Source organism: Panulirus ornatus, chromosome 48 (genome assembly GCF_036320965.1).
Source record: "Panulirus ornatus isolate Po-2019 chromosome 48, ASM3632096v1, whole genome shotgun sequence".
Taxonomy (NCBI): domain Eukaryota; kingdom Metazoa; phylum Arthropoda; class Malacostraca; order Decapoda; family Palinuridae; genus Panulirus; species Panulirus ornatus.
In genome coordinates this window covers 16,176,435-16,248,523 of record NC_092271.1, presented here as the reverse complement: position 1 = coordinate 16,248,523, position 72,089 = coordinate 16,176,435, and the positions used below count along the sequence as shown (strand labels likewise).

At 43.1% G+C, this 72,089-nt stretch overlaps 4 protein-coding genes across 4 annotated transcripts; 1 reads left to right on the top strand and 3 right to left on the bottom strand.

Moving 5' to 3' along the window:
• Positions 1-29,047: 29,047 nt before the first annotated feature.
• Positions 29,048-38,551, top strand: LOC139764138 (cytochrome P450 2L1-like). The gene is made up of 11 exons (XM_071690676.1): positions 29,048-29,149; positions 30,496-30,608; positions 31,127-31,226; positions 32,487-32,620; positions 33,532-33,750; positions 34,293-34,492; positions 35,397-35,505; positions 35,823-36,003; positions 36,608-36,725; positions 37,004-37,148; positions 37,257-38,551. The coding sequence occupies exons 2-11, from the start codon at positions 30,521-30,523 to the stop codon at positions 37,439-37,441; spliced, it is 1,479 nt and encodes a 492-aa protein (XP_071546777.1). The 5' UTR covers positions 29,048-29,149; positions 30,496-30,520; the 3' UTR covers positions 37,442-38,551.
• A 347-nt stretch (positions 38,552-38,898) lies between these two features.
• LOC139763988 (glutamate receptor ionotropic, kainate 4-like) lies at positions 38,899-48,358 on the bottom strand. Its single transcript, XM_071690461.1, has 9 exons — positions 48,209-48,358; positions 47,700-47,838; positions 46,278-46,485; positions 45,377-45,618; positions 44,252-44,436; positions 42,878-43,108; positions 42,507-42,688; positions 41,455-41,602; positions 38,899-41,109 (listed from the first exon to the last, which is right to left on the bottom strand). The coding sequence occupies exons 1-9, from the start codon at positions 48,356-48,358 to the stop codon at positions 40,966-40,968; spliced, it is 1,629 nt and encodes a 542-aa protein (XP_071546562.1). The 3' UTR covers positions 38,899-40,965.
• A 102-nt stretch (positions 48,359-48,460) lies between these two features.
• LOC139763986 (uncharacterized) lies at positions 48,461-57,414 on the bottom strand. Its single transcript, XM_071690460.1, has 4 exons — positions 57,403-57,414; positions 53,250-53,797; positions 50,227-50,397; positions 48,461-48,677 (listed from the first exon to the last, which is right to left on the bottom strand). The coding sequence occupies exons 1-4, from the start codon at positions 57,412-57,414 to the stop codon at positions 48,461-48,463; spliced, it is 948 nt and encodes a 315-aa protein (XP_071546561.1).
• A 740-nt stretch (positions 57,415-58,154) lies between these two features.
• On the bottom strand, positions 58,155-71,177 carry LOC139763985 (glutamate receptor ionotropic, kainate 4-like). The gene is made up of 11 exons (XM_071690459.1): positions 70,816-71,177; positions 70,094-70,264; positions 69,752-69,948; positions 69,058-69,183; positions 66,810-66,975; positions 65,016-65,257; positions 63,259-63,443; positions 62,339-62,569; positions 60,388-60,560; positions 58,755-58,902; positions 58,155-58,389 (listed from the first exon to the last, which is right to left on the bottom strand). The coding sequence occupies exons 1-11, from the start codon at positions 70,926-70,928 to the stop codon at positions 58,213-58,215; spliced, it is 1,929 nt and encodes a 642-aa protein (XP_071546560.1). The 5' UTR covers positions 70,929-71,177; the 3' UTR covers positions 58,155-58,212.
• Positions 71,178-72,089: the final 912 nt, after the last annotated feature.

Genomic DNA, 72,089 nt, shown 5'->3' with positions numbered 1-72,089 from the left:
GAATATAAAAACAAGATTACAGGGAGAGCGACAAACGGGATGGCGAAGAGACTTCCATAGCTTAGCTGTTCGAGGGAAGAAGAAGAAGAAGAAGAAGAAGAAGAAGAAGAAGAAGAAGAAGAAGAAGAAGAAGAAGAAGGGGAAATCATAAAGGCCAGTCTTCGGTGTATTTCTAAAAGATTTTCGTCAAAGATCTCAAAGTTATCTGGTATGTTTTACGCCATTAAGCATGACTATGAAATTGAGATGATTCTATTTATCTTTCTCAACCCTCCGCTTCCAACACCACAAGTTAAGGGAAATAATAAGTTGTTGTGTTCATATGATATTTCATATGAAAACCTTCGTAGGTAACATGCCTTTCTCCCTCTTTGGCCTATACTTTACTTGTCCTCCAAAACACCAGTAGATGTCTTAAGATGTTGTTTACAAGTTTCTCCTCGACTTACAACCTTACCATTAACCACACCGAGCGTTCTGCCACCCCTTCCAGGAACCTTGGTAGAGTTGTATTAAGGGAAAGACGTGAGCAAGGCAGACATTTTCCCACTCTTCAAGGCTGATGGGGAATGGAGGGGAGAATTGATGGAGGGGGTGGCGCGAGTGTTGCATGGAGGGGAGAGTTGATGGGGTGGGGGTGTGTGTGGGTGTTGCATGGAGGGGAGAGTTGATGGGGTGGGGGTGTGTGTGGGTGTTGCATGGAGGGGAGAGTTGATGGGGTGGGGGTGTGTGTGGGTGTTGCATGGAGTCGGGTGTGAATGACAGTCATCAATTACCGAGGCTGCGTGGGAATACATCTTTCCGCAATCAAGTGTAGGACCATCGCAAGGGGAGCATTGATTGCCAATAACTCAAGTAATTGCAGGTTTCCATCACCCATAATGGCAGGGTATTGACTTCTGCACAAGCTGAAGGATTAATTGACTCTATGGTCGCTCATGCATGCTTACCAATATGTTTTGCACTGGCATTAACAGAGGTAAATTAAGTGTTTTAGTGCCCAGCGCACACAGACACACACACACACACACACACACACACATATATATATATATATATATATATATATATATATATATATATATATATATATATGGGGATAAGGGAGAAAGAATACTTCCCACGTATTCCCTGCGTGTCGTAGGAGACGAGTGAAAGGGGAGGGAGCAAGGGGCTGGAAATCCTCCTCTCCCGTTTTTTTGATTCTCCAAAAGAAGGTACAGAGAAGGTAACCAAGTAAGGACATTCTCTCTAAGGCTCAGTCCTCTGTTCTTGCCGCTAACTCGTTAACGCGGGAAATGGCGAATGTATATATATATATATATATATATATATATATATATATATATATATATATATATATATATATATATATATATATATATACATATATATCAGACTATATATATAGTCTGAGCACCTACGCCATCTATCATCCGAGTGTTCATATTATTCGTCTTAAAAATCAATGAGTCCTCACCAGGACGGGACCGTCTTCCTCGCTCTTAATAAGACCCGGAAGCTTAGCCTTGCCTCATAAGACCCGGAACCTTAGCCTTGCCTCATAAGACCCGGAACCTTAGCCTTGCCTCATAACCTGGCCTCCCCTTCCCCTCCCTCTCCGTGATCAGTAACTGCATCTATTACAACCGTATTGTGAACTCATGAATCACGAACTGGCGCCATCTATCTCAATTCAAATGAAAAAAAAAAATTCTCTCTCCCTCTCTTTTAATTTTTTGAGAGACAAAAAACCCCAGAGTGAAAGTAATCAAAAGGAATTTTCCCGAGCACTAGGGAAGGGGACCAAGTTTTTATTGGAAATGTCTTGGACAGTTCCTAAAGACGGCCGTAAATCCCAAAAGACCATATCATATGAGTCATTTTTTTTCTCTTTCTCTCTATGTCTTTTCCACTTAATACATGTAATTTTTTTTGTTTTGTTTTGATGTGAATAAGAAACTTTTTTGTGTTGCCAAGAGCCAGTCTGTTGCAAGGGGAAAAAAAGGGAGATGAATATTATTTTTACCTGTCTCTGTCCCCTGTCACCATCACCACCATCAATAGCCACCACTATCACCATCACCATCACCACCACCACCACCACCACCACTGTCACCACCACCACCACCACCACCACCACCACCACCACCACCACCATCAGCACCACCATCACACCAACAGCACCATCACCATCATCACCATCACCACCAACACCTCCACCCACATCACCACCACCACCATCACCACCACCATCACCACCACCACCACCACTGTCACCACCACCAGCACCACCAACACCACCACCACCACCACCATCACACCAACAGCACGCTGGGTGAGGAGGGAAGTGGTTGCTTATCATTAAAGTTCAGATATCGTTGTGTCTTCCCTGCGTCACTTGCCTCACTTCAGATATTGTTGTGTCTTCCCTGCGTCACTTGCCTCACTTCAGATATCGTTGTGTCTTCCCTGCGTCACTTGCCTCACCTTCGCTTTCCTTTTCTTTTCTCTCTCTCCTCCCATGACTCTCTCCTGCCATGACTCTCCTAACTTATACATGCTCTCGCCAACACTTCTCCATCCTACTCCACCACTTCTGCAGCCTACTCCATTACTTCTGCAACTTACTCCATCACTTCTCCAACCTACTCCATCTCTTCTTCTCCACGTGCTCCACCACTTCTCCATCCTACTCCACCACTTCTCCAACCTCCTCCATTACTTCTCCACCTACCAAACCAACGACCTTTGTCTGTATAGATTATACCTCGAAAATTACGATTCTAAAGACGTATGGATCATACGATTGGCTGTGTAAACTGGATATTAGACAGTAATGTTATAGATTACATTTCGGTGAGGAAGGTTTTTTTCCCAGTGTCTTGAAGGAAGACGAAGTATAACCGTAACAACAGGAGACATGGTTTTGCTCCTACCATCATCCGTGAACCAAGAGTAAGGTAGAGAGTTAAGAGACGTGAGAACCTTCACTTGGCTAACTCAGTTACCTGTATGTGTGTGACAGATGAAGTAACCAGATGACGCCGTATGACTGTTTCATATTAACCTCCACTACAGATAAGAGAGATGCCATACTTGAAAAAAAAAAAAAAAAGGCGTTTCATGCGAAATCGTGTCAAATTAAACAAGTTATCTGGTTTTATCTGAGTGTTATCTCTTGTATTCTTTATTTCTAATGTTAATTGCGCATTGTAGATTTTTATCACAATTGCTAAAGGACTGTCAAGACTTCAGTTTTTTTTTTCGTTTTATCAACACCTGTTACTAAGCCTGTCTGCACGTGGTCTGACACCTGCCAACACCACACAGAGGTTTATCAACACCTGTTACTAAGCCTGTCTGCCTGTGTTCTGACACCTACCAACACCAAACAGAGGTTTATCAACACCTGTTACTAAGCCTGTCTGCACGTGTTCTGACACCTGCCAACACCACACAGAGGTTTATCAACACCTGTTACTAAGCCTGTCTGCACGTGTTCTGACACCTGCCAACACCACACAGAGGTTTACCACATCATCGCTACCATAACACCATATAATCTGCCTCAGAGAATTCCCTTAATCCTTATTTCCTCGATTTTCTTCGATACTTGATATATTTCTTAAAATACATTTGAAAAAAAAAGACATACATTAAATTTAAATGAATTACGATCTTACGTGTTGAACCGTTTTTCTTTCATAGTACTCATGGCCTAGATATGAGGAAAAGATCGCAGAACTCATAAATCCAATACATGACGCAGTGTTGGAGTTTTGTGCTGTCTCAGTCGCCTTTCTTCCGACTCATAAAGCCTGCCACCTAATGCTTCAAGTTCCCTAACTCGTTCGGACGGCCGGTGATCAGCAGGCCTCACCGTACCAGAAGTTACCATTCTAATGACTCGGACCGAAAGTTTCAAAGGAGAGATTTTGGAATATGATGATCACCACGTTGGTGGGTGGGAGGGTGGATGGAGCATTAACTTGACGTGTTGATACAGTTTTCATATCTATCTCTCTCTTTATCTATTTAACCATTTATTTACCTATCTACCCATCTATGTACCTACCTATCCATGCATCTATCAGTCTATCCATCTAATTATCCTCATTAGGTTCATTCTCATTTCCATGGGTTGCATACAGGCTCGCAAATCACTCATGTACACCCTCGATCCATGGTCCAGGGGCCTCAGAGTGATACATGGACCTCCACACTTATAGAAGTGATCCTTTCTGTATCAGTCTTCACTCTTAAGTTCATTCTTCAAGTGAGACTGACAGAATCTGATTCTAAGTAGAGGATGAAATATAGGTCCAGTAAATGTCTAACCCGTATAATGATAATAGATAGATAGATATGGGATTCATACGCCAGTTAAGACATCTACACTGAGTTCAGAGTAAATGAATCAGTGCATCAGTACCACAATGTAGATGTTGGCAAAGATGAAGATACCAAAAAAAAAAAAAAAATGGGACACATGTAAACAGTGAAAGAAAATGGCCTCGTTGTCAGACAGAATTGTGAACATCGAAACGCTAACTCGATATGACTTTTCGTATAATATTCTCAGCCACACAAATTGCCAGTCTATGGTCAGATATGAATTGTGTCACCCTTCAAAAGCATGCCTTCACAATAGGGTCACCTCACAATAGGATGACTTCACAATGGGGTCACCTTACAATAGGATAACATCACAATAGTATCACCTTACAATAGGATAGCATTACAATAGGGTCATCTCACAATAGAATAACCTTACAATAGGATCACCTTACAATAGGATAGCATTACAATAGGGTCATCTCACAATAGAATAACCTTACAAAAGGGTCACCTTACAATAAGATGACTCACAATAGGATCATCTCACAATAGGATCACCTCACAATAGGATCACCTCACGATAGAGTCACCTCACAATCGTGTCACCTCACAATATGGTCACCTCACATGGGAAACACTGCTGGACACGACTATATTCTCTGATAAAACACATCCATCCCCCTGCCTTCGGAAGAATCTGACAACATTGTCCACGATGGATATTGTATAAGTTACTGGTTCCATTTGATACCAGGTCGGTGAGTGGCCAGCATACAGTCCAGGCTGGCTGGGCAGCACTACAGCCCCGCAAGGTCAGGAAATTGAGTTTCTGGGGAACCAGCTAAAGGTCTCAGACCATCCAACTCCACCCTGACAGGTTGTTATTACACTGATGTATGGAGTGAGGGAGAGGGAGGGAGTCAAGCGCCAGATATAGCTCGGATGTGTCGTGGTCATGTGCATCTGCTGGAGGACAGCATTGGTAAATCTAGTGAAAGGTTGATACATCTAACATGAGAAAGAGACGACACCTCACTCTTCTTCGTAATGATCCTCGCCTTATCTGGATGTCTTCCCTCAGTCATTAAAGATACGTTTATCAATTAGTTCTAAATCTATCTCATTCCTCTCATTCCTGGATCTTCTCTCTCAGTCCACTAATTTATTATACCGTCGAGGTCAGTTTTTTTCTCCTCCTCGGGTCCTCTCTTCCCATCATCGTCGGCTCCCTGTACATTCCTACATCACAGGATCCCTCTCCTCCTCCAGTACTTTACCTCTTCATGTTAGGAGCAGCACACACCCAACAGGAAAGGTCCCTCCCACGGCCTGTAATCAGGTTAGGGCAAGATTTCCTCACGGAGCACAACGTCGAATGCTGGCTAATACCTGCAGATGATAGAGAGGATCATCCTAACGCTGTCGACCAGTATAATAATTTTCCCCTTCTTTAAACTCGTGCCCATTTAACTGAGGGTGCAGGAAACCTTCTGTGGACATTAAAGGTGAGGAGACGGAGATTCAGATTCATCCTCTGGCTGTGAGGACGCAGTGCAATAACGTACCGGGGTTGAATCGACGTTTCTGCAATATTAGTACTGTCTGTTGCAGCGGACGGAGCAGCATCTTGCGGCGTTAACGGAGGGGGAAGGAGTGAATCTGACGCTGGCGCATGGCAATGTTGTTGCTCGAGAGAAATTATTAGTGTAGTCTCAGAGAGGAACCTTGTTACTCATGGTAAATACACGCGAGAGGAATGTGGGGTAATGTGTCAATAAGGGAGTTATTGTGTGGGTTGTGTGTCTTCGTAATGGATGTTATGCGTGCAGGTCCAGTTGGGGGGAAGTAAAGCTCTTATGAATATCTTTCTCGAGTGTTGACATTAGCAGTGAGAGATCTCAACGACTGAAGAAATTGCAAGGAGTTTGTTATGGGATTCGAATGTAACAAAGCCTCGGGTTCAAACAAGATCCCTACATTGCCAGTCACTGTGGTATACTCTAGTGTAGTGTACCGTACAGTATAGTACAGGGTGATACATTATCAAGGAGACATAACTTATGATAAATCATGTCTGTGATTATCTAGTACGTCCCCAACCCCTTTCCCTGTTACTATCATGTTTCCACCTTGTATGAAGACAGGCGGTCTTCCCGTATGTTCCTGTTTTGGTCTACATGATTGACTTTATACGAAAATTAAATTCGTAATATAGGTTTTGCTCTCCATCCGAAGTTGTTTGTTTGTGTGACTGGCAAATTGACCAACTTGTAGACATTCTGCCCCAAGTGAAAGTACCTTACATGTGCACATGACATCAAGCAGGCGTCTGTCTGTCATTCTAATGACGTACGTAGGTTACGTGTTAAGACAATTGGATATCAATGTCAGAAAGGCTGTAAGTAACCTTTCGTTAAGCTTGTGTGTCGATCCTGACTGTTGGTTTCCACTGTCTTCAACCTAGGATGGTTTACAACCACTTCGTAATAAAGCTACTCAGGTATAAGGAATAGAACCTCACGTGCAGGTTCCACTCCTTATACCTAAGTGTTTGGAATGTACTGCCCAAGAGAGAGAGTGTTTAACACTATATACGTAGAAATGTTCCTTGTGAATCTACATTTCCCCGACGTGATTGTCGCTCGGCGTTCGGCAACTGTGTCAGACAGAATACGAGAGGCCAGGTACTCGGATTATCTAATGGATGGCGGCTAATGTTCCAGCGGAGGAGAACAAGCTCTCCTCTTACTCCAGCGACATTAGTCACAGTGATCCTCACGTGGGTACACCGAGTGTGTACTCACACGCTGAAGGGGATGGCAGGAAGCCTCGGTCGCACTTGCAATGCTGGGTTGAACATCATCTTAAATACCGTTGTTCTCTTCTCGGTGTCATTCCTAAAGTTTTAAGATCTTCTCTGTGTTATTTCATGCCTTCGGCTCGTCTCTCCTTACTCTCTAAATTTAAATGGAATCGGTTACGATACTTTTTTCTTGACTACAACCTTAGCATTTGACGAACATTGGCAATTCCTCAGACCTTGTGAAATCAAGACTTAATTGAGACCTCCTTCAGTTCGGCTCTGTTAGCGGTAAGCCGCTGGTGTAGATCCTCGGGTTCCGACGACAGAATTAATCAGTATTATCACCGAGGAAGACAATGGCGCAGCCCTAAGGCTATGTGGGGCAAGAAGCTGAGTGGAGATATAATGAGAGAAGAGCTGGCGTTCCAGTAGAAGACTTTGTTCGACCCAACAAAAGTTTGGATATAGATTCTGGGTTCCGGTAGAGAGAGACGAGGGGAAGGGGGTCGGGTGAAGGGAGCGAGAGAGAGAGTAATTAAGGCCTCGTAAGCCCCAGCAGAGGATCCCCCATGAATAATCGGGAAGCAAGAAACTTGGAGGAGAAAAAGCGTAATTGGCGGTGGAAAGTTTTCCCAAACGCCTAATAGCGAAAGTCCGATGCTGTAGCTGGGGAGAGTGGGGGTGGGTAGCTGAAGAAAAGGACGGTGTGAGTGGTGGTGGTGAGACTGGAAGACACGAGAGAAAAAAGAAAAAGGAAAAAAAGAGCCACAGAAATATCGTTTCTGAGATGTGGTAAAAAAGAAAAAAAGGGGGAGGTTGATGGTAAGTGGAGTGGAATAGAATATCAACCTAATGATAATAGATCACTTTAAGACGTGTGTTTCCAAGCTGAGGATGAATAATATTACAGATAGGAAAAGTGATATCACAGACGGGAAGAATGATATCACAGACAGAAGGAATGATATCACAGACGGGAAGGATGATATCACAGACAGAAGGAATGATATCACAGACGGGAAGGATGATATCACAGGTGGGAAGAATGATATCACAGATAGGAAGAATGATATCACAGACAGAAGGAATGACATCACAGACGGGAAGGATGATATCGCAGGTGGAAAGAATGATATCACAGGCGGGAAGAATGATATCACAGATAGGAAGAATGATATCACAGACAGAAGGAATGATATCACAGACGGAAAGGATGATATCACAGGCGGGAAGAATGATATCACAGACAGGAAGAATGATCACAGACAGAAGGAATGATATCACAGACTGGAAGAATGATATCACAGGCGGGAGGAATGATATCACAGACAGGAAGAATGATATCACAGACAGGAAGAATGATATCACAGACTGGTAAAACCAGCTTCGTTTCCCATAACATAGATCCTTATAACTGGCTAGCTTTCTTGCAGCTGAAGAAGGTGTATAAGAAGCGTCAGGTAACATTCAGGCACCACCATACGAAGTCATCATACTACGACCCACACAAGTGTTGGTTAAGACGATAAGGTAACTTTTCTATCTTGGAGAAGATATAAAACCTGTGTTCTACAACTAGGGAGCATTATGATCACACGAGTAGAAGATGAGACTTATGAAGAGTAAAAGAGTCATGCTGCTAGGAGGTAAGTGCTGGCAGAGAGGAGAGGAAGTGTATGTAGGAACGAAGAAGAAAATAGTGAATCAAAAAGGTACAAAAACAAAGATGACAGTCACTGTAGTGGGGAGTGGACCATCTGGGCGAAAACTTGGGTGAAGAAAAGACTGGGTCGATGATGAACAAAAAATCCTCTGGGCAAGATCTTCCTATAAAGTCTAAGGAAGACTTGGAACTGACTCGATAATTTTAGGAAGCCATCATCCAGCCAAGATCCATCAAGAGAAAGTAAATGATATTTTAGGTTTCTTTCTAATCACTATTTGCTCTTTTGAAAAACGCGTGGATGGGGGAAAAGAAGAGACTGGTTTGCAACTGGGAAATACGGTGGAAAGCTTTTAGAAAGGGGAAGTCAGGTGACATATGGTCTTGTTGCGAGAGAGAGTATCTTCTTCAGTCTCTGTGTTACTCGAGACAAGAGGTCTGATGCTTGTCCACTTTAGATGGCAAGTGTACAAAGAAACAAATAGTAATGGCTAAGTATGTGTGTATGTGCATGCTGATGTATACATAAGTCTCTCTCTCTCTCTCTCTCTCTCTCTCTCTCTCTCTCTCTCTCTCTCTCTCTCTCTCTCTCTCTCTCTCTCTCTCTCTCTCTCTCTCTCTCTCTCTCTGTTCATGTATGAGTGAGTATCTGTCTGTCTGCCCCCCTCCCCCCTCACCTCTGTCTGTATAGGTCCTGTATCTAGTCTCACACCAGCACACTTCTGTCTGTCTCTCTGTCTACATCTTATCACGTACAACATGGTATGTAGTACATCATGAATAACATACCACTCTGTTCTTACCTGGAACCCACAGACTACTTTATGCCCGTCAGCAAAATAGTAAATGACAGACGTCCCATGACGTGCCAGGGCGTCCCTGCCAAGCCCTACCTCACAGTGGCGATGTCACTGTGAGTCCTTCCCAACGACACACAGCTTACCCACTTGTTAACAACATCGTTGGGCGGCGCCTCCTGAACTTTCCTGCAGGTGGGGGTCCTCCTCCTCCTCCTCCTCCCTGGCGGTAGACGCTCTCCATAACCACAGTGGCTTCCAGACCTGGACATCCATCACTGTTTCTTTGTCTACGTTTTCATCCTTTGTTTTTAGATTCACTTTTCTGATAAACCTTTGCTCCTCTTTCTTCTGTTGATTTCATGTTCGTCTTTTGTCTTCATTTCTCTTATGTACGTCAAGTGATTCGATACGTGGACTTTATCATGGAAAGGTCAGCACCGTTGTAGTTACCATGATGCATGACACAGTAAGGTCAGCACTGTTGTAGTTACCATGATGCATGACACAGTAAGGTTAGCACTGTTGTAGTTACCATGATGCATGACCTAGCGAGGTGATTCTTGCCGTCGTCAAGAAGTATGACCTCCGCTCCAGCCATGACCTTGCCGCCCTTCCCGGCCTCCAAGACGACATATTGGTGGCGCACATAACGGAGAACCAACATTTCCATTTTGACACCGAAGTAAATAGGATTTCACATATCATGTCCCTCTCGACTAACGTGACAAGATAGTAATGTGAGAGAGAGAGAGAGAGAGAGAGAGAGAGAGAGAGAGAGAGAGAGAGAGAGAGAGAGAGAGAGAGAGAGGGAATGAAGGAGGGAGGGAGAGAGAAAATTGGTTAAGGACGGAGCTAGAGGATAATCCTTTCCCACCCCACCCTCTCTCTCTCTCTCTCTCCTCTCCCAGCATCCCGACGTCATGAGACCGGAGCTCGTTACCCGCCTCGTTAGTGCCGACGACACCCGGTATGGTAAACCTCCTCCTCCTCCTCCTCCTCCTCTTCCACCACTGCCTCCTGACGGAGAGAGAGAGAGAGAGAGAGAGAGAGAGAGAGAGAGAGAGAGAGAGAGAGAGAGAGAGAGAGAGAGGGTGAAGTCTTGGGAGGATTTACGACGTCAGTGGAGGAAGATCTTGATCAGAGTTATGTGAGGCCGCCGCTGGCCTGTTAGGGTCAGCTATTAAATGTCAAGGAAGAGCAAACACCAAGTGAAAATTTATATATGACTGTGGTTGAAAATTGGCGAAGTTTCTTACATGGAAAATCAAGGAAACACACACACACACACACACACACACATATATATATATATATATATATATATATATATATATATATATATATATATATATATATATATATTGGAAAGGAACACAATTTTGCGCGTGATCAAGATATTCCTATGAGTCCACGGGGAAAATGAAACACGATAAGTTCCCAAGTGCACTTTCGTGTAATAATCACATCATCAGGGGAGACAAAAGAGAGAAGTATAAGTCAGTTGATATACGAGCAAAGTGAATATGAACAAAGTGGATATGAACGCGCACTTTCATAGAACATACAAACCTAAAACAGCCAGGATCGAACCCCTGCGTAGCTTAGCAATAGCGCTCACGCCTGTTACGCAGGGGTCCCGGGTTCGATCCTGGCTGTTGAGGTTTGTATGTTCTGTGATATATGCACAATCACCACTGGAAAGTGGAAATAAAAACCGTGAGTACTTTCGTTTATTACATCCTCAGACAGAGTGGGGGAGATTCGGGTGTTGAGGTTCGTAAAGACACAGAGGTAGCAGTGAGGCAGGGCTTCAATCAACCCACGTGGAGTGCAGGTGGGCACTAATTATGTGACCTGACAGGCTACAACTGACCTATAAGACTGCAATGAAGATAAGGCTTGAGCCATATATCCATGCAAGCCAGTATATATTTACAGAAGGTGATGATGACTATTGTTGGTCTCTGCCTCCATAATGAACGTGGTGGTGAGTAGTAGTGTAGAGGGAAACACTGCATTTCCTCTCGCATGTCAGCATTTCTATTCACCTATCATTCTTTTTCTTTTTCTTCTATCTATTTACGTATGCAACCTAATCTACATATAATAGATGATAGTATTAAGCGATAGATGAGGTTATTCACCAAGATGACAAAGTGGTCCACAAGGTTCCTCTTACTGAGAACGTCTTGCGTGTTGTATTTACCCAGGAGTGGCTTCGTCTCCTTCCAGACTCCACCTCGTCAGGAGCAGTCTGGCTTCCCACCATTAGCGCCACAGACCCAGTGATCCAACAGCGAGGTAGTTGTAACAGGATTTCTCTATGTGTCATTGGTATTAACTTTATAAGAGGCAGCTTACCTGGTGAGAGGAGGAGATTAAGTTCTCCATCACCTCTGAGGGAACGAGCAAGGCGGATTTGTCTCCCCGATCATGAGTGAGTGGAGGTCGTCTGCAAGGGTGTCTGTCCTCAGAGTTGGGTCGTGTCTCTTGTTTCTCCTGCTGGGTCCTCGTATCTACGACCGGCACACAAGGCATTTCCAAAGCTAACGTCTGTAGTTTCACCTCTTCCAAACATCCTTCACACGTACTTTGCTTCTCTTTGTCATTCCCAAGCTCTTGTACTTATCTACTTTATCGTATTTCCTCCCTTTCATCTTTTCAGTTTTCTTCTTCAGTTTCCTCATCAACTCTTCTCTTTTCTTCGTCTTCTTCACCTTCAGGTCGTCAGTTTACCCCGTCTTCCATTGTCTTCAGCCTCTGGCTCCCTGCTTCTTCTCTCTCTCTCTCTCTCTCTCTCTCTCTCTCTCTCTCTCTCTCTCTCTCTCTCTCTCTCTCTCTCTCTCTCTCTCTCTCTCTCTCTCTCTCTCTCTCTCTCTCTCTCTCTCTCTCTCTCTCTCTCTCTCTCTCTCTCTCTCTCTCTCTCTCTCTCTCTCTCTCTCTCTCTCTCTCTCTCTCTCTCTCTCTCTCTCACTCTTTCCGCACCGTCTTATCTCAATCCTTGCCTCAGATCCCATGGGGGTGGAGGCTCTGCTTCATCGACTTCCTCCCCCCTTCTCCCCCAAAACGCTTCAGACCGATACATTTAAGCTTGGATAAGATTACACGCCAGCTTCACGCCAGGGGAGACCAAGTGAACCAAGAATCTTTATCAGGAGTTCACACATGAGTCACGGAGGCTGTCCACCTCGAGGTTCATCAAGGACACCAGTGGCTCGTGGCTGTGTGCTCATAACCAGGTTCTTCTTCGCCTATGTACATCGTGGCCTCGTTCATGATAGAACGTCTCAGTTCTCTCTCTCTCTCTCTCTCTCTCTCTCTCTCTCTCTCTCTCTCTCTCTCTCTCTCTCTCTCTCTCTCTCTCTCTCTCTCTCTCTCTCTCTCTCTCTCTCTCTCTACCAGCCTCATCCCTCGTCTTTCCTCGGTTTCCGTGCGATTACCCCAAACAAATCTTCTTCACGCTGACGCGCGACATGTCTTAACTCTCTCTCTCTCTCTCTCTCTCTCTCTCTCTCTCTCTCTCTCTCTCTCTCTCTCTCTCTCTCTCTCTCTCTCTCTCTCTCTCTCTCTCTCTCTCTCTCTCTCTCTCTCTCTCGGACAATCTTCTTTTATTCCTTGTGCCTACAGCTTCCACGGGCCTCACTACCACACTGGCCTCTCCACTCCATCTCGGACATTGCCGCCTCCATCTTCATGACATGAAGCTCTCATCTCATTTTTTTCCCAACGCTTTCTTCTGCTTGGGACCAAAGCTGCCAGTGACTGTAGGATTAGATTGTGTGGGACCTTGTCCGCCACCTCCCTCTAGGGGGTGTTGGCCTGGGTGAATCGCTCCGCTCCCATGATGAGCTGAGAGAGAGAGAGAGAGAGAGAGAGAGAGAGAGAGAGAGAGAGAGAGAGAGAGAGAGAGAGAGAGAGAGAGAGAGAGAAATCTACTGCCGTAACGAACTCGTCATAGAAGGACACAGATGGGCAAACGTCTTTCGATCTCAATTGCGTTGTAGCCACAGTCGAATTAATGGATATAAGAATGGCAAATAAACTAAAAAATCACAGAATTAATCTTGATCATTTGTAAATGAACGGGTCTTAATTATAGAACCTACTTTTCTGGGTATATAGATCAAATATCAGTCGAGAAATTTTTTTACTTACTTTTGATTCCACGAATTAATAGAATACAGTTCATCATGTGGCATGTGATTACATTCCTGGTTTATGCAGAAAATTGAAATCACCCTCACTCTACTTGTTTTGCCTTGATATAAACAAGACAATCTCATCTCTTATTATATATACATATGAATCTATATATATATATATATATATATATATATATATATATATATATATATATATATATATATATATATATATATATATATATATATATATATATATAGGAAAGGATCACAGATTAGCGCGTGATCAAATATATTCCTATGAGTCCACGGGGAAATGAAACACGATAAGTTCCCAAGTGCACTTTCGTGTAATAATCACATCATCAAAGGAGACGCAAGAAAGAAATATGAGTCACTTGATATACAACGAAGAGACGTAGCTAGGACGCCATTTGGTAAACCATATAACATTGTTGGAACTACTATTCCTTCAAACATACCTAGTTTTCCTCTCCGAGATAACGTTTTCTCCTTCCATACATTCTTCATGAAGTGTAGGGAAAATGTAGAAAGATCTATCACGCCCATAACTCGCCAGAAATATCAAGATTCCAGTCATATAATATTGATGAAAAGGTTCACAAAGGATCTTCTCCACTACAGAATATTCTGCAAGGACTCGCTTACGCTTGATCAAATATTTTAATAACTAATATACATCGAGCGAAAATGTGAAGTGAAGCAGCGAGCACCACCCTTAGCTGGGCCATTATTGTTATCTGATACAACTTTTATCGTCTCGAGTCCTAAGTCCTACTTTACCTCGACGGGTTCAAGTCCTGACTTCGAGGAATATGTTCAGGACAAATAGGCAGATCGTTATATGAGCTCCTTCACGCGGCAAGTGGCTGGGCTGTTGCTTGTAAGCACACGACGGGGAAATACCTGACCTTGACGAGGATAGACCCTCGTCTTTTCAGAAGTCTAGCGACGCTTGCTTCATGGGTGTTAGCGTTTTAGCGTATCTAAGTCCGCTGCGGCTCCAATCCTAGACGTGGGCAGTTGGCTGATTGATGGTCCTCGTCTCGTGGTTGGACGGTAAATGGGTGCCTGGGGTGGGCTGAGCGACGCGCGTATTATCATCATCATTTGCAACCCCAGGAACCTAACTGGAGGGAGGAGGAAGGGGTGGACGCCTTCTCTCCTGCACCTTCGAGAGCCAGCGGTGCATTGAAATGCATGGGAAATGATGGACTCCTTTGGAGCGAGTGATTCATTCCTCGATGAAGAAGAGAGAAGAGAATGGCACACTCGGTTCACCTCGGATGATATCAATATACGAAAGTGCGTGGGATGAACGGTCGTGTGTCTCTCTAATATTCTTCCTCGTAGTTGTCAGTAAAGGCAAAGATCGAGGACACCCTCCGTGAAGAGAGAGAGAGAGAGAGAGAGAGAGAGAGAGAGAGAGAGAGAGAGAGAGAGAGAGAGAGAGAGAGAGAGAGAGAGAGAGAGACGTATCATTGTGCGATACTAACTGGAAGAAGGATGTGATTCGTTGGGTGGAGAGGTAGAAACCATCATGACGAGGGTGAGGAGGGAGGGGTAAAAGAAAGAGAAAGCTGTTAGGAAGTCAGTTAGTGCTGTCAGGGTGTGTGATTAACGCTGTCAGCATATGATTAGGAGCTACTTAGTGAAGTCAGGAGTTAATTGGTGCTGTCAGGATGTAGGAGGGAGGTTGCTAAGGGAGGGGAGGGACAAGTGTTATAGTTGTTAGAATCTCTTCCCCCCCCCCACCTCTCTCTCTCTCTCTCTCTCTCTCTCTCTCTCTCTCTCTCTCTCTCTCTCTCTCTCTCTCTCTCTCTCTCTCTCTCTGATCAACCGTAAATGAAACAAAAGGATATATTCTCAAAGTGAAAAAAAAAAAAGAAAATAAGAAAAGGTTTGACCTGTGTGAATTCTCCTTCGTAGGATTCCCACAAACAGAAGCCTTGCCAGTGGGAGGGAGGTGACCGCGCTACGCGAGGTTGGAGGTTGCGTTAATATTACACGAGACCCACACGGCAGCGTTTTGTCTCTTGGTTCGCTCGCTACTGCCGGGGGAACCACGCCCTTGACAGCACAGCATCAGTTCCTCAGTAACTAATTTCTGTAACAGTATTATAATACGACCGAAAATACCCCGGGAATATCTTAAGATAAGACGGACGTGGTAACACGCATTGTGTTGTGAGAGAATGCTGTTATTATATATATATATATATATATATATATATATATATATATATATATATATATATATATATATATATATATATATATATATATATATATATATATATATATATATATATATATATCAAACATATGGTGTTGTAAGGCCAATTTAGATATGTAACACACACATTTTAAGTGTAAGAACTGTTTTGACGTAATTTAAAGACCAAATTGTTTTATACTTATTTGATAATCACTTTATGTTTATATTCTCATAGTTCTTAGTGTAAATATGGAAGTCTAATCTTGTAAAACAATAAGCATGTATTCAGTCATTTAGTAACCCGAACCTAACATCAGTTACAGAAAAATTCACCCCCGTTTTTTTTTTGTTTTTTTTACAAATAAATTACAGCAATTAAAATTTGTTTTGCAATCCGTGTAAGCAACTTTATGTTTGTTGATACCACAAAGCCTCTGTGGTCTGTTATTCATTTGTTATGGTTTACATAACTGTAATTGGCCTGTACAATGGCTTTAAACAATGATTAGATACGTATAATTATCATCCCCATGATGTATACCATTATTCAAATACTTCTCCCACCCAAAAAAAAAAAAAGATTGCTATCAGAGACTTTTGTACACATTACCCTTCACCAACATCATGATTATAAAGCTTTAACTTCCCACAGTAACCAAGTCTGTGTTCCACTCCCGCCTCTCCGTCTATACATTTCTTGCATTAACATCTCCCAGTGCGCCTCCCTACCACACACCATCATGACTGCACCACACATCAACCCCAGCGTTAGCGTCTCCATCACCAGCCTAAGTTCCCTGCCATCACCATCCACCCAAGACCTTACAGTTCGACCACCACCACGTCCTCACCACCTTCAGAGACTTGTCCACAAGCTTCACATCAACGTGCACTTATCATCTACACCATCAGTGTGTTTTCTAGTACCTCCAACAGCAGGTTTATTCTCACCATCGGCGCCTATCATCGTCACCCACGTTCCTATCGACGGCATCCACAGCCTATCACCTCCCACATCTTGAACCAACCAGGACGACATGGCGCTTCGTCGTCCTCCTGCTCCACACACACACACACACATCCCACCCGCTCACCGCCACCCACCCCCTCGCAGGACAGGCATTCAACACGACCTGCAGTCATGCATTCCCTCCCTCTATTGACGTGTGCCTGAGGGCCACATTCATTACCGTTGGAGATAATGGCCTGAAAACCCGCAGTCAGTCAGTCATGGTACATCTCGACATCTCGAACTCCACCGATCTCGAAGGTGTATTTCTCGCCGTGTTCTACCCTCGCTATAGGGAACGCCCATCATCTCAGCCCACAGATTCACCAGAGTTTATATTTTTCTCTCGTCCATAGTTGCATCTGTCTATCCGTGGGTCGGCTCTCGTCCCCCTCCCCCTGTATTGGAAAGAAAAGAAAAAAAAAAGATTTCCAATATTCTATTTTTGTGACTAGACATTTTATTTGTCACCAAGGAAATTTGTATTTTGTACTTAGTTTCTCTCTGAATCCTCTGATTGCTCGTTCCTTCCCCATTTCATAACAAAGAAAAGAAATGTGGTTTCACTTGTTTTATGAGATTAAATCTAGCAAAACCATATATCCTCAGATTCGTAAAATGAGTTTTGAGCGAAAACTCAGATTCGTTAAAATTCGTAAAATGAATTTTGAGCGAAAACTCAGATTCATGAACGTGAACAAATATTTTCTTTCCTCTTTTTTTTTTCGCGCCATCATAATCAAGTTGGAAGCCACAGAACTTCATCAATATGACTAATGAAAATTACAGGGTTATATAATTCTTTAGGGGGAATATAAAAGGTGTAATTAAGTTCCCACTCTTTATCCTTCCGTCTTCTGGTGGAGCTAGACAGATGTTGGGGTCACAAATCTAATCTTATAGCGAACCTTCCTCACTTCAAGTACTACAGATCTTACCCTCAGATCCAAGTCCAACTCGCCCATAGCTGAACTCTCTGTCGTATGCCATTATTCTGCATCATTGCACCAGAGGGTAACCTGATACACGAGCAGGACTGGAGGAATTAAAGTGCTACGACTCGACTTCTTATTCATTTGTAGGAGGGAAAGATTTAACCAATACCAGAAAACTGTCTTGATATTTTGTTGTCGTCTGCAAGAGAAAGAAGCTCTTCGCTCGCCTGCGTACATAGGCAAATTGCCCTAGGTCTCCCTCACTGAAATTGAAACCAGGAGTCCGGTGGCCAATCTAGTCGCCACGAAAGAGCAGTCTTGTGGTGGGGAAATTGGAACCTCGGGTAATTCCAGGAGACGAGAGCCCGTCAGATGAGAGGAGTGGAAGGTCAGGTTACCAGGAAATTCTCACTTACATGTGACGTCTCTCACTTGTACATAGGACGACACACACACACACACACACACACACACACACATATATATATATATTATATATATATAATATATATATATAATATAATATATATATATATATATTATATATATATATATATATATTATATATATATATATTATATTTATATATATATATAATGGTTAATGGACCCTCGTGGATGCGCTTTGGAAGCAACTAGATTCAATGGATGTGAATCCTATAACAGTCTGGCGTGAGGTGTGAGTGACAGTCTGGCGTGAGGTGTGAGTGACAGTCTGGTGTGAGGTGTGAGTGACAGTCTGATGTGAGGTGTGAGTGACAGTCTGATGTGAGGTGTGAGTGGCAGTCTGGTGTGAGGTGTGAGTGACAGTCTGGTGTGAGGTGTGAGTAACAGTCTGGCGTGAGGTGTGAGTGACAGTCTGGTGTGAGGTGTGAGTGACAGTCTGATGTGAGGTGTGAGTGACAGTCTGGCGTGAGGTGTGAGTGACAGTCTGATGTGAGGTGTGAGTGACAGTCTGATGTGAGGTGTGAGTGACAGTCTGATGTGAGGTGTGAGTGACAGTCTGGTGTGAGGTGTGAGTAACAGTCTGGCGTGAGGTGTGAGTGACAGTCTGGTGTGAGGTGTGAGTAACAGTCTGGCGTGAGGTGTGAGTGACAGTCTGGCGTGAGGTGTGAGTGACAGTCTGGCGTGAGGTGTGAGTGACAGTCTGGCGTGAGGTGTGAGTGACAGTCTGGCGTGAGGTGTGAGTGACAGTCTGGTGTGAGGTGTGAGTGACAGTCTGGCGTGAGGTGTGAGTGACAGTCTGGCGTGAGGTGTGAGTGACAGTCTGGTGTGAGGTGTGAGTGACAGTCTGGCGTGAGGTGTGAGTGACAGTCTGGTGTGAGGTGTGAGTAACAGTCTGGCGTGAGGTGTGAGTGACAGTCTGGCGTGAGGTGTGAGTGACAGTCTGGCGTGAGGTGTGAGTGACAGTCTGGTGTGAGGTGTGAGTAACAGTCTGGCGTGAGGTGTGAGTGACAGTCTGGCGTGAGGTGTGAGTGACAGTCTGGCGTGAGGTGTGAGTGACAGTCTGGCGTGAGGTGTGAGTGACAGTCTGGCGTGAGGTGTGAGTGACAGTCTGGCGTGAGGTGTGAGTGACAGTCTGGTGTGAGGTGTGAGTGACAGTCTGGCGTGAGGTGTGAGTGACAGTCTGGCGTGAGGTGTGAGTGACAGTCTGGTGTGAGGTGTGAGTGACAGTCTGGTGTGAGGTGTGAGTAACAGTCTGGCGTGAGGTGTGAGTGACAGTCTGGCGTGAGGTGTGAGTGACAGTCTGGTGTGAGGTGTGAGTAACAGTCTGGCGTGAGGTGTGAGTGACAGTCTGGCGTGAGGTGTGAGTGACAGTCTGATGTGAGGTGTGAGTGGCAGTCTGGTGTGAGGTGTGAGTGGCAGTCTGGTGTGAGGTGTGAGTGACAGTCTGGTGTGAGGTGTGAGTAACAGTCTGGCGTGAGGTGTGAGTGACAGTCTGATGTGAGGTGTGAGTGACAGTCTGATGTGAGGTGTGAGTGACAGTCTGGTGTGAGGTGTGAGTGGCAGTCTGGTGTGAGGTGTGAGTAACAGTCTGGCGTGAGGTGTGAGTGACAGTCTGGTGTGAGGTGTGAGTGACAGTCTGGTGTGAGGTGTGAGTAACAGTCTGGCGTGAGGTGTGAGTGACAGTCTGGTGTGAGGTGTGAGTGACAGTCTGGTGTGAGGTGTGAGTAACAGTCTGGCGTGAGGTGTGAGTGACAGTCTGGCGTGAGGTGTGAGTGACAGTCTGGCGTGAGGTGTGAGTGACAGTCTGGCGTGAGGTGTGAGTGACAGTCTGATGTGAGGTGTGAGTGACAGTCTGGTGTGAGGTGTGAGTGACAGTCTGGTGTGAGGTGTGAGTAACAGTCTGGCGTGAGGTGTGAGTGACAGTCTGATGTGAGGTGTGAGTGACAGTCTGGCGTGAGGTGTGAGTGACAGTCTGGTGTGAGGTGTGAGTGACAGTCTGGTGTGAGGTGTGAGTGACAGTCTGATGTGAGGTGTGAGTGGCAGTCTGGTGTGAGGTGTGAGTGACAGTCTGGCGTGAGGTGTGAGTGACAGTCTGGCGTGAGGTGTGAGTGACAGTCTGGTGTGAGGTGTGAGTAACAGTCTGGCGTGAGGTGTGAGTGACAGTCTGGTGTGAGGTGTGAGTAACAGTCTGGCGTGAGGTGTGAGTGACAGTCTGATGTGAGGTGTGAGTGACAGTCTGATGTGAGGTGTGAGTGACAGTCTGATGTGAGGTGTGAGTGACAGTCTGATGTGAGGTGTGAGTGACAGTCTGATGTGAGGTGTGAGTGACAGTCTGATGTGAGGTGTGAGTGGCAGTCTGGTGTGAGGTGTGAGTGACAGTCTGGTGTGAGGTGTGAGTAACAGTCTGGCGTGAGGTGTGAGTGACAGTCTGGTGTGAGGTGTGAGTAACAGTCTGGCGTGAGGTGTGAGTGACAGTCTGGTGTGAGGTGTGAGTGACAGTCTGGCGTGAGGTGTGAGTGACAGTCTGGCGTGAGGTGTGAGTGACAGTCTGGCGTGAGGTGTGAGTGACAGTCTGATGTGAGGTGTGAGTGGCAGTCTGGTGTGAGGTGTGAGTAACAGTCTGGCGTGAGGTGTGAGTGACAGTCTGGTGTGAGGTGTGAGTGACAGTCTGGCGTGAGGTGTGAGTGACAGTCTGGCGTGAGGTGTGAGTGACAGTCTGGTGTGAGGTGTGAGTGACAGTCTGGTGTGAGGTGTGAGTAACAGTCTGGCGTGAGGTGTGAGTGACAGTCTGGTGTGAGGTGTGAGTGACAGTCTGGTGTGAGGTGTGAGTAACAGTCTGGCGTGAGGTGTGAGTGACAGTCTGGTGTGAGGTGTGAGTAACAGTCTGGCGTGAGGTGTGAGTGACAGTCTGATGTGAGGTGTGAGTGACAGTCTGGTGTGAGGTGTGAGTGACAGTCTGGTGTGAGGTGTGAGTGACAGTCTGATGTGAGGTGTGAGTGACAGTCTGGTGTGAGGTGTGAGTGACAGTCTGATGTGAGGTGTGAGTGACAGTCTGATGTGAGGTGTGAGTGACAGTCTGATGTGAGGTGTGAGTGACAGTCTGGTGTGAGGTGTGAGTAACAGTCTGGCGTGAGGTGTGAGTGACAGTCTGGTGTGAGGTGTGAGTGACAGTCTGGCGTGAGGTGTGAGTGACAGTCTGGTGTGAGGTGTGAGTGACAGTCTGGCGTGAGGTGTGAGTGACAGTCTGATGTGAGGTGTGAGTGGCAGTCTGGTGTGAGGTGTGAGTGGCAGTCTGGTGTGAGGTGTGAGTGGCAGTCTGGTGTGAGGTGTGAGTAACAGTCTGGCGTGAGGTGTGAGTGACAGTCTGGTGTGAGGTGTGAGTAACAGTCTGGCGTGAGGTGTGAGTGACAGTCTGGTGTGAGGTGTGAGTGGCAGTCTGGTGTGAGGTGTGAGTAACAGTCTGGCGTGAGGTGTGAGTGACAGTCTGGCGTGAGGTGTGAGTGACAGTCTGGCGTGAGGTGTGAGTGACAGTCTGGTGTGAGGTGTGAGTAACAGTCTGGCGTGAGGTGTGAGTGACAGTCTGGTGTGAGGTGTGAGTAACAGTCTGGCGTGAGGTGTGAGTGACAGTCTGATGTGAGGTGTGAGTGGCAGTCTGGTGTGAGGTGTGAGTGACAGTCTGGCGTGAGGTGTGAGTGACAGTCTGATGTGAGGTGTGAGTGACAGTCTGGTGTGAGGTGTGAGTGACAGTCTGGTGTGAGGTGTGAGTAACAGTCTGGCGTGAGGTGTGAGTGACAGTCTGGCGTGAGGTGTGAGTGACAGTCTGGTGTGAGGTGTGAGTAACAGTCTGGCGTGAGGTGTGAGTGACAGTCTGGTGTGAGGTGTGAGTAACAGTCTGGCGTGAGGTGTGAGTGACAGTCTGGCGTGAGGTGTGAGTGACAGTCTGGCGTGAGGTGTGAGTGACAGTCTGGTGTGAGGTGTGAGTGACAGTCTGGTGTGAGGTGTGAGTAACAGTCTGGCGTGAGGTGTGAGTGACAGTCTGATGTGAGGTGTGAGTGACAGTCTGGCGTGAGGTGTGAGTGACAGTCTGGCGTGAGGTGTGAGTGACAGTCTGGCGTGAGGTGTGAGTGACAGTCTGGTGTGAGGTGTGAGTGACAGTCTGGCGTGAGGTGTGAGTGACAGTCTGATGTGAGGTGTGAGTGACAGTCTGATGTGAGGTGTGAGTGACAGTCTGGTGTGAGGTGTGAGTAACAGTCTGGCGTGAGGTGTGAGTGACAGTCTGATGTGAGGTGTGAGTGACAGTCTGGCGTGAGGTGTGAGTGACAGTCTGATGTGAGGTGTGAGTGACAGTCTGGTGTGAGGTGTGAGTAACAGTCTGGCGTGAGGTGTGAGTGACAGTCTGGTGTGAGGTGTGAGTGACAGTCTGATGTGAGGTGTGAGTGACAGTCTGGTGTGAGGTGTGAGTGACAGTCTGGCGTGAGGTGTGAGTGACAGTCTGGCGTGAGGTGTGAGTGACAGTCTGGTGTGAGGTGTGAGTGACAGTCTGATGTGAGGTGTGAGTGACAGTCTGATGTGAGGTGTGAGTGACAGTCTGATGTGAGGTGTGAGTGACAGTCTGGTGTGAGGTGTGAGTAACAGTCTGGCGTGAGGTGTGAGTGACAGTCTGGCGTGAGGTGTGAGTGACAGTCTGGCGTGAGGTGTGAGTGACAGTCTGGTGTGAGGTGTGAGTGACAGTCTGGCGTGAGGTGTGAGTGACAGTCTGGCGTGAGGTGTGAGTGACAGTCTGGTGTGAGGTGTGAGTGACAGTCTGATGTGAGGTGTGAGTGACAGTCTGGTGTGAGGTGTGAGTGACAGTCTGGCGTGAGGTGTGAGTGACAGTCTGATGTGAGGTGTGAGTGACAGTCTGGCGTGAGGTGTGAGTGACAGTCTGGTGTGAGGTGTGAGTGACAGTCTGATGTGAGGTGTGAGTGACAGTCTGGTGTGAGGTGTGAGTAACAGTCTGGCGTGAGGTGTGAGTGACAGTCTGGTGTGAGGTGTGAGTGACAGTCTGGTGTGAGGTGTGAGTGACAGTCTGGTGTGAGGTGTGAGTGACAGTCTGGCGTGAGGTGTGAGTGACAGTCTGGCGTGAGGTGTGAGTGACAGTCTGGTGTGAGGTGTGAGTGACAGTCTGGTGTGAGGTGTGAGTGACAGTCTGGCGTGAGGTGTGAGTGACAGTCTGGTGTGAGGTGTGAGTGACAGTCTGGCGTGAGGTGTGAGTGACAGTCTGGCGTGAGGTGTGAGTGACAGTCTGGTGTGAGGTGTGAGTGACAGTCTGATGTGAGGTGTGAGTGACAGTCTGATGTGAGGTGTGAGTGACAGTCTGGCGTGAGGTGTGAGTGACAGTCTGGTGTGAGGTGTGAGTAACAGTCTGGCGTGAGGTGTGAGTGGCAGTCTGGTGTGAGGTGTGAGTGGCAGTCTGGTGTGAGGTGTGAGTGGCAGTCTGGTGTGATGTGTGAGTGACAGTCTGCTGTGAGGTGTGAGTAACAGTCTGGCGTGAGGTGTGAGTGACAGTCTGGCGTGAGGTGTGAGTGACAGTCTGGCGTGAGGTGTGAGTGACAGTCTGGTGTGAGGTGTGAGTAACAGTCTGGTGTGAGGTGTGAGTGGCAGTCTGGTGTGAGGTGTGAGTGACAGTCTGGTGTGAGGTGTGAGTGACAGTCTGATGTGAGGTGTGAGTGACGGTCTGGTGTGAGGTAAGAGAGAGAGTGATCGTGTTAAAAAGGATTAGTGAGTCTGTTGTTGGAGATTTAGAAAGGAGAGGAGGTTGTGTTGATCAGCGTTGTCACAGCTGGACAGATGGTGGAAGGAGAGGAGGTTGTGTTGACCAGCGTTGTCACAGCTGGACAGATGGCGGAGCAAGTTTGAAAGAAAAAGGTCTAATTACCTATTTGTGATTATCAATCTGTACTACTCTGGGAGGGATGTTTACGCTCGTGGGGCCACATCTAAACATTTTTTTTTCTACTATTACGCAGCCTCTGATGTTGATGTTTGCTCTTTGCAGTAATCATGACCTCAGTTGTGTACACATTTGTAGCCGTTTGTCCTGCACTGCTCTAACACCCTTGAACAACTCTATGTTAACGTCACCAAGTACTACTCTCAGGCATATAGATGTATTTACCGTGCCCTTCTTTTATGCCAAAGGTGGGAAAATGAATTTTTTTCCTCTTTAGTTACATAATTACATTCCCTTCTGCTGTGTGTGTGTGTGTGTGTGTGTGTGTGTGTGTGTGTGTGTGTGTGTGTGTGTGTGTGTGTGTGTGTGTTTGATATTTTATCATAGTCTACCAATTTTTGTTTTCTTTCGACAAAATCTTCTCAAAGAAAACTTTACTTTATGGGGATAGATTTATAATTCCTTTTCATGCAACGAAAGAGAGCTAATATTAATATTTGTATCCGGAAAAGGTGTCATCAATCATCAATTGACGAATTTTGTGCTGATATACGCCATATTACAGTTTAATCCTCCATATCCTGGAGGAAGAGTGATATACGCACATCCATTACCATGAGAATCAAACACAAACATATCCCAAGTATCTGTTATTCAGTGATACAATATATTCAAGAGTTGTATGCACGCTGCTAGAGGTTATGAATGATGACGTAGTCACCTTTTCTTTGGAAGAAGAGGGAAAAACTTTCCTGAAATAGTAAGTGTGAGAGAGATCTAGGAGATCTACAACTCAAGATGGATATTGAAGGATTAAGAAACACAATTTACAGTTTAGAATGCTAGTAAAGACATTGTTAAGGTATTCATAAATCCTCTGATTTATATGATTTGACAAACGTCAATCTAATGATGAAGAGAGACGAAGGTCTTCAACTAGACTGTGCTCCCAGTGATACGGCCTCTCCATTGGTGATTTGCCCATCACGGTGTAACCTCATGCACGCAGGATCTTGGTAACGCCCTCGACTTAATTCACATCAATATCCCCCACCTAATTCCTATCAAGGTTAATCTCCTCACTTCCGACACATCTCCTGGGAACGCTAGCATCTTCCTTACCTTACCATATACTCCCTAGTACCTTCCTTTTCTTTATCATTAAGAAAACTCAAAGAGATCATCCAGTGTTCAAAGTACTGCTACTACGTTCTGTCCACGTATCTTATTCCTTTCACTATATCTTTCTTACTCCCATACCTTAGTTTCTAACACCATTTGAGATCATAACTGTCAATTTCTTCTCTCACACTCTCTTCTCATTCTTTAAAAATGTCATTCATATCTACGTTTTCCTTTCTCCTCTTCCTTCTGTTTATCACCATTCTTCTTTTTTTTCCTGCCCGCGTCTCATTCCTTTCCATCCTTCTGCTCTGTTTGCTTTTTTTTCATCACACTTTCTCGAAATCTTTAAATTTGGCGACAGTTAACGGAGAGAAATGGTCAAAGAGTCAGCAGGTGCGGAAGACGGATTGTGGTGAGCATCGCGAGCCACTGAAAGGGTTTCTATCTAAGGAAATTTAATAGGTAAAGGAAGAGCAGGAGAATTAGGTACGGTGGGACAAGAGAGACAGCTCTCTAAATTGTGAGCTTAATGGTTCATGAAGGAAAGAGATGAACGGCTGGGAATGCAAAGGGAAGAGATGATGATGATAAATATAGAGTTACTAAACATATACGAGTGAGGGATGTGCTTGAGATGATAAACATTCTATTTGCGATCAAAGATGTGGACATGAGGTGTAATATGTCCAAGATGAGTCAACACATTATGTGGAAGACACAATGGGAGAGTTTATAAACAAAACGTTTCTTCGAATGAAGCAGACGACTCATGAGAACTCTGTCCAAAATAGCACCTGAAGAACAAAGAAAAGGGAAGCGTGGGCACACAACCGCCCCAGGCACACACCTTCCGTCTCAACTTCCATAAAGTACGAAAAGAAAATACTCGCTGACGGAAAGGGATGGTTGACGAGGTAACAGCAGGAAAGTCTGTATAAGTCATAAGGAAGTTTGATTCAACGATATCTCATTCTCTCCATAAGTTCGAACCATATCAGCACACTTTACCTCTATCACATAGACTGCGAATGCTTCCAAACCTCTCTCGTTCGGTGTCATTCCTAACACGGCCCACTCGCCTCAATCCAAAGTTCACATTCATACATCACTGTCGGCCGGGGATGCTGTACATCAAAACATTACCCATTTCTGTCGTAAGATACTGACCTCCTCTGCCACACATACCTCAATTCGCCTTAGGCTTTTGCCCTCCCTCACCCAACTTATGGCACACTTCAACACACATGTTTCCGTCATCTCCCACGTGCACTCCTAGGTACCTAAAGCACTCTACTTCCTTTTTATGCTCTCCCCACGCAAAACGTACACACAAACATCCTGTCTCACCATTACGCCGCACCCCATTACGTCAATATGGTTAATACTTACCCTCAGCTTCCTCCTTTCACACAGCCAAACTCTCTCACTACCTTCTGGTGCTTCCATCTGGAGTCTTTCGTCAGAATTGTGTTATCCGGAGGCAGAAACTGATTCCCTTCCCATACACGGCTTCTCATGTCGCATTCAAAAGACGAAAGCATCATTTCGATCCTGTATGTTGGAAGGCATTACGAGCGCACACACTGACAACATGAGATAAAGAGGAGGAATTATGTGAGATGAGAACGAGTGTTTCCTGTTATCTCCAACGTAGAAAGGTATTTGACCGATATTTCCTCATACCGATGCCTCAGGCCGCACAGGGCAACCGCAATACCTCCATTACCTCCCGTAACTTTCCCTCTCCCTCTCCCCCTCCAACCCCTAGCGTTACGTCAATCCACGGTGCAGCAGTAGCTTCATTGTTTTCACTCGCTCACTCCATACGACCAGCATGACTTGGCCAGTTGGATTCGAAAGCAACAACAAGAACAGCAGCAGAAGCCGTGCGTCGAGCTGCTTGAGAGAGGTTGAGGCGCCGTGCGTGACTGGACGAAAAAAAGATAGTGATTGTAGAGATCATCATTCTCATGAGCGACCATTCGTTGTTTCTTATACGTGTGGTGCAGGACGGGCTTTGAAAACACTTCAAATCTAGAAGAATGTCAGACATGCTTACAAACGGTCATTATTCAAAATACGGTTTGCGTTAAGATTGGAAGAAGAAGAAGAAGAAGAAGAAGAAGAAGAAGAAGAAGAAGAAGAAGAAGAAGAAGAAGAAGAAGAAGAAGAAGAAAAGATGAAGAAGAAGAAGAAGAAGAAAAGATGAAGAAGAAGAAGAAGAAGAAGAAGAAGAAGAAGAAGAAGAAGAAGAAGAAGAAGAAATCTCCATGCGTATTGTACGCCCATATTCAGAATGCAATACGGACTTCAAAAAAGCGTGGACAGATGTAGATAACGTTAAGTCTTCATTTCAAACTATACCATTGGTCAGATATACACTGATTACGATACGATAATCACTAAAGTGGTTGTTGTTGATGCAAGCTTAACTACTGACCTCTCTATAGTAACGATCAATCCTAGAGTGGCTGGTCTTTACACTGAAACTATGGGAAGTAGCATGCTACAGGAGGCATGTCACAGGTCCAAGCTTTACTGGCAGGGACACATGAAGACTCCTCACGAAAGCAGTGGGCGAAATAATGTCTGTGAAACAGGGGAGAGGCCAACAGAGTCACGCTGGAAGGTAAGGTGTGGTGGAATGAGGTGATACCCGGTGCGCGAAATAAGCGGATGGCAATGAGAAAGGTGATGGAAACACCCGGTGTGAGCAGTACTCCATCCTAGGGAGAGTAAGCAAGTGTGAGCAGTACTCCATCCTGGGGCGTGTAAGACCCCAGCAGATGTGTGAGCAGTGCACCACCTTGGGGCGAGTAAGACCCCAGTAGATGCGTGAGCAGTACTCCATCCTGGGACGAGTAAGACCCCAGTAGATGTGTGAGCAGTACACCATCCTGGGGTAATAAGGTCCCCGTAGGTATGATGCAGATCCTCACGAGATATATAAATAAGATTTTGAAGTTTCCAGAAGAGAGTGTGGAAGATAAGGTGATACTCAACTTATTTCCTGTATCACGGCCTTGAATATTAATGTCTTCAAACTGCAGAGTGGAAATTCAAATGAGAGTTACGAGAGACATATAAGGGCACATTTTATGCCACCCCACAGGTGCTCATCTTACCGTGCTCCTACGTGGAGTGCAAACGCGAAGCAGCATTAGGGGTCCTTGGACTACGTATAATCTTATATCCATCTGTCCACCTATATACTCTAAATGACGTTGGTGTATGTGTGTGTGTGTGTGTGTGTGTGTGTGTGTGTGTGTGTGTGTGTGTGTGTGTGTGTGTGTATCTTAGTCCATTCTTATACATATCTATTTTTCATGCCAGGTAATCCAACTACACACAGCTAACATGAAACATTTTCCTCAACGCTTATCATATATATTCCTACCGACGATACAGACCAGTCTATCACTCCACTAGATATTACAGAGACTTCTACGAGCACGCGCGGGTCCCAGATTTAACGACCATCAGCAGCTAGAAATTACATCACATTTCCCCCAGGAAATTTATCGGAGAACGAGGAAACTGTACTGTCTGAGTCCCGAGTCATGTTCGATGGCGTAATGTCACTGCCATGAGCCAGCTCATTTTCCTTTCACCCCTCCGACTAAGTTGATGGTCGCTGGTGTCGCCAGTCACTTCAGCCAGCAGCCCCGAGCGAGACGCGTCCTTCCCCAACAGTTCCTTACTCGCGTCAGCCCCGTAAGTTCACGCACACAACAGGGATTGAAGATGTTCTAGACACAGGCTTTTGATTGATAAATCATCGTTTGCTATAAGACAATTGTGTCCTCACGCCTCACTAACATCAAAATCCCGTGGCTACGTAGAGGTTTTTAGAGGTTCCGAACTGAACACTGACATGCTGGGAGAGTGAGCGCGTGAACGCTATCATTATCGTGCGCTAAGAGCAACTATAGAAATCAGAACAGTGATATGTGTGTTTGTTTACGGTGTCGTGTGATTTGTAGATGCGTACGTTCATAAACTTAAAGTTTCTTTTGTCTGTGTGTGTTTTGGTGGGTCGTGAGGAATGTTTGTGGATCTCACTCTCTGATAAAGAGATTCGGGAAAGCCATCCGACATGATAGTATTCCTTAGGATCATTAATTGCAGAACTGACCACCTCCTTCCCTGATATCGAAGAGTCAGAGTGTTTGCAACATTCCCTCCGTCCCTTACCTGAGCGTGAGTGAAGGCTGAGATTCTCTTGCTCTGAACATGACCCATGAAACAGACCATCGTGCAGTACGACACCCTCTGACACAGCAATCACCAACCCAGCCCCACAGTCGGTGCTGATGATCAGGCGCAACATACGGGATCATGATCCTATAATGTATAGACTGTGGTGAAAGTTGTGGTGAAATATTTACTTCCATATCACATCTCTACAGATTCGATCACGCAGGACCTCTTACGTGTGCACGTACTGAGCAGGGATAGATCTTTGACGCGTGGGTCACCATATCTATTCACTCAGAGTCTTTCAGCTCTCTGAAACGAAGGTCTGAGATGCCGATGTTTTACCTTTATATCTTTAACCTTTAGCAAAGCAGAGTCAAGGGATAGCTGCACGAGGAGAGCTTTAGATGAGAGACGTGATCGATATGCAAGTGCTATTGTTTCTTTAGCTGGCCATTGTGGCACCAGTTGGCCTAGGGCAGTATCGTCGCCAGCTGTGGGTACCCTGGTAGCTGTGGCTACCGCCGCCAGCTGTGGTTACCCCGCCAGCTGTGGCATCGCTGCCAGTTTGGAAGCATTCCTATGATTCGTCTGTTCCAATACTATTCCTCGGAGTCATCTGCTGTGTTGTCACGAATCATCCGTTCTGGTAGTAATGCCAGTAGCCATGTACTGTGGAGGCGTTCTCTGTGACCATCTGCAGACCCATCTCCAAAGAACCATCTCTTGTGAGAGTATTTTCAGAAGCCATCTTGTTTATAGTAACATTTATCACATGTTTTATAACCAATATATTTTCTACCCTCAGGAGAGGGACGCCCCTCCCGCGCGATCGCTATAGTAATAGAATTACTGTTTCTCAGGACGTCTGTCTCACCTGTGAGGAGGATGGCGGTGGAGGTGGTGGTGGTGGCGGTTGTCACGCTTCTTCTCCTGCTCATGTCCTTCCTTAAGAAACCCGCTGGATTGCCTCCCGGTGAGTACGCACCTACATCCGCACCTCACAGTACCCACCCATACCAGCATCTGTGACACAAGTCTTAGTACCCACCCACACCCGCACTCCACAGTCGTCTGAAGTGATTTAAGAAAGTTTACGCATCGTCAACTTTACATGTGTAGAGAATCTAAGGTTCATTAACTAATCCATTAACACACACAGAATGTTAACTTGTGTGACGACGATGTAGAACATCAGTTTGTTGTGTTTCTGAGGTCATTAATTCCTTCTGTGAACAAAAAACTTTGTTTTCCTTCGTTACGAGCATTAGAGAAGATAAGACTAGTGTGGTTTTGCATCAGTCTAGCTCATCAAACTTGACAGTAACATCCTTCACTTAGTTATATGTACATATTTTGTGAACATGAGCCATAAGTGGTCTTTTTAAGTGATGAAGAGGATATTTGAGCCTAGTTTTACGTGCTCAGACACCACCAGGCTTGATAAGAAAGCTCGTTGATTGCAGGAACTTTATCTTGTCGTCTCACCCGCAGGTCGATGGGGTCTGCCCGGGATCGGCTACCCACCCATCAACAGAAGGCCCTTGGACGACCAGCTGGCTGAACTCCACCGCCAGCATGGTGACATCTACCTGTAAGTCGACGCTCCTGGAGGAGCTGTGAACCTCACTATGTACGATAAACACAACACCTAATTCCTCTTACGGCCTCGCCACGCACTGTCTGAAACAGACGAGTGATGGCCTCATTTGCATACAACTGTAGTCTCTATCTGTCATATGTGATTGACTGAAACCAAAGGAATGAATTCATCATACAAGGCTGACTGAAAGAGATTTTAAGGAGTCTTGTTTACAGAGTTGGGAGGCAGTGTATGCCTCTTTCAAAGCCCGTGTCTGCAGCCCAGTAGTCTGCTGCAAAAGAACCTTTGGCAATCACTAAAATCTTGGTTGATGGGTTGTAGTTTATGGACGCAGGATCACAACTGTTGAAGGCTTTAACTACACTGTTCGACTTCCGACTCGTATAACATCTTAAATGACCTGAACATAGCTGCTTTGTTCATTTTCGTAATATTATGAATGTTAAACTTTTTCTTAGAGAGTAATATTTTCCATCATTCTGCTACTCAGTAGACGTGACACGCCGCGCCATGTCATCCAACGATCCCTGAGCTATAAGCTCTTAATCCCTGTACCATATGCCCTGCTTTCATTGCGCCATCTCGTAAGATTTCAGTGATCACCAATTGCTAGATGATGTCACGTTTGGAAATGTCTTAAGCTCTACGTAGCAGGTTGTCTTGTAATTGGTTATTGCTCATCGGAGATCTCTCGAGGCTAAATCTGTTCCCCAGAGACATCAGTACAACTTATAACACAGGTTTCTTTTCTTTTTTCTTTTTGGAAACTATGTTTTCATCATTACTCACCCGTGACATACTTGACTTTCCTTTATTGACCCAGGTCGTAATCCATTTAGTCTCTATCGTTTTCTGATGTGTTTTTTTTTTTTTTTTTGCTTTCCTGTAAACAACATATCATCACTTCGTCCAGCTAAAACATACACCGCTTAAGCCATTACCACAAAACTCCATCGTATCCTCCCACTTTGATATTCACCAGATCACGTTTCTATCTTTTTTCATTCATTTTGGTCCTGTAACACATTTCACCTCCCTTTGTTCAGGCCTGAATCAGTAACTCATACGGTTATTTACCCTTACATGACTGGCCGACACGCTTTTTGTTAATTACAAAGGAAAACAGACCTTAGGTTCCTTTCGAGGATGGATTGTGATAACAGGGATCGAACGCACGATGGTCATTACGATCATAGATAAGGTCATGACGTTAAGCTAGTTATGGTAATGGTGATTCGGTTGTTACCGCAGGTGGAGGATAGGGACACAGGTAATGGTGTTCCTCCATAACTACAAGCTCACCAGGGAGGCCTTCAGCAGGCCGGAGTTCATCAACAGACCCGACTGGAGGATCTTCAAGCGTCTGGTCTATGAATGTAATGCTGGTAAGTTATGATGGTGTTGTTGTATTACTCTACTTTGCAGTGGTTTTGGGGAGTGTCATAGCTTCTCTCTATAAGATATCGAAGTTTCCCTTTATCCTATTTCTTCCCTTTGTAATATATATATATATATATATATATATATATATATATATATATATATATATATATATATATATATATATATATATATATATATATATATATATATATATATATATATATATATATATATGCAGGAGGGTGAAAGGAGGGCAAGGAATAGAGTGAATTGGAGCGATGTGGTATACCGGGGTTGACGTGCTGTCAGTGGATTGAATCAAGGCATGTGAAGCGTCTAGGGTAAACCATGGAAAGCTGTGTAGGTATGTATATTTGCGTGTGTGGACGTATGTATATACATGTGTATGGGGGTGGGTTGGGCCATTTCTTTCGTCTGTTTCCTTGCGCTACCTCGCAAACGCGGGAGACAGCGGCAAAAAAAAAAAAAAAAAAAAAAAAAAATATATATATATATATATATATATATATATATATATATATATATATATATATATATATATATATATATATATATATATATATATATATGCAATTGATTTGTTTGTATATGTGAATCTTCACGAGCTTATAATTATCTAACCATAGTTGCTTATTTGAACTATGATCATACATTTCAAATGTCTGTATGTTGCCCGCATGTGCTATATCCATTCATCCATTCCTCTTATTCTATAAAGTGACTTTTCATCCTATACTCCGATCTTCTATGCTATCATGTTATAGCCTCTGGTTGTTATATCCCCAATTGTATATGTGTGTGTGGTTGTATGCATGTTTGATATGGTTGTGCATAACACATGCGTCTCAGACACTCTCCAGCCCCACTGTACCTGCCTGCATGTGTCCTGCAGGTGTGGTGGGTAGTGAGGGTCAGGTGTGGCAAAATAACCGACGCTTCACCATACGTCAGCTGCGGGACCTGGGTATGGGTAAGTCCAGGATGGTGTCAGTTGTGCAGCAGGAGGCCCGCTTCCTGGTGGAGGCGCTACAGAAGCAGACTGGTAGACCAGCGCCCGTCCCACACGCCCTCACAGTCTCCACCGTCAACGTCCTCTGGCAGATGGTAGCGAGTACGTATGTCGTCATCACTTGTTTAGATCCGTAGATACACTGTCCTCCTGGCTATGGCTAGTCAGACGAGAGGAAATGCTTGTTGGGCAATGACCCAGTGCCAAGAATGATGGTCAAGTGGCTGTACAGGTCAGCGTACAGATGTGATAGGTGTAGACGTGTCAAAGAGACCAAAATGAAGATGTAGAAATGAGAAAATTAAAGGAAAACCTTCAAGAACCTAAGCTTAGGCAGAATTTTGGTATTTGGACGATAAACTTTATTAGATTCTTCAAAAGTTTAGTAATACATGTACAAATGAGAGAGTTTATCTGTGAGCATGGTAAGAAAGCGAGGAGAAAGGGAGAGTGAATGCTTTCGTCACGTTCTCATTTTATGATCCCTTCATAGATTATACTTAACATTTAGACTATAGAAGTATACTTTCAAGGAGATCTTTAAGTACACCTTTGTTTGATTAGGCTCAGCTAGCAGAACAAACCTGCAGCATAACTCCGTCTTGGTAAACTAACTCAGCAACTGATCTTCCTGGCGAGCAAAGGTAAGCGCTTCCACGTGGATGATCCCGTGGTGTTTGAACTAGAGAAGTTGATCGACGACACACTGGCCAACATGACTCTCATCTCCTTGCCTGACTTCCTGCCCTGGCTCTCCATGCTCCTGCCATGGGCCCTGCAAAAGCGACTCTTCAACCTCGACATTGTTGATGCCATGAGAGAAAGATTCTCCAAATTCTGTGTTGTGAGTGTCGCTTCTGTTTCTTTCGTTGAGAATATCTTCGCATGGACTTCTGTCATTATGTGTTTGTTCATATTGGAGGACTGGGTGACACACATTATCATGGCCACAGCTAAGTTTCTTTGCATATGTATCGTAAAAGTGTTAAAATAATCAAATTGTAGTCGTATTTACTTCTTCTTCCTCCTACCCTATCTTGTGCCAAGGGTTCACAACTTTGCTTCAGAAGAAATGCTTCCCCTTACACTCCTCGTAGCACTTCACTTGCCTAACTTCAAGTTCTGTTCTGATGCTCTGGATTCTCTTCCTCAAACTTTAAAGAAATGTTCCATATCAAAGGTATTCACGGCTTCTTAGGAATCTGATCACATTCATTAAGCTTCCACTTTTCTGTGTTCCTTTGTCTGCAGGTCCAGGGCTTTGCTCCTCTTCTCGAAGCACTTGCCACTTAGGCTTGGTCAGCCTTGACACCCCTCTTGCTCCATTTCATTGACCATTTCCAAGACCTGCGCCGCCACGTATCCTTTATACGTCGCTCTCTTCTTGTTCCTTCGTGAAATCCTCGTTTTCTGACGTTCCTTTTTTTCTCCTGAGACGGTTTTTTTCTTCAAATGGAAGCTCTAATGATCTCTCTTATAGTGACCGAGTAGCTCAGAAGATCTCGTCACACCGTTACGAATTTCGATTCGCATGACCGCTATCATTAAACTTTAAGCCTAGTATTATAAATGTATATTACCGCAAGCAGGTAATGTCAACATAAGAGTTATGATCACTATCTAATAGACTTTTCCTTCATTTTTTCCGTTCCTTATTCGTTGTTTGTCACTTTTCTCCTTTCATGTCCTCCAATCCTCTTTTTCTTTTTCTTTTTTTTCATGCTACCGTCTTCTTCCCTCGCCTCTAGAAACTAATCGAGGATCACTTGGCCACTCTGGATCGGGAGAGGCCCAGGGATCTGATAGACGCTTACCTCCTGAACATGAACGAAAATGACTGCAACTCTTCCGCCAGTAGTAAGTGACTGTGGGGCACATGATGTAGTGGTTGAGTGTGATGTATCGTGGCTGGCTATATCGTGAAATCTTATCTGTGGCATAGACTGCTCATAAAGGCGTGAGACATCATTTATATTGAATTCCATATATTTTAAGCATTATTATGTATCCTACCTCTTCCATCAGAGATCTGTTACGCAAATACCGTGTAGGATGTATTCTTCAAAAGACTGAAAGCACCATGTAGGACTTACTTTTTCAAAAGACTGAAATATACATTATCATTTCTCAAGATTAGATGAGAGAACTTGTTTGTTTCTGCTGTGCTTCCTCAGTGACCGACTTGTCTAAGATGATCTTCGACATGTTCACCGCCGGCAGCGAGACGACCACCAACACCCTCACTTGGCTATTTTACTTCCTGGCCACATATCCAGAAGTGCAGCGCAAGCTGCAGGCGGAGGTGGACCGGGTGCTGCCAAGGGGAACTCTGGCAACTCTCGAGGACAGACCAAGGTGCTTGTGTCCTCAAGGCTGATCCTGCAGTAGTTTGTAAAGCCTAAAGTAAATGTCCCGCTAGATTATGAGTGAATATGTTAACAGTGAAGTTTCACAGGTTATCCAAAAAGACATTTCAATAATCAGGTTATTAAACCAGCAGGCATTATCTGTATTCACAGACGTACACATGTATTATACCGATAAAATTCCAACACAGTTATCAAAACGACCTCTTAATGTGGACTTGTTATTCACGTTGAAGAACACTTGGGTAGGTAGTGATCTTGACTTGGATGATCATCATAACACTTGATGTGTATTTGGGACTAATACACAAATGAGTTCCAAGAATCTCCTCTCCAGACGTATGAAAACAATACTTGATTTTCTACTGTGTACTTTTTACATCAATGAAGGGAGAGGGAGGATGGTGATATGAGAGGACGCACCCATGGGATATTCGTGAAACCCTTGAGAATATCCTTGTTTGACATTAGGCCATAGCTAGGACGCCCTGCTGAAGGTAGTTTATGTGTATCCATGTCGGTAAAGTAACATATCTTTAGCTCGGTTTATAGATTTGTTTTTCCATTGCATCAGCTACTATTACTCCCTGTAGGTTACCATACACGGAGGCAGTGATCCACGAAGTGCACCGTAAGGCGTCCGTCACATCGATGGGCGTCCAGCATGCGGCAGTACAGGAGACCCTGCTCGGTGACTACCTCATCCCGAAGGTGAGGGGGGGCAGCAGGCGTCGTCGGCCTGACCCCACGAGTCTGGTGGAAAGAAGTTGTGCATAAGTTCATATAGACTCATTTGCATTCTTAGAAGCAATATAGCTAAGGTTGTTGATAGTTTTTTTTTTTTTCAGCCAGGGGTAGTAGTTCTGAAGAGATATTTGCTTGATGATTTACTAGTATTTTAGTTGATTTTTACAGTGGAGAGACAGACAAATATCTTACTGAATTCAATCGTTCAAGTGCGACGTCTTTAAGACCAATTAATACGTCAGGGCGCAGTCATCATCTCAGCTGTGGCATCGATGCATCACGACCCCCGTTACTGGGATCACCCCGACCAGTTCCTTCCTGACCGATGGCTCGACCACAATGGCAATTTCAACACTCAGAAGGAGGGTTTCCTCCCCTTTGGCGTCGGTAAGTTGATGCGACATACGTTTATCCGTTTATCTTCTTTATTAGTTATCGTTTATACCCATTACCTAAGATTTACAGTGTAATTCCTTGAGACATTTGTGTCAACAGGCAAGCGTCGGTGTGTGGCCGAGGCGTTGGTGAGAATGGAGCTGCTCATCTTCACGTCAGCTTTAGTGCAGACCCTACACTTCTCGCCTCCTCCCGGACGCAAGCTGGACATGCGACACGACTCACGCAACCCCTTTAGCCACCTGGCTCTCCAGCAAGACCTGCTCATCACCGTGCGGGACTGAGGGAGCGGCCTGGTGGGTTGTGGTCGAGGTTCTGAAATGGTCGTCTGTCTTCGACGATTCAGTGCTGAGGTTGTAGCATCATGTTGTCCTGACGGTAAGGGAAGTGCTGTATGGATGGCTCTCCTTGTGAGCTTCACGTTCTCACAACCTCCGTCATCAAGACATGTGACTGGTTGGTCATCTGGCTATGAGTGACTCGTGTGCTACAGTTCTTTGCTCGAATCAGATATCCTTGAAGAAGAAGAAAAGAAAAAAAAAGAGTTTCTCAGTTTAGTTACGTACGGGCACTACTGTATCTTATGACGGTCACGTCGGAACTGAATCAAAATGGAGGAAAAAAAAAAAAAAGGAAAATCGATGAATGTCGCTACAGTAAAACTAGAAAAGGAAACTATATTTCATGCTACAGTTACTAACGGCTATACGGCGAATTCGTGACGAACAAGTTATCTCTACATCTGTCAACATTGCCACAAGTATCGCAGGAGAAATGTCTAACTGACTGTGTCCTCCACTTGTGATAATGTTTACTATCTGGAACGTCACCACAAGACAGGATGATCATCACGCTAGATCGGTGTTTAGATCATTCATATTTCTACTGTGTTTTGAGGTCTGCCTCGGCATGGCTCTCAGCAAGTCTTTATCTTTCACCCCATTATCAAATCGATGGCAAAACGCAAGTGAAATTGAGGCACTTAGTATCTACTAGATCAATAGACTTCTTTTTTTAAAAACTGATACATCACTTACACTAATATAAGACTATGTTATGCGGCCTTACTTAGAGAGGTGCTATCAACGTGGCCTTGGATAAGGTACAGAGACGCGAGAAACAGTATCCACTTTCGGAGCAGAAGGTGCGTCACGCACTCACGAGTAACTGTATAGATTCTCTGCACTTCCCTCTGTTCCATCAGCCACGATCTGTGATATGATGGTCTCACCCAACCCACTGAATGTGATATGATGAACAGGTTTGAAAACCTGTAGTACAAACATGGGTCTTCCCCTTTGGTCGATGGATATAACGCCATCTTTAGACAGCTGTACAACATGAATATATGATGCAGACGAATTAAGTGATAAGTTATATATATATATATATATATATATATATATATATATATATATATATATATATATATATATATATATATATATATATATATATATATATATATATATATATCCCTGGGGATAGGGGATTAAGAATACTTCCCACGTATTCCCTGCGTGTCGTAGAAGGCGACTAAAAGGGGAGGGAGCGGGGGGCTGGAAATCCTCCCCTCTCGGTTTTTTTTTTTTATTTTTCCAAAAGAAGGAACAGAGAATTGGGCCAGGTGAGGGTATTCCCTCAAAGGCCCAGTCCTCTGTTCTGAACGCTACCTCGCTAATGCGGGAAATGGCGAATAGTTTGAAAGAAAGAAAGATATATATATATATATATATATATATATATATATATATATATATATATATATATATATATATATATATATATATATATATATATATATACTAAGGGTTTGATGAAATTCTGTAACTCTGATTTATGCTTTATTTTGGATCCTAACACAACATAGGTCACCATAATGGCCAACTCTAACACTATACATATACAATAAACAATTAATCTAGTGTTTAGTGGTAGTAATAGACTTTGCCTTGAATGTTCACACCAGAGTATTGTACAGTGAATAGAAGAATATTCCAATTGCTATTACAAGTGAATGAATGTTTAAGTGCCACAATGAAACCTACACATTGTCTTTCATACTTCATCCTGGTCAAATAAACTTTTTCATAAGTTTGGGATACTTCTGACGTCATAAGCTACTCATCCCATTCCACAATGGATGTACACATCCCATGACGTTAAACACATAGATACATTAAATCATGTTTAGCCTCCCTTACAATTCTCTATCCTTCATTTTCTCTGAGAGTCGTACTCTTATTTTATGACGGGGGACTTAACTATAGCCGGAGAGGGCCCAGCAAGTCGAAGGGATTCTAAACAAGTGTTTGACGTAGAATACATAGAGAAAGATTCCCTTCCAGAACTGCTACTAGCCCTTCAGGCACCCATATGACGTAGATATTGGGAGTATAGTGAGTGCCAGGTAGGAAAATAAAGAGGCAATGGGAGTAGGTACTGTAAGGTGCTGGAAGTACGTAAAAGCCATGCCAATGTCAGTAGGTCCGATTGCAAGATTAAAGAGCCCAGATGAGATATAGAAGGTGGCAATTTAAAGTGGCACATGATATGAACTGTACTACAGGTCTGTAGGACGTCTTAGAATATTCCATCTGAACATGCTCTTCATTATGAGTCTAAAGGAAAGAATACTTGAGGCTTAACATCAGTTCCAGAGCCACTGGATGACCAAAACACATGAGCTAGGATAAGATAAATCTTTTTTATAATGATTCAATTTTCATCGTCAGGAATTCAGATTCGATCCATGCTCAGTTCACGTATCAATCATGCAAGACTCGGTAATGCAGTAACCATCCTTTGCAAACTATTCCTGCATTAGCCATTGATTAATCCGGTCCATAAGATCCTCGAACCATCTTCCACAGACTCTAAAGACAACAATAAAGATGTGAAGCCAAAGGACGGTAGTGAATGGAGAGGGAATCCGGTGGTCTAGAAGGCTTTTAGGAATGGTATTACGTTGGCAAGTTTTCAGAAGTTTGGGATTTTATTGTACAGGTAGAAGTGGTAGAAGATATCTGCAATGGCTTGGACTGCAATGGCCAAAAGGTTTTGTGTGGAAATTTGAAACCCTCTCAGGACCTGTTGGAGGAGGTTTCTCTTAGGTTTTGATTGCACTGCGCTTCTTAGTGAGAGTGAAGGGTAGTATATATGAAAACTAAAAGAAATATTCCTTAAGTGACGTAAGGTAACTGTAAGGGTCACAAGAACAATATATAGCGAAAAAATAACCAAGGATTTTCCAGCTTCACATATGGAAGAACACAGAAGTTAATGCTAACGTAAATAGGAAGGCGAGCGAATAAATAATCTTTTTCTTGCTAACGTATACGCTCTGGCAAACTGCTCACTACCTAACCCGTGTTAAGTGTGGAATGATACAATGTAAAATGCAAATACTACAAATAGAACAGAAACACCTGTAGCCATATGTGTACTTTGACTCAAAAGTTCTAAACTCAGAAATACAATGTACACACATTTCACAAGACAACTGTCGTCTACATTTAAGATACACAGTGAGTGTTCGTGAGCACCAATATTATAAAGAATTCCCTTGAGACAGCACTGCTGAAGATATGAGTATCATCACACCATAGTACTGTCACATGAGTGTCATCACAACACTGTATGATTCTTATTACGTGTCGAAAACGACAACAGTGGTCCAGGTCTTCCTCAAGTTGGTAAGGCATGTGAGGTGTGGCACGAGACTAAGGCGAGATTCTCCTGTAGCAGGGTTGTGGGGATGGTAAGATCTAGGTGGCTAGTGAGAAAAGCTGTCTTCCAGCAGGCGCGACTACTGACGGTGGAGAAGAACAGGGCAGGAGCGAGCCAGGATCTCCCCCAGCAAGCTGAAGAAGGCAATGATGTAGCCCAGCAGCAGCAGGTAAAATGCTCCCTGTAGATGATCCAGTCCCAGTACCACTTGATGGCCTTCATCCTGTACATGATGTGTGTGTGTGTGTGTGTGTGTGTGTGTGTGTGTGTGTGTGTGTGTGTGTGTGTGTGTGTGTGTGTGTGTGTGTGTGCGTGAGAGAGATAGAGACGTTATATTATCAAGTGATTGTATATCATTAGTCAGAAAATCCACATTAAGGATACGCTGAGAATGGAGTCACCTGATTTACTTACGTAAATGAAAAGATAATAATCTCTTTACAAATATGGCCGTACTGATAAACAACACTATTGCTTACAATGATCAGTTGAAGATATCATATCAGGGGCAAAGTACAGCGATCACAACTTTCTTATATTATCTACGTGCTAACGCTGAGTACCTCACCTCGGATGAGATGGTCTTGCCTGCTCCACTCCTCTCTGCACTGATGGCCTTTATCCTCAGGAGGTCATCCTGCCAACGTGTGATCAGTCCCGACTCTATCATTTCCTGTTTCAACCTTCTGATTTGGTGCATGAAAGGTGCGCCTCGTCTGGGGAGTACATCATAGGATGTGGTATGAATCTGAGAACTAAGGACGAGGAATGTAAGTTCAGGAAATAGTCGTCCTTGTAGTGGAATGCTGGAGTGATCATCATTACTGTATTATGCTACACGACCATGCATTGAATCGTGGCTGAGAACTGAACTTGGAATTAAGACCTAACCAAGGTGTGATGCGCACGTATCCACAGACACTGCTGAGGTTAGAGGTATAATTCCTCTTCTCCCTCACAAAGTGGTAATAGATATTCCTAAGTATTCATAATCCTCTTCGACTCGTGAACATTGTGAAAAAATATATCGGCGTTCACCACATTCACTCAGAGCACGCTCAGTATGATCACATCTCTTCCTGTTCCTTCAACCATTCGGCTAATGACTTCCTCACCTTGATTTACCTTTCTCACATCTCTGAGATTTATGTTAAAACCATACTGCACTATCCTACATAGCATCTTTACTCGTTAGTCTGCTATCACGATAATGTTGTCATTAATAGCTAAGTTTCTTTAGGGACACTAAGGATTCACATCCAAAGAACGTCAAGTAATTATTACCTCCTGTAACCTTATGTACACCCCACACTTCATCCTATTTACTAAGACCTCTAACAACAGCCATGAATCGTGCTCCTTGCACAAGTTATCTTTCATTCCTTTTTTTTTCTCTCATAACTTCAGTTTTCTTATAACTTCAGCATGATTGAACAAACTAACACGACGCTAGAACTACCTTCTTTTATAAGAGTGAGAACTTTATTTATTCCTCCCCAGGGTTCTTCACTTTCCATATCATTCGTGCGTACTGATCAACAAGGTTTAATTTCCTCTCATAGAGGAAACATCACCACAATCTTTCATCTTTAGGTTCGGGCTGGCCCAAAGCAAACTTACCTCACCCCCCATGAATGACCTCCCATAATGGAGTACTGGGCGGTACCCAGTTGGAGCGGAATGGCGCCCCCGTCCATATCGTTGTACAAGTTTCCGATCAGCTTCAGGAAGCGTGTTTTGTGGCAGATGTACGAGTAGCCGCCAGCGAGTGCCCGCTTCATCCCAATCTCCGGTTCGGTAGTCTGAAATCAGGCAATCACATGAGTCTTAATTCAGCTGTAGGAAGTTCCCAGTACATGAATCAGCATTCATTCCCTGTTACTGGAGAGCAAGGAATGCGTGGACTGGACGGAGTAGATGACCTACTCACTGTAAGATCTCTTAAGTCAAATGAATTCGAAATCTGTTGAATATCGGTACAATTTACTGACCTGCATCTGTCTGTATATTTCTTGGATAACGGGATCAGAGCTCTGGTTGAAATATATAAAAGTTGTTCCCTTTAACTCATTAGAACCCCAAGACCAGCCATCTCGACCAAGAAGATCTTCGAAGGAGTTAATGGGTAGAAAGTTGTTCTGGACTGCGAGGTGTGCAATGAGGGAGGAGCGATAGGCTGTTCCGATGACCATACATGACAGGAACCAAAACCCAACCAACATCTGCAGAATACAGGAAAATTAACTGGGAAAATCACAAAGGCTTGTCCCGTGTTCGAACGTCAGTGTTGTATATCATCGTCAGAAAAAGTTCACTTTATTCAAAGTTCCTTTAAGATCACTTAGTGAAAGAACACCTTTCAGTACATATGTTAATAGAATGAAAATGAACAAGCTGCCGGTGAAGACGTCAGCAATAGCTTGTATGATGATGATATCGTTGATCAGATGAGCTGTGATATTACGCACCAGCAGTGTGCAGTGACGGACGAAGAACAGTGATGAAAGAGAGAATGACAGGGTAGTCGCATATCAACAGACTCAGTGTGGAGGCAGGGATGGAATTAGCAGATGATGATGTCATCACGTTCTTGGAACAGAAATTTCATCACCCAACGGGAGACAATGAGGGTAAACGTACGTGATTCAAGAACAGTTGATGAGAGAAAGATTCAAAATTTGAGGCAAAGCAAACTCAAAAACCAATTTACGAAGGCCTCGATGTTTTTGTACTCGACTAGGTATGACCTTATCTGCACCAGCTCGTGCGACACATGGGATGCAAGACCTGCACCTGGACTCTTCTGACACATCAGCATCGTTACAAAAGGATAGCACGCAAGTGTACTCATCCTCAACTGCGCCAAAGGATAGAACAGAGAAGGGAAAACCAAGGGAGGATTTTCCCTCTAAGGCTCAGGCCTCTGTTCTTGACGCTACCTCGGCACCTCAACTTCGACATTTTTTTTTTTGTTACTTCCATCGTCTACATTGTGATATTTTGGGATAGGAGACAAAAAAAAAAAGTACTTTTGGTAAGATCAAAATGTAGATATACAATGTTTAAGACGTACTTGAATTTGTACACTGGGAAGATATCACAACTCCACAGGTTGTTATAGATTCATTGATCTGAAAGCAAGTTTTTTTCTTTCCACAATATGAGACCAATAATCCGGCAAATTCCGTAGTGCATTAACCGTTGCCGGATTTGAGATAAGAGTGCAGCTTAATATAACCATACCTGATACTAGTCTCCTTTTCATCAAGTATGAACGGCTCTTTCAGATAAATTTCAGAAGTAGATAACAGATGTATAGTGATGCAATTTACAACACGATAGACAAAGGTTGACAATGTTCTTACCCTGCCGGAGACATTAGCAGGAGGGTGTGTGGGCGGGTCATCCAGCAACACACCCCAGCTGTAGAAGATGGTGGAGGCCAGCCTTGGGTTACGCTCACCCGACAACGATGACCACACCCTCTGTAGCAACCACAACACGACGCCAAAGACAAATGTGCATATGGCCATCACCACCCAGAGTTCTCCTGGGGAAAAATGATCAATAAGTGTCCTCTGACGCGTGTGTCACTAAACCAATTCTGTATTCCTAATCCCTAAAGTGTATTACGTCCATGTTCAATGTATGTCTTTATACAAAACTTAGTATCTGTGGCAAGCCAAAATCTATTTCACGTTATCTCGTGAAAAGATAACCCAATATGTATTTTCAACGTTGAAAGTCAATGATTATTTTCTGAAAATATGAAACTATTCACCGACAACATTGTATGTTTCTTATAATACCATAATGCAATTATGTATATCAGTATTTTGTATTGTGACAAGCAGACGGTACGTACAAAGGGAGCATTCTTTATCAAGATTCCTAGAAATGTATTCATTCAGAAGAACCATCATAAGATTCGAAAATCTTATGGCAAAGCAGACTCAAGCTTCTTCTAGTACTGACTTTGCCATAATGCACGGTGATATGCTTGTGCTAACTTCTTCATCGAGAATTATCTGGAGTCATTGCCACTAGGTTATGGTCAGAATGATGTTTTGATAATAAGACCAATCTTTATGCTGTAGTTCTTTTGCCTTTTAGTTTTTTGTTTTTTTCTTCTAATGTTCACTTTGATTTACCGACTTCTGTACAAGAACACTTCCTGCAAAATATTGTGATTCAAACAAAGATCAGCAATTATACACACTGAATATTCTTGATACTGTTGAAAATACACCGACAATATGGTCTATGACTTGTTTCTCTGTAATCTCTAACTTTTCAAGCCTTCTCTTTTACTAAGACAGTGGTGTTTTCGGGATAAACAATCAAGAATATAATAAAACTAGATAAACCGCTATCATTTCACTTGATAGCAATTACAATATCTACACATTCTAGAGAAAACCATCGTTTTTCTAACCTTAACCTTTACTGAAAATATGGACCATTTTAACAAAACCGTCACGCCACGTAACTTGTAAATGGCCTGATAAGGGCCAGATGTCTTGGTAGAATACCAGGTTTTCGAGACACAATGACCATTGGATCATGAGTGTATACCCTGGTGAAGGATATGACCTCCAGACGTGATGCTGTCTGCGTCAGGTCTAGGCTAAGGTCCGCCTGCTGGTGCTGGAGGGTTCCGACGATGCCCGTCCAGCTGCCGTTGGTCAATGGTACACCCCACTTGCCATCCAGTGGCTCCCGGATCTCGTACCTGAAGTTAACAAATAGTAATCAATAAATACTACTTCACTTTGTTAATTCTTTCTTTCTTACATGTATGAATTTGAATCAAGGTAATTATGAAGTGTAATTTATTGCTAGAAATTGAGAACGTACACACATCTGGAAACACACTCCCTAGACAAACACGAGTCACACTCTCCCTCTCATGTCTTAACCATCATCCATCACTAGAGCACTACAAACACCGTTGTAACATATCCCAAGAACTTGCATACCCACGTTGCAACTACCATAAAAACATCAAGTATCTATAAGTCAATTGCTCTGCATCCTCTGTACACAGACACGCACACACACAACATCGCAACACTTATTGACTCATAAGGGGACTCATAAGGATAGAAGGATTGAACTAAAGATTTACGTGTCTAGTGTGTAACTCTCTAGAACCTGCGTAAAGGTGAATGAAAAAGAAATCCAATGATCGCAACCTAAATCAATTCTTTCCTCACATAAGTTCAAGAAACATGGCTCATATCCTATTCTAGAGTATAGGTTTTCATTTGATGTTTTTGTTTAACAGTAATAGTGAGATTTATATACTAGATGTATAGAAAACGTGGTCCATTGGATAAGTGAGCAATTCATCCAAACTGAAATGAGACAGTCGACTCGACCTTCACATACGTGAGGTTGAGCTGAGCAGCGATGGTGTCCATCATGTGGATGTTTAGGGAGTCCCGTGGCGATACGGGGCCGTCAGGGTCCTCGCTGTTCTTCTCATAGGCGATGTATGGGAAGTACGGTAGCGCTACTATCTTGAGAGTGTGCCCCATGAAGTTCTCAAGTCTCTCTGGAATAAGTGGAGATAAAATTAGAAGCAAATCCACCTTACCTTACACTGTATTCAGCCTGCTGCAGCAGTTGGCCTTGCATGCAAATCACGCATTATTTGCACCGGTGTCTGGATGATTTTCCACAAGAGAAACGTGCAATGTTTTGATACAAATTCATCCTTTATCTCTTATCTAAATCTTAGTTATCCCATATCACACTTACTGGTCCAAATTATGCATGTATCACATTTCTTTTCATTTCCATGATCTTACTTATTTTGGATCTTTTTTATGTATATCTAAAGGTTACCACAATCTTTTTGTAGAAACGCCTTTAACGTTTATGTCATATATACTTCAGTGAGAAACTACCTATATATACACATTTGATTTACGTGTTAATGAATGTAAATTGGTGTAAAATAACATCTGTTAAAAGAACCATATAAGGAAAACTCTATATCCCCAAATCATCATTCGATTTTTCAGCTATCTTCTAACACTATGATTTTCGATTATTTTTGCAACTTTTTGACGAGGAAGAGTCAACCTTTACTTTTATATTCAATCTTCATTTTCTCAGACATGAATGCCTGTGTGCTGACCCCCGTGTGGCTGAGGTGGTCATACGCCCTTCACAGGGTTCGAATCCGGCCCCCGGTGTATATATACATAACTGTAAAAAGCTTTTGAATTCTGACCATCAAACCTCCTGTATTTTCCTTATCTCAATATCATTCGTTGATAACGTACTGAGCAACGTCCCTTACAAAAGCGTGAAACACAGGGAAAGATCACGTTTCCCCTGGAGTGTATAGCTTTTGGTTGGATATGATCAGTGGGAAAACATCAGAATAAGGGACGCACTACATGAGAGGCTTTGAAACAAGTGAGGTAAAGGTGCCGCCGAGACCTGATGTGTGTTGTTTACAAGATGCTCGGAGAGAATTCAATATCTTATTAGAAAGTTACAAATACATTTAGTTTTGCTTTATCCCATGCGATCCAGACAGATGAATCTCATTTATCTTAATACCATTATTAGAACATTTGTTCATAACTGAAACTATAATATTTCCTTATATGAGCTGGTATTTTGAACTAAAAGGGAAATTTCAAAAAACAATATAAATACATTTGATTGGATTCAGATCGTAACTTTCACGAGAGATGTAAGACGTGTGAGGAGAGCACATCCTGGGGCCAGATGTTGGAACATGTCATTACTACAATAAAGACACTGTAAGTCAACATTTCCCTCCAGGTGACGTACCAGGGAAGAGGTTGTGTTCCAACGGGACGCGAGAGGACAGGTTCCACTGTTGGACACTGTGGACGCCCATCTCTCCTCTGTTGCAGTACAGACATCGACGGTAGATCTCCACACGAGCACTTCCTTCTGATAAATGTACCTATATTTCATATCAACATTATGAAGTCATAGTAAATGCAAATCATCTAAGAAAAACTTAATACTAATGTACTAAACATGCACATGTGGTATTTCTACCCTTCCCTTTCTTATCATCTTCCACAATAAAGACAAATGAATATAAACATGAGGATCAGCCCACTCGATAATGACGACTAAATCCAAAATATTTTCCTCGTGTTGCAAGGTACTCTGGCTGGAGAGAGTGGAATTAACACATTACGTTCCATCTGTTTCATGATCAGATATCATCAGGAAGAGTGTGACGACACCATCATCACTGCAGTGTGAGTGGAGATACCTGCCTCTCGTAGGCCAGTCTACCTGCACGAACAAGTGGGTGGAGTGACATGGACTTGGAGCTGCCTGTAGCCATACCCTGAGCTACCCAGTGTGGCACTCTTGGTGCTGCCTCTAGCCACACCCTGAGCTGCCCAGTGTGGCATTCTTGGTGCTGCCTGTAGCCACACCCTGAGCTGCCCTGTGTGGCTATTGGCCATCACTCCGAGACAGGGTGTGGTTTACACGTTAAGCCTCCCAACTCCGGGACACACAGTGGATGTCTGCAGGAAGACCTTCCTGCGGGTACCTGTAGCCACCTCTTATTGTTGACTAACATTACCTTGCTGTGAGGGTCCCTTCCTTAGCCATGTGTTGACTGGTAACTTCTGACGGGGGAGTATTTCTAGGGCCAGGTACAGCAAGTGGACGGTATTGCGAAGACTTGAATGAAGGAGGACGCTCTCCATCCCTGTCCTTGTACCCACCACCACTACGGACGTCTCCGGCCACAGCCACAACCCAGACGACTCCAGGAACCTGTTAAAGGATATAGTGTGTACCTCATGATAAGATAATTTCTTCTAGATTTTGGAATACTTGTTATCTCGTTGTCAAGGCTTAGGGCGGAGACTTGAATAACAGAACACTTTCCTGGATGAGACTCTGTTTAACAGTATCAGAGGAAATAAAGTAGATGGCCTGTGACTTGCTCTTAGTTTAAAGAAATCTTAATCCTGTACTAAATATTGAAATAAAGATGTAGTTGTTGATAACATCGACTCCATTTTCGTGGAGATCAGAGATAAGAAACGCTAGAAAGAATATTAGGTTTAGTTTACAGACTCATCTGCACTTGTGAAAGACTTAATAACCGATCAGCAGAAATTTGTGTTCAACTCGATTCAGCTAGTGGAACTTTTTAACAAAACGATTTCGAAGTGGGTTCAATATATATACATATATATATATATATATATATATATATATATATATATATATATATATATATATATATATTATCCCTGGGGATAGGGGAGAAAGAATACTTCCCACGTATTCCCTGCGTGTCGTAGAAGGCGACTAAAAGGGGAGGGAGCGGGGGGCTGGAAATCCTCCCCTCTCGTTTTTTTTTTTTTTTTTTTTAATTTTCCAAAAGAAGGAACAGAGAATTGGGCCAGGTGAGGGTATTCCCTCAAGGCCCAGTCCTCTGTTCTTAACGCTACCTCGCTAATGCGGGAAATGGCGAATAGTTTGAAAGAAAGAAAAGAAATATATATATATATATATATATATATATATATATATATATATATATATATATATATATATATATATATATATATATATATATATTTTTTTTTTTTTTTTTTTTTTTTTTTTTATACGATTCGCCATTTCCCGCATTTGCGAGGTAGCGTTAAGAACAGAGGACTGGGCCTTAGAGGGAAAATCCTCACCTGGCCCCCTTCTCTGTTCCTTCTTTTGGAAAATTAAAAAAAAAACGAGAGGGGAGGATTTCCAGCCACCCGCTCCCTCCCCTTTTAGTCGCCTTCTACGACACGCAGGGAATACGTGGGAAGTATTCTTTCTCCCCTATCCCCAGGGATAATATATATATATATATATATATATATATATATATATATATATATATATATATATATATATATATATATATATATATATATATATATATATATTCCCCGTGGGAATCATTATCAAAAACAAGATGATGAGTTGATCAGATGATCCAATTTATTTCCAAATTACATAGTCAGAAATTCTTGTCAGATCCCCGTATGTTTATGACGGCGCATCCAGCCAGGTCGGAGGTGAGCCTTAGATGTCTGACAAAAAGGTTCAAAAATCCAACATAACGTTACACAATATCATGCAAAGCTAGATCATGCATATCTACAAGCAAATACTTATAAAGTTAGTACCATAATCATGAGTAAAGTAACAGAAGGACGAACTTACACACATCTTGATTATTTAGACTCGAGGAAACATTTCAAGATAATAATGCACGTGCTGCTCATGAGGGTTTTGTGAAGTTCACAAGGAACATGTAGCATAGATTAACCTGAACAGGAGAGTGTTGTAGTTGGTGCCTGTATAGAGGATGAGGGCGCGGCAGGAGAACCTCACATCGCCCCAGAGCCCCTGGAGGAGGTGATGCTGTGCTGGTTGTCCCTGGGAGAACAGCAATCCCACGTCTACCACCGTGCTCGCCTCCCCTCCACCCGCCAGTCGTCTGAGGCAACAACTTGGCTTTCATCTAGAACTATAAACGTACAGAAGGGATCACATATACTCTGTGAACATCACATTGTACGATCTAAGAACGTTCTGCACGTAGGTGTACAACTGCGTGAACCTTTTCAAGTGTCCTTGTGAATTATGTCGTTATGGTAATTGTCAGTTTCTTGTTTTACGTGGATGAACGAAAGTTCTGCCAGTCATAAGCCACCTGTTTATTGTAATTGCCATCTTTATATCGCTGTTAAGTCATGTAAATAATTGTGATTTATTGTATTCAAAGGATTACGAAACTGTTGGGGAGGAACACAGACAGACTGACAGACAGTAGAGCGTGCGTGCGTGTGCACACACACACACACACACACACACACACACACACACACACACACACACACACACATGTACACAGATACAAACACAGATGAGGCCTCTCATTAACGCACAAAGGAAAAGGAATAGATGAATAGGGTATTATGAAATATTGAAACAGATTCATTTATTGATATCCACTGCTTTTTCTTAATACATACATGAATCAATGCAGAAATGTCTACATATATTTTCTTTTTTGCACGTTTGCACATTCGAGAGGGTGGATGTGGATGCATCTTACGCACGCGCGCGCGCGTGTGTGTTTGTGTGTGTGTGTGTGTGTGTGTGTGTCTGTGTGTCTGTGTGTGTGTGTCTGTGTGTGTCTGTGTGTGTGTGTCTGTGTGTGTCTCTGTGTGTGTGTGTGTGTGTGTGTGTGTACTATGCGTGGGTTGGCCGAAATGAAACTAATTTTCTCAAATTGTGCACTACAGGGAGGGAGTTCCACATTTGTAAGACCCATTTCTTGGTGGTACCCAGTATAAATAACTGTGTCTGTCTATCTGTCTGGGTTGATATTCACTTCTGAATAATCTTCATTCATATTTACGGAGATATTCGCCAGGTGAAGTGAGGTGCTGGACGCAACAATTACCCTAAAAAGAGTGTGCTGTAAAGTCCATCATTTGTCATTATCGCGAGAAGCATTTATCGTATGATGTGTGGAGTGCCTCGCCAGGCACACTTTGTATCAAGTTCTGGCTGTACGCCTTGTTAGCTCACGACATAGTTAGCTCACTATATAGTTAGCTCACTCCAGAGTTAGCTCACTACATCACTGGCTGTTTCAGGAGCGCGTCGATACTTCTGAAAGACAAGAGACTCAAACTTGCTAAGACTTCCATGATTATAGAGATCATATTATATAGAGATTATACTATGTGCAGCTCCTTAATGATACGATTATATCATAATGATTTGGAATAATGTCTTCTTTTTTTGTGTGTGTTTGCTTTCCTACAGCTAGCATTTATTATGATCTTCACATTGAGGACGATGCTACACCAACTTTTAGTTCATGTTTCCATCTCAGACAACCATTATATAGTATGTTAATTGATTCATACTGAGGAAATAACATAAAGTGGACGATTGAATTACATGATTCAGCTTTTCCCAACATCCGTATTGATTACTGCTTCACCAAGAGATTCATAATTTATAACCTTCTACCAATAATGATGTGACACTCGATGAATGTAAGTAAGAGGTTCCTTGAGCTGCTGGGCAAGTGGTGCGAGGCAGTAAAGCCTCTCATACACCAGTGGTCAGGGAAGATCTTGTATTATGGTATCGCACTCAGCCATCACTTGGTGTGTGTGTGTGTGTGTGTGTGTGTGTGTGTGTGTGTGTGTGTGTGTGTGTGTCTTCGATCGTTCAGAGCAGAGATTCCGTTCGGTATATTTATTGGCTAGAAGACCTCCTCCTGCTTGCACCTCGCTTTACGTAAAGTAGGGAAACATAAAGATTGAAGCCAGCAGATTCGACAAAATCGTTTCCTTGCAATTGTTGTTTTGACAACCACGCAAATCCCTGCCCACAGCAGTGTCCCAAGACACCCTTTTTAGTCTCTGGCCGGAAATCTTGGTCAGAGACCAAGCAAGAACCTCAGTGCCCTGATATCGAAGGTTTGAAGTACTTAGGACTCGGGACGAAGATTACGACCTTGTGCAAGCAGATGGCGCTAAGGGAATAGATCGATAGCCTCTCTCAAGCAGCTGTAGTCTAATAGCTGTCCCTCGCCAGTTGAGGACCATAGAGCTATACGTCATTCCAATTTAAGACCCACACTCGAAATGTAACTCATATGTACTGGTTATACAAAAACCCCTTGAAAGAGTCGTATGATAAACTCTCATTAATTATTGCCGGTACTTTGTAATAATCCAACATACCTGTGGTGTCTTGCCAAGTCTGGGGTTAAAGGTAATGTTTTACATCCCTTTACCTACGTTCCTTATCCACTGAACGTCACCACTTTCTTCTGACAAATATTATAGTCAGGGTCAATAGATACAGGCACCTGCAACCTTTCATTCAAGGGTTTAATCTCTTTTTTCTTTATAAGAACCTAGTCCTTGTCGTCTGTGGCTATAGTCTAGGAAACGGTATCAAAGTCTCTTGGCAGCAGATGTAAGTGATTCAGAATGCACTTCCAAAACCTCAGGCCAGTATCTAGTGTTTCGGAGGCAGCCAAAATAAAAGCCTCGTGCCGGCAGTTGTATGTAAGGTTCAGTCCTCACTCTCCACTCGCAGTAGCTCTAGTATAGGAAGCAATAGCTCAGTCTTTTAAGACTAGCTGTGTTTTAGGGCTCGACCCTACCTACAATAAGTATATTCTCATTAATTGAGGCTCACAGAACGGCCCCAGAACGGGTTCATCGAAATATGGTGAAAATCACTTCATTCATGTTTAATCAAACTTTTCCGTGCTAACGTTTAAGCATTGTTACAACGCTGCTGTCATTTCCTCACCTGAGAATCCGAGAGAACACTGAGGTGTTGTCTGCTGTGGTGGCCAGCACGAGATGACATCCGGTCAGGTGTTGCTCCACCACCTGGCTCACCACAACGGCCACCTGGTTCATAAAGCTGTCTACCAGGTCTGACATCTGGTCCACGGGGTCGTCTACCAGGCCAGCCGACTGGTCCATAGGGTCGCCTACCAGACCTGCCACTTGGTCCACATGGCTGTCTACTAGGTTCACTACTTGGTCCATAGGGCCGTTTACCCGGGCTTCTACCTGGTCTATTGGATCGTTTACCAGATTTGCCACCTGGTCCATGGGGCCGTCTACCAGGCCTGCCACCTGATGCATAGGGCCGTCTAGCAGGCCTGCCACCTGGTCCTCACTACCACACACACCTATAACCACTATGAACACCAGGATCCACAGGACATGTAAGCTTGGTCGTGGAGGCATCTTTGTCTCTGGAAAATAATCATCGTTACCAACTTGGGACCAGTGTTCAAAGAATGTAACTGAGGAGTATCCCCTGAACAATAGAGCAACGAACATGACCTGCAGGATATTAGAGGAAATACACTGAGCGTATATAGGAGTATCTGAATGGCACAAGTTACGTAAGGAGAAAACAACATGGAGTCAGAGGGGTAAAGAAAAAAAAGACAATTGATGGGTGGACAGTATGTGTCATTCTATATTGTCTCACGCAGAAAACATGTTCATGAAGGTCGACATGCAAGATAGGGTCAAAGGAGGTTGCTTGAACGGGATGAAAGGCACCTGCTGGGAGGGAACAGAGAACGATTAAGGCATTTTCTAAACCTGTGCGACAGTGACGAGTGGGGTCCCTCAGGATTCATTCCTGGGAACATTACTCTTTCTAATCTTAATAAATCATTTGCGAAACGAGTTGGAATCATACCTGAATAAGTTTGCTGATGATGCCAGAATTATGAAAGAATTAAGATGCAATAGAAACTGCGAGATATTGCAAAGAGACTTAGACAAGATGGAAGATGGAATAGTGATGATACAAATGGCTAATGAAAGTTAGCTCTGGGAAATCAAACTCCACGACGATAAGAAGAGACTGACACAGAACTGACGGTGGTCATCATATCAGGAGAAATATATTGCAAGAGTTGACATCATGCCATACTTGTCACCATAACATCGCATGAGAAAGAGCGTGTACGATGTGCATTATATTATTGTCATTGTTAACAATGATTTTAGGCACATGGTGGGTATGCTTAGAAAAATATGTAAACGACGTACATTCGCCCAAAATACTTCAACATTTTGGCCTTCTCGGTTCAGGAGCCAAAAGAAACTGCTGCAAGGGGTCTAAAGCAGTGCACATAGATTGGTACCATACCCAGGAGGAATGGGTTTGGTTAGAGAAGAGGAAAGCAGTCATTCTTCCCATATTAGAAGAAAGAATACTAAGGGGATGCTTGATAACTACACGTAAGCTCCTGAGGCCACTATCAATATTGATGATATGATAATCAGCTACTATGAATTATGACAATATCTGTCTAAATGATCATGATGATTTGTGCCGGTAACCCCGGCAAAATTTATTGTGCACCCGATGCTCTTCCTGTAGGCGGTGGCGCAAAAGGATTACAGGGGTCACAAAGGGCCTTAGTCAGGCCCTAGTGATGGTGGACATTACATAGGTTGTTTTAATTCATAATAGGCATTTCAATACATACATTACATAGTTCCATATGCTAAGTTTTACAGACTAGATGCAAAATGTGGATACAGACTTAAAATTTCAGGTATCTTGTTATCAAAAATAAGGTGTTGTGACATTTCTTGCAAGGTTTGTTTAGATATATCTCTAAAAGACTATATTTCAAATTCTGGGACATAGTGTTCTAGTTTGTGTCCAAATCTTTGACCACAAACTTTACAATTCACATGGTGTACATTTCCAGTTAGGCCAAAGTGCCAATAGTACATATAGCCTAGCAGTTATAACATCATGTAATCTGCCGATCTTGTTACTTTCTCCGTTTGCATGTTTTACTTTACATATTTCTTTGTGATGGAAAATGTTTCTACTTGTGCTTATCTGAATTCGTCTTCGCGCTTCAAAGAGGGAATCTATAAAATTTTAATTTGAATCCCTTGAGCAATAATGGCTGAGTATTTGTGTCTGGCTTCAGAGATTAACAAGCTACTTTCTGATCTGAGGGTGTTAAGGGCAGGTAGTAAAGATAAAGAATCAGAGATAAGTAAACTGTCTGTAGCAGTGATTTCTACCTGCTCAAAGAGTGATAAGTATAGCGAACAATTCAGTCCGCAGAGTAGATGCCCAGCTGTTTATACCATTTCTATCTTATCTTTTGCCATTGGGCTGGATCACAATAGCAACACTGCCTGCCCTCCTGGTGGCAGAGTCGCGAGAACCGTCCGTATAATATGCACTGGGCTACGTTTGTGTCAGTCTGTATCACCGCGGTTGGTCGCGTGTTGTCGCCACCACTTCACTGTCCACACTGTCCTCCGGCCTCCCTCCTCCCTACTCTTATATGGCTCCGTCCACGTCTAGCGCAGCTCCAGTGCTGCCCCGTCTCTAGGTGGCCCATTTCCTCATCCTTGCTGTATAAGACTAATCCAATGATTATTGTGCTATAACGAGGAAGTATTCTCTTGCAACATAACCGAAAGAATTCAGGAAAGGGAGTTGAAGATTCATTGAAAGCTAGCAAGAAAAAAAACACGTCGGAATGTAAAACACAAATGAATTAAGGTAACTTGAAAGAGATTGGAGGAATTACTTGAGTGGAAGAATTAAGTATAGGAAGATTGGCTGTCAATATAGAAATGTACCGGGAGCTCTATCAACGGTTGGCAGATCCCCGGAGTATTAACAAGGTAAAGTGTATGTGGAAATCACTCAGGAGGTGACGGGTCGTCTTACTGTAACCCGAATACACTGGATTTCATGACAGCCTTCCTCTCACCAACACTGAATGACACTGTTCAAGTAGTTGCATTCCTTTGACGAGTTAGATGTAAAGGAACAGCAGCCTTCTGTTGGCTTCTGGGTTCCTAAAACAACTCTTCACATTCTACTAACTGTTGAAGTTGATGGCTAAGTAGAAAAGGGAGAAGGTGTTTGGAAAATGCCAATTTTTGGAAAGCTTCATATATAGTCTTCAGCGTGGCCTTGGGCCAAGAACAGAGAGGCATGATAGACAGCATCTATGTTGGAGCAACGGGTTCGTCATGCACTTACTGGTGACTGTATGTGTTAACTGCATTTCTCTCTGCCTCCTCAGCCACGATCCATGTTACGCTGACTTAATGTGATACGAGGAACAGGTTTGGAAACCTACAATATCATATGATTCGAACGAACGACTATTGATAGATTAATGGCATACGGAAGATGAAATCATCATACGCACTTACTAAGTATGATTTCTTTTAGCACAGTCTGTTCATGAATGTGAGAATACTCACACATACTCAGCCTGGTCCGTGAGAGCCATGAAGCATCGTCCGCTGATTCTAATGACAACAGTGAGAGTGTGAGGCAAGAGGACAGTAGTAAGGGATCCCACGAGGTTACTTATTAGAAGAGAAATGTAAGTGATCTAAGTTACTTTACCGCTTTTATCATCAACCGTTGGTTTCATAGGTGGACTTAGATGACAGTAACGCTAAGCAGAATACACATGGAAAACCATGTATCGAATTAGCAATTCGGCAAAGAAGGAATTGACTGTCGTAATGCATCAAGGAAACAGGACGCAAATTATCATCACACATCCGAAGCACCCTCTAACCAGGCGCTCCTGCAGATCCAAGACTGTGTTTCACTCAGTAGCTAGGATGCAATGGACTACTCTAAAGCGAGTCCTTGAACGACCATCTGACGAAGATGAGCCTCAGCAAATAGCTAATAGAGATTCACTGATATTTGTACAATGCTTGTGTTAATACTATACGTATAGTAAGATGATGAGTACGTATGATGCTCTTAACATCCTTAAACCATTGACCAACGAACAGTAGTTAGAATTATGTATGATATACATATCACCCTTGAAGTGAGCCTTAACAATTCTCTGTACTCCATTTGCTCTACTAAGTTAACGGTGGCAGGAATAATCATCAAAGGTTGGTTACTGACTTACTGGGTCTTGCATGATGACCAGGTCTATTAAGCAAGAATCTAATCAGACTTCGTGAATATTAATGATCATACTGAGTAGAATGTTTCCCTGTGGTCTTTCATTGGTGCTGGAATCAATACTGACGTAATTACAAATATCAGTTCCTTCAAAAAGCAAATTAAAGACAAGTTTTCGCCTACTCACTAGGGCACTTTACCTTGCCATTTCTGAATTTCTAGAATTTACATTCAAACCTAATATCTAGTTACTTTAAAAGTGTCTCGAGGATCTAGGGGTTACCATGCGAACGGATCTAAAAATTCGTCTTTCCTCATAACTGATCAAAGTTATCAGTTCTTGACTGATATATGATACCTGAGTCACGAGGAGATCGTGTGCTTTTATTGCTCACGTAGATGAAAAGTAAATGATAGGGAGTCTCTTTGTTATTGGTATGTATCAGCTGGCAAAAGGATCGACTATATAACACACATGAGAGATGAACTCTCCTGAACATTAGGTTATAATTTCTCTTTTCAGAAATATGTTGTATCCAGGTATTTGAAAGTATAATTTCCAAGACACATACTATATATTGATAACTTAACATTAACTTAAAGAAATCACATAACTCAATCGTTCTGAAGATGTCAACGTCATCATGAAATAGTAATGTCACATGAGTGTCACCACAACACTGCATGATTCTTATTACGTATCGAAAACAGCAATAGTGGTCCAGGTCTTCCTCAAGTTGGTAAGGCATGGTGGCACGAGACTAAGGCGAGATTCTCCTGTAGCAAGATTGTAGGGGTGTTAAGATCTAGGTGGCTAGTGAGAAAAGCTGTCTTCCAGCAGGCGCGACTGCTGACGGTGGAGAAGAACAGGGCAGCAGTGAGCCAGGTTCTCCCCCAGCAAGCTGAAGAAGGCAATGATGTAGCCCAGCAGCAGCAGGTAAAATGCTCCCTGTAGATGATCCAGTCCCAGTACCACTTGATGCCCCTCATCCTGTACACGATATATATATATATATATATATATATATATATATATATATATATATATATATATATATATATATATATATATATATATATATATATATATATATATATATCACTGATTAGTTGTATATATAAATCAGGAATAAGACAGAACAGATGAGTTGAAAATGCGAGCACCTAATATTACGTTGAAGCACAAAGTAGATTTTCTTTAGAAAAAAAAAAGAAAATTCGTTGCATCTTGATGCAATCATAATCCTGTTAATGATATCCGATTAATGGTTGACAATATCTTGTGAAATGCATCCATTGCATGTCGAGAGGCAACCATCGTATTTTCTCACTCAGCACAAGAGTTGAAGCTCTCACCTCAGAGGAGACTGTCTTGCTCGCTCTACCTCCCTTGGTACTGACAACTCTCTCTCTCAGGACGTCATCCAGCCAGTACGTGATCAGTCCCGCCTCCATCATTCGTTGCTTCATCGCACTGATCTGGTCAATGAATGGCGCGCCTCGTCTGGAAAATATTTTGTGAAGAGAAACTATATACTTTCTTTATGTAAGCTGAGATGGCATGGGCAGCTGAAGCCCTAATCAAGGCCATCCCATTAACGCTATATATACATATATATTATATTTATCTATTATACTTTGTCGTTGTCTCCCGCGTCAGCGAGGTAACGCAAGGAAAGAGACGAAAGAATGGCCCAACCCACCCACATACACATGTATATGCATACACGGCCACACACGCACATATACATATCTATACATTTCAACGTTATATACATACACAGACATAAACATGTATACACTTGTACATAACTCACACTTGATGCCTTCACTCATTCCCGTCGCCACCCCGCCAAACATGAAATGACAACCCCTCCCCCGCATGCGCGAGGTAGCGCTAGGAAAAGACAACAAAGGCCACATTCGTTTACGCTCAGTCTCTAGCTGTCATACATAATGCACCGAAACCACAGCTCCCTTTCCACATCCAGGACCCACAAAACTTTCCATGGTTTACCCCACACGCTTCACATGCCTTGGTTCAATCCATTAACAGCACATCCACCCCGGTATACCACATCGTCCCAATTCACTCTATTCCTTGCACGCCTTTCACCCTCCTGCATGTTCAGGCCCCGATAACTCAAAATCTTTTTCACTCCATCCTTCCATCTCCAATTTGATCTCCCACTTCTCGGTCGCTCCACCTCTGACACATGTATCCTCTTTGTTAATCTGTCCTCACTCATTCTCCCCATGTGACCAAACCATTTCAATACACCCTCTTCTGCTCTCTCAATAACACTCTTTTTATTACCACACATCTCTCTTACCCTTTCATTACTTACTCGATCAAACCACTTCACACCACATATTGTCCTCAAACATCTCATTTCCAGCACATCCACCCTCGTCCGCACAACCCTATCTATAGCTCACGCTTCGCAACCATATAACATTGTCGGATCCACTATTCCTTCAAACATACCCATTTTTGCTTTCCGAGATAATGTTCTCGCCTTCCACACATTCTTTAGTGCTCCCAGAACTTTCGCCCCCTCACCCACCCTGTGACTCACTTCCTCCTCTCACCCACTGAACAAAACATTACCACCCTGTCGCTGAAATGGTAGCTACCATTCCATTTTACCAACATTTAACTGGAATTCGTACATGCAGTCACTGATGAAGGTATTTTCTTGGCTCCTTCCTCTATCAAAATTTAAACGTCATGTGATTTATGACTAGACAAGATAAGAATGTTATCTTCAGCATTAAACAAACTCTGGGTTTACTTACCAATAATCAACGATCAGTCTCATGTTACTAACAATTCTTTCATGAAAGTATTGACTGGAAGCATATAGTCATAACTCCATGATTGGAGATTTTATAGTGAGTAGTTATGTTGTAGGTTTCTTAGAGAGGAAAGGAAACATCAGTATAATCTTACAGTGTCGGTTTTAAACTGAAGCAAAAATATGCTTACCTAACACCCCAAGCATTGCCTACAACATTGGAATATTCGTTTGAGCCCAGATGGAGAGGAATGTTGCTGTATCTGTCGTCATATTCAACTTTGACTAGAAAATTCTTCTCTTGAAAGATGTATGAGAAGCCTCCAGCAAGCACCCGTTCCATCCCGCTTTCTTCGTCAATCACCTAAAACCAGAATCTTACATCATTACGCCAGATCGACACAAAATGAGATTTTGTAAGCTAAGGAGCATTACAAATATGTCATCGCACGAGTTTGGTAAATGAATATAGTCATATAAGCCGAACCTTTGGGCAGCTATGTTATTCTAAGTGGTTTGTGAACAAGGCCTACCGGAAAGTTAGGAATACGTCTTATACATCTAATAACAAAAATGTGGAAAATCATGACAGGTCTAAATGTTTGATATTGCCCTGTTCTTCTAACCTAGCTAATATAAGACGGTACTGTTAAAAAACAGTGCCTTGAATGTTTCCTCCCAGTACAACAACACTGTCAGTAAGACCTTAATCAAAAGCAAGCCGAGTATCAGAAAATTGGGAGTGTTTACGCCTTCAAATGTACGGCATGTAAAGATGGATACATTGGCCAGACAGGTAGAACAGTAACTGGGAGATGGTTATAGCAGAATCATTCAGTATGCAGAGGCAACCACAGTAAATGCAAATACAAGAAAACGATCACACTGGACATTAACAACCCAGTCACATTGTACCACTCACCTGATTACGTATCCAGTAACGTCAATGAATCTGTCCTAAATTGCTAGTACTAAGAATTCTCATTTGTCCCCAGGTGACTTTAAAAGCACAACCTATTATCAACCAAATGATTATGAAAGAATTATCAAGAAAGAATATGATAAGAAAAGCAGTTTGAACACACGTCTCGGCACCCAGGCTATCCTCAACCACAAAGCCCACATTAGCCCAGCCCCACTTTCCCTCAAACGGTCTGGCCAGTGTATACATCATTATGGCTGTGACAGGATGGAGTCTGTGTGTTGATGTTGGGATTCAAAAGTTTCATGAACCGTTTGCATCTGATGTGGCGGATTATCTCTGTGTGAGATAGAGTGCAGCATGGATTGAAAAGTACATGCTAAATAAGATTATCTGAACTCCTACCGAATTAAGAATTCACCGTCATGAGAAATCTTATCATAATAGAACAAATTAAGAATTTAACTTCATGAGGAGTCTTATTATAATGGAACAATGTTGTGGCGGTCTATCTACATACCTACGTAACTCTCTATGTGACCGAAATCTATGATTGTAACACGGTAATACAGATTTCCTTCAGACTCGGTAGAAATACAGAGTATGACGAAAGAGCACGTTACGAACACTTTTCAGATGCGGTGCTTTCCAAGAAAATGGAAACATATTTTAGGCTATATATGATAGACTGTCTGGCACATGTCAGTACAGCTAACCGTGGTGGTCTGTATCGGCTATGAAGACCAGACAGGCCACTATTGCGGTCCCTCAGAACGAACACCCGAACCGAGGAAGATGACAGACCCTCTTTGTCATCCTCTTATTCGGACATTTGTGGAGATACGCGTTCTAGACCTTACAAAATGATAGTATACCTTAAGCCGTGCTTCTTTAAACGAAGATACGCGTTCTAGACCTTACAAAATGATAGTATACCTTAAGCCGTGCTTCTTTAAACGACAACATCTATATTTTGCAGATGACAGTGGGAACACTTCATTACTATCATGGTCATACATCAGTTTAACCACAGGAAATTCCCTCAGTAACAATCATTGTGTACCCCAATTTACTGAACAAATTGTTTAGACGCGTAGCTTCTGAATCTCGAATGTAATCTATGCCAGAATTAGAATAGATAGACTATCTAACCTACTTTCTGCAAAAGCTTAATGCAATCTTGATGTATAACTTTCTGAAAATTTGTATATTCTATTTACCTGCATCTTTTTGTTTATTTCTTGAATAACAGGATCAGTGCTCTGGTTAAAGTAGAGAAAATTCGCTCCTGTGAAGTTCTTACAACCCCAAGACCAGCCATCTCGACCAAGAAGATCTTCGAAGGAGTTGATGGGTAGAAAGTTGTTCTGGATTGCAAGGTGTGCAATGAGGGAGGAGCGATAGGCTGTTCCGATGACCATACATGACAGGAACCAAAACCCCACCAGTATCTGCAGAATACAAACAAAATCTCTAAGAGATACTATATAGATTTTGGTAGCCTATTACAGTGCACGTTATTTTCGAAGGTACTTGTAACTGAATAGTTACTGAGGAAAGACTGATCAACATTTTGAAAAAAAAAAAAATCTAGATGTTCATTTGGTTCATTTGGACCACATGAGTTCGAATGCTGGGCGCAACTATCAGCCCATTCCAAACCCAGGTGTTCATCCTCCCTTGGGGCTGCTCAGTTAATTGGCATTCAGCTTAGGCTGAGTTTTATCCAGGTCTTTCCCAAGTCCTCATACAAATCTTCCGCATTTTGTCCTTATTTTTCACCCAGTTCTTCCTTTGGTTCTTCCCCATTAGGCCTTTAATAAGCAAGTCGACATTCTAATGTGACAGTTACAAGTGTAGCTAGTTACATGAAAATCGACCAGCCTGCAAAATAAGTCAAGAACATATGCTTTTATCCCAGTCCAGACTTCTTTATTCAAAAGCAGAAATGCATGGTGTCTGAAACATTGAATTCCTCATTACTTGCAAAGCGCATCATTTGATAGTTCATCGTTAACCATATATTGATATGCTTGAATTCCACCTAAGGTATTCTATCTAATGATCTTATTCAACAGTAACAGAGGGTAACAGTATTGGAAATTACACAGCAACAGATAAAGGCTGACAATATTCTTACCCGGCCAGAGACATTAGCAGGAGGGTGTGTGGGCGGGTCTTCCAGCAACACTCCCCAGCTGTATAAGATGGTGGAGAAAAGCCTCGGGTTACGCTCACCCAGCAACGAAGACCAAGCCTTCTGTAGCAACCACAACACGACACCAAAGGCAAATGTACATGCAGCAACCAACACCCAGAGTTCTCCTGGAAAGAAATGATCAGTGAGTGTCGTGTGAAATGTAAGTCTCCTGACATTCATAAATCGCCCAATTCTTTCGGTACATAAGGGGATATAGCGGTCATATCCATGTATATCCTGTTTGAAAAAAAGAATAACTCCAGATGTATTTCTAGCGTTGAAAATAAATCTATTACAGATCCGACTTACGATGGTTCGACTTACGATTTTCCGACTTGACGATGGTGTGATAGCGATACGCATTCAGTAGGATCCATACATCTAATTTTGGAATTTGATCTTTTCCCGGGTAAGCGATATGTGGTATGATGCTCTCTCGTGATGATGCGCAGCGGCAGCGAGCCGCGGCTTCCAGTCAGGCCGCGCGATCACGAGAATATACAACCGTAACTCTACAGTGTACTGTGTTGCCAGCGTTTTTTTGGATATAGTGTTTTGTGCTTTTGCGTCACAATCACTCTCGAGATTAAGCTAAAGATAACTGCTCAGCATGAAGGCGACAAACCAGTAATGGCCATCGCACGTGTGTTAGGACTTTCGCAATCGACGATATCCACCATCGTAAAGGATAAGAAGCGAATCAGTGATGCAGTGAACTCTTCAGCATTGGTTACGTCCACTGTCATCGTGAAGAAAAGAGGTGGGCCGATTGATGATGTGAAAAAATTACTCAGATGAAAGACCAGATACAGGAGCGCATGCCGCGTATCCTACTTACGATCGAGGCAAAGGCAAGAAGTCTTTTCGATACGCCAAAACGGTATGCCGATAATCCTACTTATATGTAAATGTTTACAGCAAGTCTTGGCTGGTTCCAACGCTTCAAAAGACGTCATGATTCTAATAATGTAAAGGTGAGGAGTGAGGCAGCAAGTGCCGATGTTGAAGGTGCCTAAGCTTTTAAGGAAGCGCTGCATGTTATGATTGTGGATGAGAAATGTTAGCGCGCTTAGAAAGTTTAAAGTAGACAATGCTAAGTTATGATGTTCAGTAGGTTAGATGTACAGTTTTCAATGTATTTGCGACTTACGATAATTTCAACTTAGGATGGGTTTATTGGAACGTAACCCCATCGTAAGTCGGGGAGCACCTGTATTTCACAAGTAGGAATTTTTACTTTTCGGTTCAATCTTTTTACCTCTACATAATACATTAAAATGTTACAGTGGCAGTAACACTAACCATCTCTCGCTGACCACAACACTAAAACTTCATTCATCCCATGTATTCCAACCCTCTCTTAAGAAAAACACAAGTGTTTCTGAAGCATAGAACATGAAAAGATGACAATCCTTATCATTTTTCCCAAAAATACGAAAAGTTTTATCATATCAACGCTTTTTTCTAACCAGTAGCTTTCCTTATTTTTCAAGGTTTGTCCTACTTTTTCAAGATACATTTCTGATTAGGAAAAGTGATAAAGATAGCAGCTAATATGCCCATTATCATCCCCCAAAATTAGCAACAAACAATATCTGGGAATTCTTTATTCCTTTCTCAGATAACAAACAACTCTGCGTCTCTAATATTGATAGCGACCAATATTGTAAACCATTATGGTATTAGAGTAGACTAACCTGCGAATGGTCTTACAAGAGCCGTGTGTCGTGGCAGACGACCAGGCTTTAGCGACAAAATAACCAGCGGATCATGAGAGTATACCCTGGTGAAGGATATGACCTCCGTCCTTGATGCTGTTTGCATCACGTCGAGGGTAAGGTCCGCCTGCTGGTGCTGGAGAATCCCAATGATGCCTGTCCAGTTCCCGCTGGCCAGTGGTACACCCCACTCGCCATCTGATGGTTCCCAGATCTCGTACCTGAGATCCAATAGTATCAGTAGCATCCTATACTTGCCAATATAACAAAGCAGCAAAACACGAAAACAAAGCATTTGGAACAGTCACCATCTGACGACCACATACATTCAACACCTGCACGATGAAACAAAGCTACTTCCATTTCAATATCACCTCAGCATCCTCGGGACTCATGTTTTTTTGCAACATCACTAGATCCTTTCTTGTCCAAACCACTCCATTTGCAACTATCATTTACAAACCACCCAGTAGGAAAGAAAAGGATGACCCCTGCCTCACACTCGGAAAAAAAAATACTGACAGATTTCCATCTCCCGCCAAAGTTAACGATTGCAAAGCATAGACATACCACAATGGCTGAACAACCAATAAAGAACACCACGCTCCTAACCCAATCATTAACACCATCCCAACAGACATACAACCATCAGAAACTATAAACCCCAAACATGCACGAGTCATTCATTACCGTCTATACCCTCACCACACATACCTCCAACATGACAACTATGTATCATCATAACGTGATCTTTCTTGTGCTTAGAATGCAACTCGCACAACGAAGACACCGAAAACTTGCCGCTCAATTTCCCTACACTCACCCAATAGACATGATAAATCATCACGCCTCATGACATGTGGCCGACCTCTTGAGTGCTGCGGAAACTCGACAGAAGGGGCTTATTGATACCTCAGTACAGTGATCATGATATTTAGCATGATTATACAAGGTATTTGATTCTTGTCCTGTTCTTATACTATATTTGTGTTGCATAAGTTTAGTAGAAAGATCCTTACCAGTCTGCCCAACATAAAACTTATCACAATTTTTACATGGTATTCTATAAACACATCCTGCTGAACTTTCTAGTGAGTTCCTGATTAAGATATTCTGTATAGTATTATTGTTGTTCAAGGCAACATATACATTAAAGGATTTAAGCAACATGGGAAGTAACGTAAGATTATTACTAAAAGGGAGAACTAAGGGGTTCTTGGTGCCAAGGGGAGGTTTGGGTTTAACTCTATAAAATCATTTCTTAACCAACTTAAGGGATTTATCAGTGAAAGAGCTAGGATACACTAGCTTGTAATGTACTTTAGCTGAGAATGTATCTTCACAAACTCATCAATAACTCTGGTCTGAGTATACTTAATGCCCTAAGGCACTGAGTGGAGTGATGATAACATAATTCTGTCGTAGAAGGTGACTAAAAGGGACGGGGCGGAAGGCTGGAAATCCTACCCTTCTGTTATAATTTTCCAAAAGAAGAAACAGAGAAGGGGACCAAATGAGGATTTTTCCCTTTAAGGCTCATTCGTTTGTTCTTGACGCTACCTCGCTGATGCGGAAAAATGGCAAACATGTATAATAGAGAGAGAGAGAGAGAGAGAGAGAGAGAGAGAGAGAGAGAGAGAGAGAGAGAGAGAGAGAGAGAGAGAGAGAGAGAGAGAGAGAGAGAGTAAAAAGATATGTTAATGTACAGACAGATACTGAAGAGAGAAAGGGGTATGAGTGATGAAACAAGACAGTCGAGGCAACTTCACATACGTGAGGTTAAGCTGAGCAGCGATGACATCCATCATGCGGGTGTTAAGTGCGTCTTGTGGCGATAAGGGGCCGTCAGGGTCCTCGTTGTTCTTCCCATAGGCGATGTATGGGAAGTATGCTAGCGTTACTATCTTGAGAGCGTACCCCATGAAGTTCTCAAGTCTCTCTGGAGTGTACGGCGAAAAGATGCGAAAAAAAAGAAGACAACTTACTACGAAAAAACCTTATGGGATTATTTTGTTAGACAATAATGGTATAGCAGATATGAAACATGTAGTGCTTGGCTGAAATTCTCTGAAAGATAACGCTTGTTATCACCCGATCAGCTACAGTACCAAGTATTTGCTAACATTCTACTGCACGATGGCCCAGCTAACAGCTGGAAAAAAAAATGTGCTAAGAGGATAGACGGATGTAGACTGGTACCCAGATCTTTTTGCCTCTCTCTACTTTCTCCAACAGGTCGTGCCCCATCAATCCAGTCCCTCATGCCCACCAATCCAGCCATGTTCACCCATCACAATCTATCTTAGGCCCACCATTCCCAGCCATGTTGAAGAGATCTGGCGCCCACACGCGTACAGTTACAAAAAAAATGCAGAATAGACTGGAAGTGATGCAGATATATTGTGTCATCGTAAGTAAGAAAACTCAGCAGGGTACCAGCTCACGGCACTGGTAACGACTGATAAGTCTTGTCAGCCAGTTAAATGGCTGCGTACAATATAAAACATTTATTTCATACTCAACCCCTGGAATACATGACCTGCTCTTGCATCAAGATTACCATCTTAAGTTCACCGAGGATGATTCTTGAGGAGGGCAGACACACAGGCTTACATCGAGTTTTTCCAAAACTTGGTGAAATGGAGCATTGTTGGCTCATAGCTGGAGATTCTACCACTTTCGAAGGTCTACGTGATCTTATCTTGGTGCTACAGCAGATGTAGTCCGTCTCAGGTCGGTCTGTACCTCTTGGAGAAGGACCTCGATATCTTGACCAAAGCTGCGTCCCCAAACGACAACTTTACATAACTCGCCAATGTTGGTCGTTCAGCCCCACTGATAAAGGACATTGTGTTCCAGACAAAGCTCCCAATGTTCACTCCCGTTCGTCCATAAGTACTTTTCAGTCGTAACCCGATAATCCTACTGGCTGAGATGGAGGGTCTGTAACCTTTATTTGCTGTAAAAAGTGAGGCCATGTTGTGTTTCAGTGTTCCAAATCAGTCACGAAGGAGAATAATGTGAAGCCCATCATACCCTCATTGTAACGTGTTAAGGTGGATGATAATACTGTGGTTGTGACATGGGTGTTGTTCATGACCAGTATGTTCGCTTTGACTTTGAATGGCAATGTGGCTTTCAGCCAGTCCAGTAAGGACAAGTTGTGTGTTGGGATTTTTCATGACCTCGCGTTTCATACCGATGTAGAAGGACTGTTAGACTAAGGTATGGGAGGCTGGAATACTAATGAAGGTGTGTTGGTGAACGAGATTTGGTGAGATTTGTACCGTACCTTTGTGTCGACTGTAGCTGAGGACCAGTGTGGTATCCAGCTATGTTACTGTGTAGGTGAAAGTCTGCTTGACAATACCTGGTGTTCATTTTCTCTTAGAATATGGTCTACCAGGGAAGGGCTTACCTGTTGTGTCTGAGACAGTTACTTACGTCGTGAGTGTTGCTTTGTATGTGACACGCAGAGTGTTAGCCGAGTCGCCCAGTGTTGTAGATACCCTATGTGTGACGAGATTTGCTGGAGGCGACAACTGAGCTAAACATCCTATATGAAGACTTTGAGTGAATCCATTGTACCGAATCTGTGCTTTCTGCTGTCATTCGAGTAGCGGGCCGTCCGGTTCTAAATCAAGGCTTATTTATCCAAGACATGAGACTCTCCAGTGAGACCTACTCCACCGAGTATGACTACACAATGGTCAAGTGAGGAAACTGGCACTGAATCGTACTCTTTCACTAAGTGTATAACCCATCACACCTTCTGCATTTTTTGTATGTACTGAGTACCACTCACCGTTCACTGTAAATCAGTACTAAAATCACGTTTTCAAGTCGAGTGAATTGCTTTCACAAGTATTTCGCATTAGAAATGGCAGTTCGATATCGTAAATCAAAATATGGTTAGTGTAAGAATTCCTATGGAAGCATAATGTAAGGCGAGATACATGTATATCTCTAGACCAAAGTATATTCCATTAATAAGATCAATCATTCTTTGCTGATGACGTACCAGGGAAGAGGTTGTGTTCCAACGGGACGCGAGAGGACAGGTTCCATTGTTGGACACTGTGGACGCCTATCTCTCCTCTGTTGCAGTACAGACATCGACGGTAGATCTCCACACGAGCACTTCCTTCTAAAGTAGTTATTAAAATTTAGATACGACAAAATAAGTGAAGAATCATCTCAAATGCTGTCTAATTGACAAAGGTGATAATAATCTGTTATTGAATATGTATACATAGCAGAATATATATATTGACTATGAATACTCTTGTCTTTTTTTGCTTTAAGTTTCACCAATTAGTACATCCTAACATGTCCATGAGAATATCTTCACTAGTTAAGGCAACATCCTAAAAATTTTCCTCATGTACGTTGCTCTGAATGGAATGCAGAAAATGGTTTAACACACTGCGTTCCACATTTCTTATTATCAGATATCACAAAGAAGAATCTGTTGACTTTCCCAGTCTCGTACTGGTGTCCCTCTGTGGCAACATGGTAGGTGGAGGTAACTGACCCTCTTGGGCCAGTCCGTCTGTAGGATCATAGTGGGTGGAAGTACATAAGCCAGCTACTGGGCATCGATCCCAAACTGGTAGGGAGGGTGAGGTTCACACATTAAGCCTCACAGCATCGGGACACAGTGGATGTCAGCAGGTATCTATTTGTATCCACCTCTTACTGATGACTGTCATTACCTTGCTGTAAGGTTCCTTTCCTTAGCCATGTGTTGACTGGTAACTTCTGACGGGGGAGTATTTCTAGGACCAGGTACAGCAAGTGGACGGTATTGCGAAGACTTGGATGAAGAAGGACGCTCTCCATCACTGTCCTTGTACCCACCACCACTACGGACGTCTCCGGCCACTGCCACAATTCAGACCACTCCAGGAACCTATTAAAGAATATACTGTAAGACAATGTATTCTAGATGGACGAACTTGAAAATGGTTTAAGAAAAAATAAAACATTTCGAGACAATAATTCATGTATTGCTTTATGTATCTGTAAAACTCACAAAAAACTAGATATATATTAACTTGAACAGGAGAGTGTTGTAGTTGGTGCCTATATAGAGGATGAGGGCGCGGCAGGAGAACCTCACATCGCCCCAGAGCCCCTGGAGGAGGTGATGCTGTGCTGGTTGTCCCTGGGAGAACAGCAATCCCACGTCTACCACCGTGCTCGCCTCCCCGCCACCCGCCAGTCGTCTGAGGCAACAACTTGGCTTTCATCTAGAACTATAAAAGTACTGGACGAATCATATACCTAATGGGAAAGTCAAATATCATTGTTGAAAAATATCCTATATTTGTGTAAACTCGTACCCAAAGTTTTATGTGTCTTAATATGTCCTTATGAAGACTGATAATCGTTTAAATCAGTATTGGATCATTGCCGTGGGCGATACACAAACTTTGGCCTCTTCGTTGCAGAAGTAAGAAAACGCTTCACGAGCATAATGTTCACTCATGATGTACCGATAATCCAGCGAACTCTCTGTTAAACTAGAACAGCCACACACAACAGTTATTCCGGCTTAGTATGAATGCAGACGAAACTGTAGCATGAGTTAGACTCTCAAAATCTTGACTGCAGCTGTATTGTGGTACAGAGCCAACATCATGGATCGCTACTGTAATTAGGGAATAGTCTCACAAAATCTTGTCTTGGATGAGATATGCCTTTATAGAGATGATTTTTCCCATAACCTTTTTCGTACAAATATGTAAACAGTTACAACCTGCTGTCATTTACTAACCTGAGAATATAAGAGAACTCTGAGGTGTTGTCTGTTGTGGTGGCCAGCACCAGCTGACAACTGGTCAAGTGTTGCTCCACCACCTGGCTCACCACAACAGCCACCTGGTTCATGAAGCTGTCAACCAGGCCAGCTACCAGATCCCCATGGCCGTCTACCAGGCTTGCCACCTGCTGTACAAGGCCGTCTACCAAGCTTCCCTCTTGTTCTGCAGGGTCGTCTACCAGGCCTGCCACTTGCTTCTCAGGACCGTCTGCCAAACCTGCCACCAGCTCCACGGGGCCGTTTGATACGTCTACCACTTGATCCTCCACGCCACACACATCCTCTATACCCACCGTGGACACCAGGAGCCACAGGACATGTAAGCATGTTGACACAGGCATCACTATGGCTGGAAAGATGATTATCAGTGTAGGGATCTGTGAGGGCAACGTACAGGCTTAAAAGGTTGTATGATAGTGAAGTTCAAGCAATGGGGCTAAACGATTGTACAGTTTTTTGGTTTTTTTTCCAAAAGAAGGAACAGAGAATTGGGCCAGGTGAGGGTATTCCCTCAAAGGCCCAGTCCTCTGTTCTTAACGCTACCTCGCTAATGCGGGAAATGGCGAATAGTTTGAAAGAAAGAAATATATATATATATATATATATATATATATATATATATATATATATATATATATATATATATATATATATATATATATATATTATATATATATATATATATATATATATATATATATATATATATATATATATATATATTCCTCACTCTGAGGAATTTCATGTATATGTCCATGTGGCAGCTTATCCATACCCACACATCGTACAAATGAGTGATAACATCCGTCCACACAGACGTAAGGCAAAGGTGATGGCACTTCACACGATGACACTTTCTCTTGTGAAAATCAAATTCGAATCAAATCACAAATGATCACCGAAGATAAGCGGTGTGCAACGGACAGAAATATGCTATGTATGGATAATCATTATTACGCTTAAAATATGACATAGAAGGGAAGGTTTATTGGAATTTGTTGTTTTTCTTTCGCATCTCACTCTTTTCTTCCTTGTTACGTCTCGAAATCCCTTGTTGATCGGAGCTCAACTCCCTTTATGCTGGGTTAAAAGGATGTAGTCTTGCTTAGATCAAGAATTATTGAAAGAACTTTATGTCCTTCCCTGTTATATCTCACAATATTTGGACATACTGAAAAATATATAAGTCACTGAAGAAGCAAACTTTGCGTGCGGCAACGTCCTTAATG

Excerpts from the sequence above, each read along its gene's own strand:
- LOC139764138 (XM_071690676.1), top strand. The coding sequence starts at position 30,521 with ATGGCGGTGGAGGTGGTGGTGGTGGCGGTTGTCACGCTTCTTCTCCTG. Across the intron at positions 31,227-32,486 it reads CAGCATGGTGACATCTACCT|GTGGAGGATAGGGACACAGG; the intron begins GTAAGTCGACGC and ends TTGTTACCGCAG. Across the intron at positions 36,726-37,003 it reads GTGACTACCTCATCCCGAAG|GGCGCAGTCATCATCTCAGC; the intron begins GTGAGGGGGGGC and ends TTAATACGTCAG.
- LOC139763988 (XM_071690461.1), bottom strand. The coding sequence starts at position 48,358 with ATGGCCAATAGCCACACAGGGCAGCTCAGGGTGTGGCTACAGGCAGCA. Across the intron at positions 45,619-46,277 it reads GCTGCTCAGCTCAACCTCAC|GTACGAGATCCGGGAGCCAC; the intron begins GTATGTGAAGGT and ends TGTTAACTTCAG. Across the intron at positions 41,110-41,454 it reads GCAAGACCATCTCATCCGAG|GATGAAGGCCATCAAGTGGT; the intron begins GTGAGGTACTCA and ends CATCATGTACAG.
- LOC139763986 (XM_071690460.1), bottom strand. Across the intron at positions 50,398-53,249 it reads GTGTTCTCTCGGATTCTCAG|ACGACTGGCGGGTGGAGGGG; the intron begins GTGAGGAAATGA and ends TTGTTGCCTCAG. Across the intron at positions 48,678-50,226 it reads TACAACACTCTCCTGTTCAG|GTTCCTGGAGTCGTCTGGGT; the intron begins GTTAATCTATGC and ends ATCCTTTAACAG.
- LOC139763985 (XM_071690459.1), bottom strand. The coding sequence starts at position 70,928 with ATGAACCAGGTGGCTGTTGTGGTGAGCCAGGTGGTGGAGCAACACTTG. Across the intron at positions 69,184-69,751 it reads GAAAGGAACCTTACAGCAAG|AAGGAAGTGCTCGTGTGGAG; the intron begins GTAATGACAGTC and ends TAACTACTTTAG. Across the intron at positions 62,570-63,258 it reads CTGCTAATGTCTCTGGCCGG|ATACTGGTGGGGTTTTGGTT; the intron begins GTAAGAATATTG and ends TGTATTCTGCAG.